This window comes from Callospermophilus lateralis, chromosome 5 (assembly GCF_048772815.1).
Source record: "Callospermophilus lateralis isolate mCalLat2 chromosome 5, mCalLat2.hap1, whole genome shotgun sequence".
In the NCBI taxonomy this organism is placed as follows: Eukaryota; Metazoa; Chordata; class Mammalia; order Rodentia; family Sciuridae; genus Callospermophilus; species Callospermophilus lateralis.
In genome coordinates, this window is record NC_135309.1 from 72,236,734 (window position 1) to 72,308,822 (window position 72,089).

Below are 72,089 nucleotides of genomic sequence, written 5' to 3' on the forward strand. Positions count from 1 at the left end.
AACTACTGAATTTATTATTGAAAACAAGTACTACCTTTTGTTTTCAGTAGCAAAAATTTGGCTATAGCCCAAATGCTTTAATAAAGAAAAAACTGAATGCAATATGATCTGACCATCATATGAAACTTATAGAGGAATTTAAAATACTTTTTTGAATAGTTGAGTAGTTGACTAAATTGCTCATGTTCTTTGTGGACCAATGATCTCCAGTTCACATGATAATTTTGTAACCTAACAAATCGCTGAGCTTTGTGATTTTTACTACCTAATTTCTTCACTTGACTTCTTTAATTTTTACTTTCTAATTTCATTGTAAAAACTAGACTCTGTATTATAGACGTCAATCTACTAGTATACTTCCAGAGGAAGTTAAGCTCAAAGACAAATTCATAGATTTTTTTTTTTTTTTTTTTTTTAGGGCAAAAGACTTTTAGGAGTTTATGTTTCAACAGATATTTCCCCATGAATCAACCCCAGGAGAAAATCAGAACCACTAACATTTTATCTAACTGGTAATGTTATGTACCATTCTTAGGCACAATTTCAAAGGGAAGCTAGCACCATACTAATTTGCTAAGGACCCCTTCTTAATTATAATAAAAGTCTCTGTGTGTGTGTGTGTGTGCATACATGCACATAAAATCAGAGAGGATGTCTTGGTTACAAGATTTATCCTGCCAGTCAACAAACAGCCAATTTAATTCAGGGAGAAAATAATAAGATCAACTTTTTCTATAAGAAGAGGAAGTACACGAAAACAAACTGATTATATATGGTCAAGGAATGTTCAATTTGCCATTTTTTAGGGAAGTTCTTAGGATTTCAAGTCCTGATGAGGTACATCTGTAATTTTTTTGGTTAACTTGTGTTAATGCATCTCTTGATGTTTTGTTGATATTAAAATTTAAATTTAACACCAGAATAAGTGTTTGTTCAATTACATTTGTACTTTGGGATTTTGAACTTAAAAAACGAAAAATTCATGGCCACAACATCCTAAGACTCAGAATCTTTACCTAGGAGCCTAAAAGTCACTAGCCAAAGCTCCAGACACTAATTGAGAGAATCATCCTTTGAAATCAGTTGCAGTTCTTCTAAAGAGTAATCTGTACTGTGTGTGAGACCCTTACAAAGTACCAGAGAGACGCAAATTGATTTGTCCTTTATTACCTGTGGGATTCTAGGCAAGTCTGTAGGTGTGTTGGTGTTTCTGTTTTGTCCATTTGCCAAAAAGAAGTTGTTGGAGGTAACACTTCTCTTTCCTGCTGCTGTTAAACTTATGGGATTTGTTCATTTGAACATGCAGAATGACTTCAAGCCTTTTGGTCTCTGGCTTTCACATCACTAATCCTTGAGGTGGAACACCTATAAACAGACAGTTCACTTGAACACTTAGAGAAGTGGTTGTTATTCATGATGGAAATAGGTAAGGAGTCATGAAACTGACTTGACTTCTTTTCCTCCAGGAATGAGCAAAAAAGTAAATAAACTATTTTAATGCCAAATCTATGTTGATTCATTTTGCCATCTCTCATTCATATTTTAATCAATAGGAAAAGTGTTCTGAGTCTAATAGATGTTATCTGTGGAAAGGGGGTACAGAAGTGGAAGAAAAAGACTATAAATAATAACAACCGTTTATTTAGCACTTCAATAAACATTGTGTTAAAAAGTTTGAGATTATCTTGTTAAAACTTCCCCCAAAATCTCTAATATCTATTCTATAATTATCCTCATTTTAGAAATGAGGAAAATGAGGCTGAAACACAGAAGTAGTGATTTAGCCCAGGTTCCCATCTAGTCATTGACAGAACTTAACAATTTGTTTATAATTAGAATCCTTCAGCATTCCAAGTTAGCTGGGAAAGTCCCAGTTTACATCTTGATTCCTAAAGTAATTATTAATGGTATCTTCTTAACATCTAAAACATGGGATAAACAAATTATATTGTCATTCTATCGCAAGGTTTTTCAATCTTGACACTTTGGGCTGGAAAATTATTTGTTGTGGAAGGCTGTCCTGTGTATTGTAGGGTTTTTGATAGCACCCCTGGTATCTACCCATTAGATGCCAGTAGCAATGGCCGCCACAAGTAATAAAGATTACAATGTCCCCAAACATCTTCAAATGCTCCCTAGGGGTCGGGGAGTGGAGGACTGCTCCAGGTTAAGAACCACTGTACCTAAAGCCTATGCTAATAAAAAATTGAACTATACAAGGACAATAAGACTTATTTGTTATAGAGCATGTACTATGAATTGAACCTACTCAGTAGGGTAGCATATATTCTATGCTCAATAAAAGTTAATTTCAGGTGCTTCTCACTCTCAAAATGGCCCACATTGTCTCTTGAATATGTAGCTCTTTCTTTCCCCCCCAAAGATGTCTCTCTCTTGAGATGCCCTGCATTCTCCCTTTTGAATGTGTATTAGCTTTCCTAAATAAAGCTGTCTCTTAAAAAAAAAAAGTTGATTTTATAAGGCATTATTTGACTTTCCAATTATAGAGAGCTACAAGAACTGTAATGATCAAACTGACTGGAGGGGCTCTAGTAATAAAAAACATTTTGATGTGATTCCTTTTTTTCAATGCTGGGGATCAAATGTAGTACTTTATGAATGCTAGGCAAGTGGAGTACCACTAGCTATAATCTCAGCCCTGGTCTGTTGCAATTCTTATTAAGAAAACTGAAATAATGTGAAGGGAAGTAATCAGCATCCTCCTGGCTTCCCATTCTAATAATATTATAGAGTTTTGTTTTTTTTTTTATTCCATTGATGTTTTACCTCAGTGATGAACATAAAAACCAGTGTAATCGCCAGAGGGTGTTACAGTAAGTTTGATACTATGGCAATCTTCTTCAGTAATAATAGCTCATGATAATCAGTGTTCTATTTTTCCTACCCTTATACTTAGAAATGACCACCATTTCTTTCATACCACCAGTTTCCATTTATTAGCAATAACAGAGGAAATACCAATAGCACCAATTAAAAATGAATCCACATGACGTGTTTTATCCTTACAGCTGTAATGACTAGTAACTAACATGGATTGGAAAGCACTTCACAAATTTAAAAAGTGCTGTACAGATACATTATAATTATCATCATTAATAAATTAGCCCGATTCTCCTAGTTCAAAAGGCACGTAAGGTCAGTTACATGGGCTTCAGTGGGGCAAAATGATCACAACCTACAATGTAGCAATGGTTTACATGTGTTGGCAACAAGTTTTACCCCATGCAATCCTGCAGAGCTGAAGTTACACACCCTTCAAAATATGGGAGAATGAAGCTAAAAGTAGACAAGACAGTTTTTTTTTTTTTTTAGATTTAATGCCTTTTTTTCTATGACAGACTCCTACTTCCTTTATATTAACTTTTAAATATAATCAAACTTGTAAATTGTACAAAACAAAATTAAAATGTGTTATTTAAGGTAACAGTAAATTTTATTATTTTCTATGAGCTGATATTCCAGATAGCATTAGAATTTCAAGCATTCTGCAACTTCAAAGAGGTCAGATTGGTAAAATTTGTGCTTGCACACCTTCAGGGAATATCTCCAGTATTCATTCCAGAATTGTTACTAGAAAAAAAAAAGCTTTATCCATTCCCTTGCCAGCAGGAATCTTGGCAAGAGCTAGCTCTTGGCTGACCATAAATAAAATTCCTTGAATCACCAGTATCTTGATTTAAGAAAGAAATTTTACTGTGTCTTTCATACATAAAAGCGGATTAACAATGGTTAAAAAAACACTACTCCACTTTTTCACAGGTGTACAAAAGGAAATATAATGGAATTACATTCAACAATAAAGCTTAAAGTTCATTCTAGGTAATAGTTGCATTAACATTCACATACACAAGCACAGAGTAAGTATATTTCAGGAGTCTTATAATAGCATACAGCATACATATGGGAGATTGATTTCAGGTAACATCATAGGTGTTAGTAAGATTAGCAATTCAGAGTGTTATAGAAAAGGATAACTAAACCAAAGAGAAGGTGTAGGCTAGCACACCAAGACAAGTCACAGAATTAGAGGATTGAAAAGTCTGCTCACTGTATGTATGCGAAAACAGTATTTTTCTTCAATTTCTGGGTCTTGATATAGTTGGTTAGAGAAGGTTGTGTATTCAAAGTGCACATCATTTTTTCTTAGAAAAGAGAAAGAAAGATCCTTTTATTTAGTAATTAATACATGCAAGAGGCAGCCCCAGAGTGACCTGAAAGAGTAAAGCTGTGATTGGCGGGTGGCCGGTATAATACAGATGTTTCAGGCAATTCTCTTAAAGCACTTCTGTAGCAGCAATGATCATTTAAATGGCTGTAGACTGAATTCTCTTTCGAGGGGAGTTTAGGGGAAATATTCATCATATTTCTCTTTAAAGATTTATAGTTATAGACTTTCTCTTTTTTAAATAAATCTATCAAATAACAAACAGCATAAAATGAGGTGTTGGGTTTTTCTTTTTTTCTTTTGCTTTTGCATATGTGTTTGGAAAAGGATCTGGCCTTTTCATAAACATTGTGTGCAAAAGAATTTTTAATAAAGTGAGCACAAGGACATATACAGGAAACACATCAGATCTGCTTCTGTTGCCCTGGTTGACCCTCTGTTAAACACTGAACTGTTTGCTTGTACGAATAATGCAGGTTTTAGGTACAAGGACACCACAGCAAACAGACTTTAGGGTCTCCTAAAGCCTTGTCAGTGGGGGAAAGTTTTGTCTGCTAGAGGTTGGCCACTACCTCTTGAGTTATAAAATTTAGAAAGTCTGGTTTCTTCAGTCTCACATTTCCCCTCCAGACTGATAACTCCCACTGTTTACTTGCCTTTATTTCCCAGCCCTTTTTGTGCAAATAGTCTAATCTGACCCACCTCAGCCAATATCTGGCACTGAAATATCTGCAGTGGCCACAAACACCCAAGCTGCTCAATCTCAAAATCATTCAGCCTGCCCTGCAAGTGTCATCAAGACAGGATCCCCGGAGCACAGGGCAGAGAGTCCAACCTCTCACTGGCGGGACTGGGATGCTTCTCCTTTGCGGCGGAGGAGAAAGGAAACTTGGGTCTGCTTTTTAGGTTCTGAAAACAAGCCAGAGTGGAGAGAAAGAGTTAACACCAGACTTAGGAAAGCTTTTAAGACAAAACCTGTTAAATTTGGTCTAAACATATACAGGGGAACTTTCTGCAGATTTCTGAGGTCTCTAAGAGGGCTCATGTTGATAGGAGAAGGGAGCGGGGAGTTGCTACATGGGAAGAGATTTGCCATTATTACAAAAACTGGCTAAGTGGCTTGTTTCCATTTGAGGACCTCACTGGTCACTGTTGTCAGTCGTGCTGTTCCCTTTCTCCTTTTTCTCCTGGGTCTTGTTGCCCTTCTTCTTTTTCTTCTTTTTCTTGGTCTCCTCCTTTTTGCCGAAGGTTATGAAGTCACTTTTATCAATTTGGCTGTTAGTAGGCTCCTGCCGGATGGAGATGATCGCAGGAGATCCTGGGATAATGAATTTGTCTGGCAACTCACCGGGACCGGATTGTTTCGGGTTGCCGGGTCCGTATTTAAAGGTCCAGCTGTTGCTGTTGACTCCAGCACCGACTGGAGGGGACACCTCTCCTGCCTCTGGTTCTGAAAGATAAAATGTCAAAAAAATCAGTAAGGGTCAACATAGGCCCTTAAAGCCACTCTACTGGGAGAGAACAAGAAAAGCTGTACAGACAACTGGGTCCCCCCAAAATTGTGGGTTATTTCTTGAAATCTGAGGGGAGGGCCAATGTTTGGAAATCAGCAGGATGGAAGATTTTTTTCACCAGGGTGTCCAAGAATTTAGTTTTCTAGTAACATATTTTTTATTTGTTGTGATGAATTTCCTAAACAACATGATTATGATGATCTTACTCATATTACTTACTTAAATACAAGATAAGAAATATATTGGATTAAAACAGAAAATGCAGCTTTTGGTGCATGGATTAGAGAAAACTTTTGTTACAAATGTATTTTGATTTGTACTCTACCTAAAACATAAATAAACTTTTAAACCAATTAGTCAGTCCTAATCCTATTGTAATAATCTTGAGAGGTGGTGGGATGGAACAAACAAGAGATGGGAAAAAGTGGAATATAGATAGATACTGCACCACATAAGAGAAGGGAATCCTGTTGTAAAATGGTCTTATTTGTTTGGATAAAACTTGGGAGCCAATCTCACTTTCCAAACCAAGTCCCCTCCCTCAGTGCGGTCACAGTCTAGTTGGGACATACACTTAAGCAATTGTAAGTCAGTCTAATACATGGAACAACAATGAATTCATATAGTGGGACTCCAGAGAAGAAAATTTACTCATTTTACTTGAGAAAGGTAGGGGGATCTAAAAGAAGAGGTGAAAATTGCACTGAACCTAGGGGAAATGATTATGCACCCATGGGGGTTTTCAATACAAGGCTTTCCCAAGAGTCTAGTTGGAAGACATACCACAGAGTCAGAGCAGAAAAGAAGAGTAATGGCATGTCAGGGCAGAGTGATCCCAGGAGTCATGACCCTGGAACTCTTTGACATGCAGCAGTGTTTATGTATCTGACGCTGCTCCTTTGGTGGAGATGTGAAAACTTCTTCCAAATAATCCGTTTATGTTCAGTTGCAGTTTGGTAGTATCTCCATCTGCTATTTCCATGTTTTACTCCCTTATCACTTCTCAGTGTCCTCTAATTATCGCTCATGTCAAGCTCACTATATTATTTCCAAAATCAATGGTCACATTTTAGTCCTTATCTTACTAGACCTCTTAGAAGTATTTGTCATTTCCTTCCTGAAACACTTACTATTTCTTTGTCATATAGGAGAAGAATAAGCCCTGGACTTGAGAGCTCTGTTACACAAGACAGATTAACAAGAGAAATCAAACAAGTTTATGAACATGTATGTTTCATATGTACATAAGAAACACCCAGGGAGGTAGTAGTTCTCAAAGAGGTAGCTTTGAATTTCAGCTTACAGCATCTGCAACAAAGAACAGTAAGCTTTTAGAGAAGTGACAAAACAAAGAAAGAGGACTTTGAGTCCCTATGGGTAGCAGCTTGAGGCAAGGCAAATAAATGGCAGACAAAGACTGGTTGGTAAAGGTTGTTAACATAGACTCCTCTGGGACCACCTCCAAGCTGAATCCAATGGTGTCCTCAGTGGTTAACCTTTGTTTTCCCTGGCAGAAGGTGGGGGAAATCTTTTATCTTTGTAAATCTATGTTCAGCTTTTAGGAAAACAGAAGGAAGGCAGAGAGAATTCCTGCATTTAGGACATCTTAATTGCTTTCAGCTCAATGATCTTCCATACTTCCACCTTCTGGTTCCCCAGAGACAAAACCTTCTCCTGACCTTTCTCTCTGGCTATTCTTCATCAGTTTCCTTTGCAGGATACTCCTCTGGTATGTGTTGATGTTTCCTGAGGTTTGTCCCTAGACCTGCTTCTCTAATTTCTTTCTACTCTCTCCTTTTGAGATCTCAGCCATGTTTAGGGGTATAAATTCCATCTAAATATGCCAATGAGAAATAGATTTGTATTTCACATCTCTCTGTGTTCTAATATCATATATCTAACTGCCTATCTGATATCTCCAAAGTGGGAATTCCATAGGAATTCCATGGAGATTCCAAAATGAAGGAATTTGAAATCAAACTCTCAATTCCTCTTATCTTCTCCTTCCTAAACCTTTTCGTTTTTTTGTTTTTTTTTTTTTTTTGTATGTGATACCCTATTTATCTCCCATTGCTCAAGCCAGGAAGTTCAGAGTCATTTTTCTTTCTTCTCCATTCTCTATTTATAATATATTATCAACACCTGTCTTTTCTGCCTCCAAAATATATTTTGTCTGTGTCCTCTTCTCCCCATTTTCATTCTGTTAGGACCTCATTATCCCTTTAATAAAGTACACCAATAGTTTCCTCCTTGTTCAACCTGCTTCTGTTTTTGCCTCTCTTCAATCTTCCACACAGTAGCCCAAGACATCTTTATTCCTTTAAGTCTTTCTCCCTCTTTAAAAAGGGAAGTATAGCATACGTTCAGTAAAATCCTTTAAAAATAGAAGTTAGATTAGATCATTCCTGTTTAAAATTATTCAGACTTTCTACTGCCTTGAGAAGAAAAAAAAAAACCCTCAAACTCCTTAATACAACATAAAAGTCTCTTCAATAATCTGATATTTTTTATTTTCCAAATCTCCACATATTCCTTTTACCACTATACTCCAGCCACACAGGCCTTCTTTCAGTTCTTTAAATGCCTCTTGGAGTTTTGTTTTGTTTTTGTTTTTGCCTCAAGATCTTCACACTTATGGTTTCTTTTTTTCTTGAATGATCTCCCCTCCATTTTTAGCATGAATCCTCATTCTTCAAGTCTGTGTTTAAATATAACTTCAGAGAAGCATTCTGTGACCATTCTAGACAAGTGGTACCCCCTTCACCTAGTAGTATTTATCACCATAAGGTCTACAGAGGCAGGAAATATATTTGCTTATTCACCAATGTATAACAAGTGTTTAGAAAACTCCTGGTCTGAACAGGTGTATAAATATTTGTTGGACTATTAGACTAAATACTAATCAGTGCCTAGAAAAGCTTGCAATGGGATAAGACTCTACAGAATGATAATGAAGGAAATGGAGAGGGGAAGCTGGCTCCTTCTCTTGTCTTCAATATTCAGGTGAAGATCAAAGCAGAATGATTGTGGTTATAAAGTAAAGGAGTGTAATCATAAAACATCTATAGAAACCCACCTGCACAGTGGGTGTGAAACTATCCTATATATTTCCCCTGCTTATAGGCATGGTGCAGCCCTTCATTGTATCCCGGCCTGCCACCACTGAAGAGGGCATTAGTAATAAAATGTCCAAACCCTCTCCATGAGCCCTTACAGTTCTTTCTTTGGGATAGGTAAATCGTATGCAGCCCTGGGGTTGAACATGGACGAATGAATAAAAGGACTGCTGTGAGAAGTGGAAGTGGCACCTACTCTTTAGCAGACCAAACAACTCTTCACTGATGGCACTTTTGGAGTTCCCACAGACACTGAGGTAATGCATGTAAAGTGTTAAGTTGATCTTTAGCACAATGTAAGAGCTCCATAAATGGTATCACATATGGCTAACTATATATGGCACAGCTCTTGGGATTAGGAGAGCCAGATAAGGATATTGTGAATTTATAGCATGCAGTAGGGAGAAGGCATAAGCAGCTTTCTTTTCTCCCTCCAACCCTTTCCCTTATACCATGCTTATCCTGCCAGAACTGACACCATAGCAGTTTGGGGATGGGGCAATAGATATATACTTTTTTCCTGGAGGCTGAATTTTATTTGTCTAAGATAATCAGATCTGCAATTGAACCAAAATCTGCCTATTAACCTTTAAATATGGACCCTTTCTCTGAGAGACTGAGATTAAAAGAAAAAAAAGAAAGAAATATTTTAGAAAATGGTTAAGATCCTCTGATTTGGTGCCTAAAAGAGGGCTTCAGCACCACCCCACAGCTCTGCCCTCACAAGAGCCCAGAATAAAAAATTTTCCAGGTATATACAGGACTACCTGAGGTCTGAGGGCTGACATTCAAAAAATGCAGAGCTCAGAAATGCCTTCATTTTGTGGAGTTAAAGAACATTATTGGCCAGGTTTATTGGCCTAGGGAGTCCCTCACAGCAAGCCCATCAAGAGTTAATCAATTTCTTTTACATGCCACTAAGCTTCTCAAGCCTTTGCTGGGAGCATGAGTCTGACTCAGCCTAAATTCCAAGAAGCAATCAGAGATCTATTCAGGTGCATCCTCCACATGTTCAGCTTCTACAGAGCAGAACAAGATGTGGTTTCTTCAGTCCCTCACAGACATTGTGCCTAACATGTTCTGGTTGTTGTCTAAGCAAAATGTCTCTGAGGGCTGGCTCAGCAGCATCTCAATTGTGAATCATTCAGGTGAAAGGATAGCTCCAGAGTCTGAAACAGCATTTATTGACCTCCTAATCTGAGTTCCTTTTGTTTAAAACATTGAAGAACCCTGGCTGATTTTGCCTATAAAATGTCCTGCCTTTGGGGCAGATTCAAGGACATAATCCCTCCTGAAGAAGATGAGAAGGGAAGATAAATCATTTCTGATGGAATCCAGGCTGGAGGCCAATCCCAACAAATGATCAATGGAGGAAGCATTTCTTTTTTCAATGTTGCCTCCTTTCCTCCCTCCAGGGATCTCCTGTAAGTCCCTTCCCCAGTGCTCCCAGGACTTCACTCACCCTCAAATATGAGACTGAGATGCAGTCAAGACCCAAATAAGAGCCTAGAAAGAGGATTTATGGCAGACATCAAGTTTGTGGGAATCTGAATCTTTAGGCAGAGCCCTTCCCAGACATTCAGATTAAAACTAATGGGACTTAAAAAGTTTTAGTAGAGTATGATCATAATTATTAAAAAAATGGTGATGCTTCTTTTGGTGGGGATAGTATTGGTCAATGTCTTCACAGTGAATAGGGATACATTTAAAAGTCAGAAAAAAAGAAGTACTGGAGAATGAAATTGACCAAATTATGTTATGTGCCTATATAGAAATGTCACAATGAATCTCACTATTATAACTATTATGTATAATGATGTATCAAAAATTTTAAGAACAAAAAGTAAAAAAAACTTTAAAAATCAGAACATACTTTTTTTTTTGGGGGGGGGGGCAGTATTTGGTATTGAACTAAGGTGTGCTACATCTCTTAGCTAAATACCCAACCCTTTTTATTTTGTGTTTTGGGACAGGACCTCACTAACTTGCCCAGGATGGACTCAAACTTGCTATCCTCCTTCCTCAGCCTCCCAAGATGCTGGAATTATAGCCCAGCACAACTTGTTTTATTAAAAAACACATATATCTTCATCTTTTACTATAAAAATTGTCCTCCAGTTGTAGTTGGCCACTTCATGTAATCCTATAATGCACTTTGGCCCTGCTCAGGAGTCTTTCTGGCAAAATTCCTAACTTTCCTCTTGCATGTTAAATTAAGCCTGGCTGCCTGAGCTTATGTAGTTGGACCCAGGACCAAGACTGATTGGGAATCAAATGCCAGGGAAGGTTCTAAGATTTTGAAGCAAATGACATGCTTGTAAGACTCACCCTGAATCCCCATTCTGAACTGCTCTAGATGATTACCAAGACCAGGAAAGAGTTTTCTGATTTACATGTTTTCTCTTTTTGGTTCTCCACTAGAACCATATAAAACAGACATTAACATTTTATGTCTTTTATTGATGGACTTAGGACAGATGGTCACATGATTATTAACTGGTGGAACCTAAAACTCAAATCTAGGCAGGCTCCAGTCAAGAGATAATCTTGAGCTGTACAGCAAGGTCCTTGGAAACTCTCCTGAAACATAATACAATAATAGCAATTTTATGGTTATTAACTATTTTGTTATCGTTTGGGAGTCACAGAGAGGTAGGCAGGATCCTCTAAGCTAGAATCAGTTGGAAAGGAGGGGAGGAGGAGGGGGGAGGGGTGTGGATGAGGGAGTGACAAGTCAGGAAAATCGCAGCACAGTCTCCAGGTTTCAGCTCCGCCCCTTCACTCCCCATTCATTCCTTTGTTACCATCTCTGGGATTTCAGTGCGGAGGTTAATAAAGAGCTTCCAGAAAACCCATCATTTTGATTTAAGCTGGGGACTGTCTTGCCAGACAGCACTCTGGAGCCGGCCTACCGCCCACTTCGCTAAGTCAGTGCAGCTAGCAAAAGCTATTACATGATTACAGCCGCTTCCGGCCCAGTCAGATTGCTCCCCTGGACTGCTCCTTCTCTGGTGCGGGGGCCTGCTGCTGCAGTCTCCGACTGCCCTGGGAAGAATCAGGGCTCTGAAGACTTTGCAGATCCTCCGTTTGCAAATGAAAAGCCAGAGGCTTTCTGCCCGGGGACGGGACGCCTTCACTTTTCCTTGTCCTTGTCCCCTCTACCATGAAAGCCAACCCCTGTCTGCTTTCAAGCAGCTCTGATTTCCTTTGCACCTTTTGGCTTTGAGCGACCATTTAATCTCTCTGTGTCTCTATTTCTGCCTCTCTCTCCCAGAATTTAACAGATTGTGGAGTTACACATGCATAGCCTGACCAAAGGCAAAAGCCATCCACCCTCAAACCGCTGAAACACCAGGTTGTAAAACATTTCCAACTACCTCCCCACCCCCATCCCATTTGTGGGGTTTGTAAACCGACTGGATGAGCTCCTCCTCCCAATCCTTTATGAATTGGGCAAAGCTTGTCTTAGTAATAAGCCACAAAACACAGGAGAATCCTGGTCTGAAATCCAAATCCTGTCCTCAATCAGAGAGAGAGAAAGCTACCAACACCTGGCTTAGCATTTCCAGTGTTTCCCTGGTGCTTCAGTGAACAATGGAAAGAATTTTCCCTGGAAAGAAAGGAATGTAAAAATATACTCCCTGTTCTTTCTAACATCTTAGGCTAGGTAATTAGAATATCTAGGTTTAAGCCCCAGTACATCATGTAAATTATGTTCAGCAAAAGACTTAATGTATCTGGGCCTGTTTTCAACTATAAAGAAAATAATAATAGCACCCATCTCTTAGGGTTGTTTTACCATTAAATGTAATTGTCCTTATAGAGTCCATAGCACACTCTTTGACACAAAGTAAAACCTCATTCAATTTTTCTTATTAACAAGATCAGAGCAAAAAAAGGTCATTTATTTGTTTAAGGATTACTGATTGCTCATCATGAGTCAAGCAGTTTATTGAGCACTTGGCAATGTATATTTATTTAAATACACTTACTTTATTATAATTAATTAATTAAATTTATAATGTATTTAAATATGTATTTAAAGGATTTTAATTTATATGTAAGAAATCTGAAGACTGGGGCTGGGAAAGTAGCTCAGTGATAGAGTGCTTGCCCAGCAGGCACAGGTCTTGATTTGATCTCCAGCAGGAAAGAAAGAAATCAGAAGATTTGAATTACAGCAAGATGATTTGCCCTGAATTGCACAGGGTTTTGACAATAAAGCTGAAAAATTCTTGTCCCACTGTTATTTAGTAATAATCCAATTGTCATTTGTTGGTTCATTCATTCATACATTCATTCATTTTTTTTTTTTTTTTTTAACTTCTTGTAAAGCCTTGGGAGAAGTGGTGGGAGACAGAGTTGAACTGGAATCACAGTCCAGCATTTTGAAATCTAGAATAGCTGGGGAGGATAGAGTAAGTGAGATTGCAAGCAAGGCTTGGCAAGCGGGAGGCTGATCCTATACCCTTCCCTAAGAGCCACTGGAGCTGCTACTCTTGGGTGTTCCACTCTCTTTGGGTGGGCTGAGCTGATCTGTAATAAGATTCTGTGGCTGTTTGGTGCCTCAGGCCACAGCTGGGCTAATTTTCAGTAATCTTGGAGCGGAAGAGATAAATACACTTGGCATATTTTTAAAGCCAAAGCTCTCTCGCTTTGTGCCCAAAATAACTCTGCCATTTCTAGGTTAAGAGTATAAAGACATCATGTGCTGTGAACCCAGATTCAAACATTGGAATGGCTGGTCTCAAACCTTCATAGCTCTCCACAGTCAGCTTTTTAAAAAAAAGAAGAAAATCACATTTCATCTTTCCATGACCCCTGTAGCTCAGCAGGGCTCAGGCTACATGGTTTTCTCAATCTTATTTCCTAGTTGTTAAGGTCCCCCAGGATCTAGGAAGGGTAGTTTCCCTTTATAGCTTCTTCTCAAAATTCCCCCTCTGTATAATCTTTGGGGAACAGAATGCTGAGAATGTAGGTTCTGCACATCACACAGACTTGAGCTGGAATCTCAGCTTCCCAACAAGGACTTATTTGTAAGGTAATCTTAAGCAAGTCACTTGGCTTCTCAGCACCCTTTTTTCACATGCAAAACAATGATAACAATATCTATCTAATGAGATTGTGAGCATTAAAAAGAGACAAGGCTCTTAAATTACAGAGAATAATGCCTGGCATGCAGAAACTCTAAAATAAGGATAGATATTACCACTATGTAGTATCCCTCTAGGACCCCCCTCCCGAGACACACACATACTCACACACACACACATACACACACCACCCCAACAGCCTAGACAAAGTACTTCCAGGAGCTCTATTTTCCTGAGATCCGCCTTCTATTAGACTCTTCCCCTCAGGGGTCATGGAGGACATCCAGCTGTGAAGTTTTCCAGTTTAGCCCTGGTTGCTAGGGAGGGAGTTATGCTCCAGGGCCTCTGAAGGAGACACCAGAGTGGGTGGAAGGCAGATACACTGAACTAGGTATCAAAGCAAACAGCAAAAAGATCAGTAGAGAGAAGGAATAGGGGGTAGGAGGAAGAAAGGGGAAAATAAAATATTGGGGACTGAATTAGAACAAATTACATTGCCTGCTTTTATAATTATGTTATAGCATAATCTATTGTCATATATAACTAAAAAGGACAAAAAGAAAAGAAAAAAGGAGACTTGGGCTCAAACATCAGCTCCACCTTTCTGTTTTTACCATTTTCTACTATACCATTTGGTTAACATTGACTTTTTATTTTATTTTATTTATTCTAATCAGTTATATATGACAGCAGAATTAACAATGACTTTTAATTTCTTCATCTATAAAATGGATACACTTAGCTACCTTCCAGGAGCATTTTTACTCATTCAACTAAGCTGATTATTTACTATAAATTAGGCATTATGCTAGGAATTAGAAATATGAATGTGAATATTAGGTTAGTTACACTGTTGAAAAAGACAAGTAAATGAGTAAATACAATAATAGCTTTAAGGAACAGACAAGGTAGAGTAACTGGCATTGAACTTTCTGGAGACTTATGTGCAGTGGTTAAGGGCAGAGTCAGAAGTCAAACAGCCCCACTTCAGATCCTGTCCCCCTCTTACTAGATGCATAACCTTATTAAACCTGAGATGTCTCAGTTTCCTAAGCAGTAAATTGGGAATAATGATAACCTTCTTGGGCGCAGTAATCCTATGGCTTGGAGGCTGAGACAGAAGGATCCTGAGTTCAAAACCAGCCTCAGCAACTTAGAGAGGCCCTAAGCAACTTAGAGGGACCCTGTCTCAAAAAATAAAATGAGCTGATGATGTGGCTCAGTGGCTAAGTGCCTCTGGGTTCAATCCCTGTTACCAAAATACTACTACTACTACTAATAATAGCCTTATCTCTGGGGTTGGAACAGATTAGAGGAGCTTATCCTTGAATAAAACTTAGAATAATAGATGGTACATGATTTAAGTGTTCAATATATTTTAGCTGTTATTATTATTCTCAAGTAAATTTTCTTCCCTCTCTGCTTCAGTATTCTCTATCTGGAGGCTAAGTCTCTTAATGGTGGTGTCACTGAGTTAAGTACATACAGCACTAGCTGGAGGTAGAGGGCAGAGGGAATTGTATAATAAGTGCAATCCAATTGCAGATAAGAGAATGCCAATTTGATGATGATGATGATGATAATGATGATGATGATTGTTTGGTACCAGGGATTGAACTCAGGGGTACTTGACCACTGAGCTACATCCCCAGCCCTATTTTGTATTTTATTCAGAGAAAGGGTCTCAATGAGTTGCTTAGTACCTCACAGATGATGAGGCAGGCAGATGCTGAGGCTCACAATCCTCCTGTTTCAACCTCCCAAACCATTGGGATTACAGGTGTGGGCCATTGCACTCGGCAATTTGACATTTTTATAGCCTACGACCCAGCAATCCTATTTCTGGAAATCCATCTTTTATAAGTACTAGTAGGAATGGATAAGATATAAGGATATATGTATAAGAATATGTACTGCATTGTTTAAAATATGAAGATAGCAAAAGGAAAGTGGATAAATAAAATATCAGCATACAACATAGTACTATTCCCTTATGAAGAATAAAGCAGATCTATATATACCAATTTAGGTGTGTGTTAAACACACACACACACACACACACACACACACACACAGACAGACAAGCTATATGCTACTATGCATAGAATTATATCAATATGAGCAGGGTGAGGTTTAGCTCATGCCTGTAATCCCAACAGCTCAGGAGGCTGATGCAGGAGGATAGCAAGTTCAAAACTAGCCTCAGCAAACTTAGCAAGGCCCTAAGCAACTTGGCCAGACTCAGTCTCAAAATAAAAAATAAAAAAGGCTGAGTTAAGTGACATACAGCACTAGCTGGAAGTAGGGGGATATGGATCAGTGGTGAAGAATGCCTGGGTTCAACCCCCACTACTACTACTACTACTATTACTAAATATACTACTTTAGTAGTAGTTATTTCTGGGGAGTGTGGCTAGAAGTAGGTAATGAAGCATTATTCATTTTTTAAAATTTCTGAACAGATTTTTTTTTTCCTAATTTTTGTTTCTTTTTAAATAGAGAGAGATAGGCATTGAAAGAAACACTAACTTGATGTGGCTCAAAAACTAGCTAAGACAAAATGCCCTAAATAGCCTGAACCCCCTACATAATTTGTGGGATCGAGTGACACATGAAAATGGGGTGTGCTGGGGGCGGGAGAGCTTATTAACAAATTAAGAACCTCAAGACAGTGACTGTGTGACACTGAGACAAGCAGAGCCTTCTTTATATGTGGAGCCTCATGAAGGCAGCCTTGCCTGGACTTGAGTCCTCTGCTGGGTCTCTCCTTCAACATCAGCACTTAACAGTGACTTCCCAAAGGTTTCACACTGCCTGCCCCACCTGGAACTATGTGAGGCATGATCCTTTTACCTAACAGTAAAACAGCTTCTGGCTTTCCTTTAGTTCAAACTTTTCTTCTTTACCCTCCCCCTCTCACATTACAATCTGTGCTTCTTAAAATTTGGCAGCAATCCCAGGCTCTGTGTTGCTGTGTCACTTCTCAGCCTTGAGCAACCATTTCAAGACAAGTAGTGATATCTCTGCATTGAGCGTATGAAATGGAGATGCTGTCAGAATGCTGCAGTAGACAGAGAACGAGATGCAGAGAAAACTCTTTCCATCACCACCATCACCCCAACTCTACACACTTCAATCCCATCCATTTAATCCAGCAAAAACATTTTGAATTCCATTTTACTGGGAGGCATGGTGCTAAGTGACAGAAGTATTAAATTGAGTAGAGATAAGATTCAGATAACATTTTTGAGTGTTTGCCACAAGCTAAGAACTGTCCTGAGCATTTTGCATGCATTATCTCATTATTTATTTATTTTTTGGTAGCACGGATTAATTTAGGGGCACTCAACCACTGAGCCACATCCCCAGCCCCTCCCCACTTTTTTGTATTTTATTTAGAGACAGGGTCTCATTGAGTTGCTTAGCGCCTTGCTGTTGCTGAGGTTGGCTTTGAACTTGGGATCCTCCTATCTCAGTCTACCCATCCGCTGGGATTATAGGCATGTGCCACTGCACTCGGTGCATTATCTCATTTAATTATTACACAATCTACGCTCTTTCCTCTTTTACACATTAATAAATCTGAGCACAGTTTGCACGATTATTAGGAGGTATTAACAGGGATTTGAGGCACTATTTAATGCTGCCTCCCTTAAGAAACTAACATAAGGCAAATTTTAAATAAATCTGTTTTTCATTGTCCACATTTTCTTTGACATGACCCACACCAACACACCAGAATTGCCTAAGAACATTTTCAAAGCTTGTCCTTTTGTTAAAAAAAAAAAAAAAAAAAAAAAAACTACATTTATCTCCCCTTTGATTCTCCCTTTCTAGACACTTAAAGTTTGTAATTCTTGGTTTGGGAGTAAAAAAAACACTTGAGTTGTTAGTATTAACTCACCCTGTCATCTCATAGGTAGCTTTTCAAAGTTCAATAAAGCTAAGGGATCTTAAAAGAATCTCTTTTCCTAAAAACAAACCTACCTAGTGGTCCTCCTTTGCCAGCAAATAAAACTTCACATTTTTAAGCAGGATATTTATTTATTTTTTAAAGAGAGAAAGAGAATTTTTTAAATATTTATTTTTCAGTTTTCGGTGGACACAACATCTTTTATTTTAATTTTATGTGGTGCTGAGGATCAAACCCAGCGCCCCGTGCATGCCAGGTAAGTGTGTTACCGCTTGAGCTACATCCCCAGATCTTAAGCAGGATATTTAAAGCCCTACAAATCTGACTCTAGTCCACCTTTTTGGTTTCATTTCCCAGCAGCCCTATCCCACCCCATCTATCAGAAGCACTCTTCCTAGTCACCCAGATTATGCACTTCTGACTATTTTTTTTTTGCATGTATTATTTCCTTTGCCCAGATCTCTCTTCCCCTCAACATCCTACAATATCTAGTGAGTTGATATCTCTGACTTGGTCCCCTAAATTCCCAATTCCATCTTCTGGCCTCCCACAACATTTATTATTCATGGTTGCTGAGAGGGGGTTTGTGAAAATAATTTCGGGGATCCTTTTGAGAAAGATAGACCTGCTTACTTTATTTACATAAGGTTTGTACTGCTTATGACAGTGACAAACCCTGAGCCCCATTCTGGATGGACAGGCCCTGGCAATTTGTTCCAGCTTCCTTCTCTGACATTGCTCTACCTATGCATGACACAACTGTGGTCCTTATCATATGACATTGTCAAATTTCCACCTTATTTCTTTACATTTCTGCCTCATCCACTAGATGAAGACAGAACTATATTACTTTTAATATTTTATTCATATTAGAACAGAGCCTAGCCTGATGTATGAACTTAATACACGATGATTTGATGACTATATAGAGGGGTACAACCACATTCTATATTGAAGAAAAGCCAAGGAAAGATCCCCTGGGTGGGATACTTTATATTTCCCTTCCTTATGGGGGGTAGGGGTAGGGATAAGGAATAAACAAGGATTTTAGCAGAAAATGCTGCTGGTGATGGTTAATCATGAGTTCTGGGGACCTGCCTGAGAAGTGGCTTGTGGGAGAATCTTCCTGGTGCCCTTCAAATCACAACCATTTAGAGGGCTATTATCCTGAAGGCAAGGTTGTGACTCTGCATGAGAAAGACCAAAGAAGCTAATTTATATCTCTAATTCCCTAGACATGGAAAGGATATACCATAAAACTCATCCTCCCTAAAGAAATTTTCTAAAGGCAAATTTAGAAATCAGTTTGTGCTTGGTCTAACTGAAGGAAATTGAGGTGAAACTGACCACTGACTAAACACAGCCCCACTGACTGCAGATGACAGGGACAGTAGTTGGACTAAAAATCCCAGTGACACATGGGACCCACAGGGGAGGCTGGCCTCTAGGAAAGCTCCTTCATGGAATCCATGGCCCAATCACTGTCAGTGGTATGTGGAGGGTCAAGCTGTGGAGATATAAAGAGGCCCTAAGTTTTGGAGGTGCCTTCTTGCCTTTAGAATCTCAAGGAGGGAACTGGTGTGAAACTAGATTTTAAGCAAGATGCCACTAAAAATCAGACAAATCCCAAGGTATTGTATGTATCCATAAAATTGGCTCCAAACCACTATAACTCCTGTTCTCAATACATAAGCAGCACTGGGGGAAAACAGATGGGACTTAGTAATATTGGCTGAAGCACTCCCTACTTCTCTGTCCTCAATGCATAGGTACATATAGATTAGGCCCTTAATTCTCCTCTTTTCAACTTCAGGGAAGTTCTGAGTATACATTTAATTTGCACTCACAGATGCTAGATGCATTCAAGGCAGGCAACATACATTTTCCTGTTCCCTTGGATCCGTTGTGGACAGTGATTGTTTTACTATCTACCATGTGCCATGATTGATTCCTTCCAAACTGGCTGTGAATGATCCAAAGAGTTCTGTCCTCTTCTGCCTCCTCCCACCTCTTGGACTGATGTTCTTAAGCCTGGAGTACTGTGGTATCTCTTAGTTCTTAACATACTAATGTACTGGGAACTCTTTTCCTCCTCTTTCCACATTGCCACCTCTATCCAAAGAGAAAGGAATGCCCATCAAATCAGTAGTCCTATGCTTTGGGGAATGTCCTAGGAAGACACCTATCATCTTAGCTCTATTTTATTACTGGGCCCAGGAAGAGTTGCTTATCTAATTGGCTTATCTAATTGGGGTGGGGGTGTGGATTACTGAAAGCCTGATATTAAATGGATTGTGCTTCTTTTTTTATTTTTATTTTTTATTTTTGGTGATGCTGGGGATTGAACCCAGGGCCTTGTGCATGTGAGGCAAGCACTCTACCAACTGAGCTCTATCCCCAGACCTTGGGCTTCATTTTTAAATGGGCAAAGTTAGCATCAACAGTCATTGTTCTTCCACCTTAATTTTCATTCCCTTTCTCTGCTCTACCTCAGCCTATATTTGAGAATAATCATATCATCATCTCATCTTCTCACAAAGGGAGATGACTGCCATTTTTCAGTTGGGAAGTTGGAGACCCTATCACATACCCCAGGCCATTTTGTACCAATACTAAACCTGATGCTAACTTTGATCCTTCGATTGGCTCCTTATCTCTATTCTTAATTAATTGAAATTTGGAGGGAAAAGGGAATGACCAATCAGTCTCCACCAGACTTCTGACAATTAGTAGCCTTCAAAGGGGGTTTAAAGTCTAGTCCGTACTCACTATACTCTCGTCTTGCTCCTAATATGCACCTGATTTTACCTTCACCTCTACTGTAGTACACACACACACACACACACACACACATAGCTACTGCTACCTAAACTTGAAAGATCCTGTGGTAGGCAGAAGAATATCCCCCCAAAGATGCCCCCATCCTAATTTCCAGAACTTGTGAATATATTATGTTATATGGTAGAAAGGACCTTGCTAATAGGATTAAGTTAAGGATTTTGAGATAGGGAGATTATCCTTGAATATCCAGGTGAGCTCAATATAATCACAGTGTCCTTAAAAGTGAAAGAGGGGCATACAGATTTGTAGATGCTGTACTGCACGCTTTGAAGATGAAGAAAGGGGCTACAAGTCTAAAAATGTTGAGAGTCTCTAAAGATTGAAAAAGGCAAGAAAATGGGACCTTCCATTGAGTCTCCAGAAGAAATGCAGCCCTGCCAACTATAAGATAATAAATTTGTATTGTTTTAATCTTTAAATTTATAGTAACTTGTTATAGCAGTAATGTCAAATTAATACAGACCCTTAAAGTTGGCCTGGAATTCAGACAGTGACACAACTAAGCTTTTCCCTTCACCTGTCATGTGGGACAAGTAATAGTCATGTGTTAAATGTATAGGGCTCAGCAGCAGGCAGGTATGGGTTTAAATACTGCCCCTTATCATTGTATTTGTTCATGAATTCAACAAACATTTCTTAAGAATCAGTGTGTGTAGACATCTTGTTTGACACTAGGAATATTTATGTGAGGAAAACACATTTACTAGCTATGTAAATGTAAGGAAGTCATAAGTAAGCCCCAATATCCTTATCTGAAACAATGTACTTCTCCCTTAAAGTTGCTTGACTATGCAATATATGTGAAGTGCTTATCATAGTTCTCAATAAATAGTAGCTATTGTTAAATCTTCCTTCCTCTTGTTCTATAATACAGGGGGCATCAGTACAGGATATGAAGACTTTAAAAGTTGACCAACAAAGACACTCCCACTGGCACACATTCTTAAGAAAAGATCTTCCTTAGGCTTGCTTGCCCCCACCATCTCCACGAATAGGCTTTAGCTAAGACGAAAAAATCTGTAATCCTTGGTACATCAGCACACCATCAAACACAGAGTGGAACTCACAGACTCAAAGGTGTCTTCCCCAGAGCTGTTTATACCTTGTGATACTCTTAGCCCCCCAAATCTGGCCTCTCTGACATGCAATTTAGTGTGCATCTAATGTAAGTCACTCATACTGGATGGGAATTCTAGTCTTAATACAGACCTTTAGGTTACCTGATTCCAGATGAGTTTGGGAACAGAGATACTTTGGGTATTCTGGGGGAAGACAGTATGTATCTATGATGCAGAGTCAAAAGAGACAGGAGAGGAATATTTGTGGATTGTCACCTCACTACTTAGCTTTGGCCCATCATGCTGCCTATAGAAACAGCTCTGGACACAGGATTGGTCCACTGTTGGAAGCAAGACCAAGTTGGTGGATTTTCTTGATCCATCAACAATGAACTTGCTCATTTAGACTTTATGTACTCATTTTTAAAGTTTGGTTGCTTTTTCATGTGAGAGACCCAGGACTGGGTATTCAACAGACAAGGGATACAATACTAGCAATGATAAATTTCTCATTGTTTCTGTTCTCTTGTGGATCCAAATTTGGTTCTTAAAAGTTACCTTTTCATACTCTACTGTTTTATGAATATGCCTCTGAGTATAAAGATTTTTTTTTTTAATAAAACTCGCAATTTCCTGTTTTAACAGTAGCACAAACATCCTTTGTTCTCCCACTTCTCTCTTTAGGACTGACTTCTCCTGTCCTTTGCATAGCCCACTCCCTGGGAGATAGACCATTGTAGTCAGAGCTGTTGTGAGGAAGCTCTTGCTCTTACTTAGATAAGAGCAGAACGGCATCTATCTCTGCCACCTCCTCCGTTTTCTGATTGTGAGTAATGAGACTCCGAGTGCTGAGGCACAGAAAATCTCATCTCCAATCCACACATTCATTTCCAGGCTTTCTGGCAATGAGCAATCTTCTGACCTTTCCCTAGAGGCCTCTGGTCTCTAGCCAGTGCTTGACCTGAATATGTTTCTCCAGATTAGGCAATGACCTTCTCATCCACAAAGCTGAATGCTTCTGTGAAGATGAATTTTTCAAGTTCCTTTGGAATCTGGGCTGTTTCTCAGAAAATATTTTCATGAAAGTCTCCTGCTGTTGTTGGGGCAGACTATAATTTCTAGTTTACTAGGTGAGGCTCAGGGCAAGGCTTGCTAGAGATGCAAAGCTAAAAGGAATTACAAACTATTAGTATTCCTCTGCCCTAAACCCAGGTCATAAGCAGGTTTTCTTATTCAAATACCTCCTAGAGAGGAGTTCCAAGACTATTGATTCTAAACAATCCCATCAATCTTTCCCACAGAATGAGAGGTAGACACTCTACCCCATCTCACCTTCCCCACAAAGCTATCAAACACACAGGTAGCCTGCCGTCTTTGGTGACTCAGATGGCAAAGTTGGTGAAGAAATGTCCTTCACCAACTAGACAATGACCTTCTCATCCACAAATTCTGATCCTTTGTGACACTAGGATCTCCCTGGCAGAAACCTGATCCTGAGAAGGGGCTTAAAAATTCAGCTACAAAGAATGGTTTGTTGTGAGAACTAGAAGTGTAATTCAGAAATTCTCCTGTTCCAAGTGACACTCTTAAACAAAAGGATAAAATGTATAATTTCTAAGATGTAGTCAAAAGTTGTTTCTGAGGATGAAGTTTTCAGGGACCACACTATATTGCTTCATGTAGTTGGCACAGTAAAGGGATCAATGATAATCAAAAGAACTACAACGAGGCTCCTCCATTTCCTTATCCTATGTTGGCCTGTATCTCTGCATGTGTGGGATCTGAAGGAAACTGTAGCATAAGGGAACAGTTCTTGCTGCTCTTTCCCGCTTACCATGTGTTTCATTAAAATTTGTGTCCCAGAGCATAAATCTGAGTCCCCATTTAATGTTCTCTGTTTGGGGCCACTATTATGGAAGAAATTCTTTTATTATATACCACGGCCCAACTCTGTGTTCTGTCCAGGGCTTCCAATCCTGGAAGAACTGTACAAAGGAAATGAGAGAGATGCAGGAAAATGCAAGGTATATAGGGAAAGAACTATCCTCAGGAGCTATTTATTATACAGATATGTTTAATTTTAGAAAACCAGGATATCTCAATTCCAGTCCTTTACTTACATGACCATTAAAAACACTCCATGATTGTATACATATGTCAAAATATACTCTACTATCATGTATATTTAAAAAGAACAAATAAAATTTAAGAAAGAAAAAAAATCACAGGAGGCTTTTAGCACAATGCCTTGCACCACCACAGTCATTCAATAAAGTTTTCTCCCCACTGAAAACAAGAAAAACAAGAACAAAACAGTGTTCCTCTAAGAAGGAGATGAAGAAAGTCACAAATGGATGAAGTCAGAAGCTCCATTCACTAAGCTCATGGCTTCTCCTAGATTCAGAATGCTAAGTCCCCTTCCTACATCAGACTTGCTTCCTCCCTCCAGGCAAGTCCAGAACCAATTCTTTGTTCATCATAACCTACATAGAGAACTCCAAGAAATATGAGCTCCACACCCCACCAGAAAGTGAAATTGCATCTTACAAGGACTAACTTTCCTCAGCTAGAGATTTCTAAGCTGAGTTGGCCCTCCTGGGCTGTCAGATGGACAGTGAGAGTGGAGGACACTGACAGGAGGGAGCTGCCCCACTCACAAAATCTCTGTTCTCATTTTTTTTTTCCAAATAAGGATACGTACACACCTCCCAGGACTGTCATTGCCATGACAACGGCAGAAGTCTAGGGTGAGCAGGTTAGTGGAACAGCATGCTTTCTAAATTCTCCAACAAGGCCTGAGGCTGCAGTCACTCATGAGATGGAAAAATTCATGTTGACAGTGCTCCTAAATGGCTTCCAAAAATCTTAAGGTACATGGTTTCTTTCTGGGGAAAAAAAAATCAGAGGAGTCTCCATGGAGTCTCTCCTTGGGGAGCTGGTTTTGTTAGAGAGGCAGGAATCTCTAAGACAAATAAGAGCATGAACCTCTATAAAACTAGGGCATATAAACTGTGTACATCTTCCACAGAATAAAGAAATGTAGAAAATCAGGGAAAAAGCAATCCCCCATGGAAACAAAGAGGCACTGTAAAAAAAAAATATTCTCTATAATAACAGAGCTTTCTGACAGAGACTACTCAGAACGACTTGGATCTAGATTTTGAAGTTCAAGGGTAGACTCATCCATTGGAAAAAAAAATCATAAAAATAGCTATTATTTACTACAGTCTTGTTATTCTGTAATATGTGATTATTATACCGTTTAACTCTTGTAAGAACTCTTATGAGGTAGATACCCATCTTATCTTCATTTTACGGAGAAAGAAACTGAGACTAGAAAAGTTAAGTAATGGTTCCAGGATACAACTATTGAGGGGCAGAGCAAGGATTCAAAGGAAGGTCATTCTGACTCTGGAGTTCCAGCTCTCAGCAATCACTTATCTCTCTGGTATGGGAAAGGTCCCAGCTTCCCATAAGAATCATAAACAGATGCCTTCCTTGCAGTTTCTGGGCCTCCAAAGATACTTGGCAACATTAGGAATATTTACTCTAGATGAATTTTTAAACTTTAGGGTACATTGGAGTCACACGGGTGGCTTGTTTGAACAGCCAGCTGAGAGTTTCTTACTTGGTAAGTCCAACATAGGGTTTCAGAATTTGCATTTTTAACAAGTTCCTAGGTATTGCTGGTACTCCTGTTCTGGAAATTATACTTTAAGAATCACTGTCTAGTCACTGTAAATTAAAGTTCTCTAAGCCTCAATGCCTTAGTATTCTCTCCTACCTAATTATCTTTCACTGTTTAGTCCCAGATCCTCTGAGGCCTTGATCCATAAACTATAATGTTATCTTTGGCAGCTGTGTGCTTTGGGATTCCCTGAACACTTGAAGACAGAGAAATTGCATCTTACAGTTGTCCCTTGGTATCCATGGGGAATGGTTTCTAAGACCCTCATGGACACCCAAATCTGCAGATATTTAAGTCCCTTATATAAAATAGTGAAGTATTTGCATATGACTTATATATATCCTCCTGTGTACTTTAAATCATCTCTGGATGACTTTTAATACCTAATACAATGTAAATGCTATGTAAACAGTTGTTATAGTATATTGTTTGGGAGGAATGACAAGAAAAATGTATCTGCACATGTCCAGTATAGATGCAATTTTTTTTCATATTTTTTTTTCATCTGTGGTTGGATGTGGAACCTGAGGATATGGATGGCTGACTACATCTCCTACTCTAAAAGTAACTATTACCTTAAGTAAGTCTTGAGATCTCATGAAAGGTAGAAGGAGGATCCTAGAAAAACTAGCAGGAGATAGCAAAGCTGCTGGCCCACTGTGGCCAGACCAGCTCCCTGGCAGGCAGGGACCATCTTTTTATAACCTCACAGGATTCTCTCTAGGAACTAATCACAAGAGAGCATTCATTAAAACCTCTTCAGGGCATTCACATTCAGAATGTTAAAAAGAGTTGTAAAGAGAGTGACTAGTCCTTTAATACTCTTTCCAACTGAAAAGGAGGCTGTAGCTGTATTCTATGCATTCCCTGTTTAGCTAATTTTCTTCCTCTGCTCAGTCTCATGAGAAGCTGAAAGAAAATAAGGGAGCCCATGATCCAGGTCTGCTCACACAAGAGGTAAGGCTGGAGAAAGGGGTCAGTAATCAGGATTAACCAGCTTAATGCCTGACGTATTCATCCTGCAGAGAACATCACCTGGTAATGCCTCCACTGATCCCTTCAGACTATGGCATCTTTATCCTAGGCTTTTACAGAGTGTAAAAATAAATCAACAGTTTAGTCATGAAGCAAAAGAATGAAAAGAGGAAAAAGCAACTTCAAGAAATACACATAAATGAGTACTGGAGCAAAAGGAGGCTCCACCCATTTATGCACATAGCCACAGCCCTCAGGAGTACCTTCACAAGTATCCCTAGGAACAGAGTAATGAGTGGCTGGCTGGTCATGGGAAGGGCTCAGGCACAAGTGTAAGGATGCCATTTGGAAGCAACCACACACTCACTACGAAGTACTAAGGACAAAAGAAACTTGACAGGCTGGGCCAAGTTTGGGGAACATTCCTTTTCTTTAGGCCACAACTAATACAACCTTTTTATTTCATCTCCAGAGGGGCTGTCGAGGGATAAATGGACTAAACAGATGTCAGGGAGATCCAGACTACCTCAGAGGACCTGTATCGGGGCCTACAAATGAGAACTACTGAATTCTGGCTATCAAGTTATCAATTAAGGCCATATCATAGATTGCACAAAAGTATTGCAGGAAAAAAAAGGAGTAACAAGATTAAATATTTATTAATGTTATATGTCAAGTCCTATGTTCAGCCTTTTTTTCTCTTTTTGGTCTTCATGGCAAATAAATAAGATAGGTGCTATTCTTATTACAATCAATTTAAACAAAGAATAATTAAGAAAGTGTGAATTTAAGCAATTAGTCTATGCTCGCCCAGCAAGTAAGTTTGCAATTGGAATTCAACTCAGAACTGACACCAAATCGTACTCTTAATCTTTATGTCATATTCCATCCAAACAGTGCAGAACCTATTTTGAGTCCTGAAATCTAAAAGTAGCAAAAGGACAGGATAGAAGGCAGAGGAAAAGCCTTTTAACTTCAATTGTTGATGCAGAAGCATGTTGAAAAGTATGGTTAGATCACCATTGAGTAAACAGAAGACTTGACCTGTAGCCAGCAAGGCTCATGAGGCCTGTGACTTCTGCGTTACCAGTAGGAAAGGTAAGCAATGGAGACCCATTCCCTACCTTCTGTCGAAAACATTCTTTTGAATCTGAAGGAGAGACCTAGGCCAGGTATATGAAATAATCAATAGATAGTTCCTATTTTCTATTTGCCTAGAAATATACACCAGCCAGCATCACGAATGAGAGGGAGAATGTATTCAAAATTAGTTCCTGCCTCAACAGGCTGACCTACAGTGCTCCTATGAGAAAAAAAATAAATAATGCTGAAATGAAAGCAGGATAGCAAGGCATGATTTCATGTGGCTGCTTTGATTGAGTAGCTCTCACTTTTCCAGATGCCTCCATATCCTGCAACATTTGGTAGTCTCAAACTACTTTCTCCTACATCAATTCTTCACTTCAAATTGACATTGGGGTTGCAGATTTGTTCAATGAACTATTTTATGTTCTTCTCCTTGCCATCTGGCAGTATTAGCTCTCTAATAAATTGCTTCAACTTATGCATTTTTTTCTGACAAAACTTACTTTCAGTTGAATTGTGCAACATTCATAAATAGCAAATGCTGGCTGATTATAATCAATGAAAGCCCTTTCAGTTGCCAGTAAAAATAGTTCCTTAGCTGCACATGTTGTTTAGCCTAATTATTTGAAAGGCACCTGATTATCTTTGGAAACAATTTTTTACACATGCATTCTTATGTCATTTGTTCTGTATGTATATATGTACATTTGTTATGTATGTATATATGTACATATGTTAGGTGTACATATTTGAATTCGGATGGACTCTTGCAAGACAGCCATTTTATGAAAATAAATCCAGGTTATATACACTTGGATTTGGAGCTAGACAAATTTGGGTTTGAATCCTACCTCTGCTACTTATAAGCTGTGTGAACTTATATATATATTTCATAACCTCTCTGCATCTCCAATGATTTTTTTAATTAAAACAGATATAATAAGTTCCTTGCAAAATTGTCATGAGGAATAAATCAAACTAACATGTCATGTGCTTGGCACAGTGTTTAAGCATATTATGTCTTGATAATTAGTAACTACTATCATCATTGTGATGGTTTATTAATAGAAGATTATGGTAGACAAATTTAACAAGAAGAAACAGTTGCTGAAAACACAGGCTCTGGGGTTAGACTAACCCTGGTTTAATTCTGTCCTCATTACTTATTAATTCTGTCACCTTGGAGATGTTACTTAAATCTACATGATCCTTGGTTTCCTCATTTGTAAGATGGGGGTAATAATAATTTTCATGAGAAATAAAGGAATGTAATTCATACAAAAGTTTATCATTATGTTGGTCATAGAATAAATAATGAAAATTCATATTATTAACTAGAGTATAATTATTAATTAGTTGGATAATTTAGTCTCTACCAACAGTAATCCTCCCTTTCTGAAAACAGCCATAGGGCTGGGCCTCCAAAGCCATATATAATATGCCTCCAAAGCCATATTTCATATATATATATATGAAATATATATATATATATATATATTATATATATATAATATAGATATTTTTCAATTTATTTATTTATTTTGGTACTAGGGATTAGACTCAGAGACACTTGGCCACTGAGTCACATCCCCAGCCCTATTTTAAAAGTATTTTATTTAGAGACAGGGTCTCACTGAGTTGTTTAGAGCTTCACTTTTGCTGAAGCTGGCTCTAAACTTGCAATCCTCCTGTTTCAGCCTCCCAAGCTTCTGGGTTGGGCAAAAGCCATATTTTTTATCTTATGACACTGCGTTAGTGATTGGGCAAGAATAAGGAAATGTGAGTTTAAGCAATTTTCCTTTATTTATTCATCCATTGACTGTTTTACCTAATGTGGCAGAATCTCTTTTTTTTAATATGTATTTTTTAATTGTAATTGGACATAATACCTTTATTTATTTATTTATTTTTATGTGGTGCTGAGGATCGAACCCAGGGTCTCGCACGTGCTAGGCTAGCACTCTGCTGGCTGAGCCACAACCCCAGCCCTTGCACCCCTACCTGGAGAATCTCTTTCCTGAAAGTTTAGATTAAAAACCAGTCCCCATTATCCTCTAAATGAAAAAAATCGAGGTGGTCATGTTTGGCAGTGTGAATGCCAAGGTAATAAAATTCCGTCTGCAGGAGGATATTGCTGTGCAGGGAGAAGCAGATCTGGCATCTCTGTGTGGCTAGAATGGCCTACGCATTTGAAAGGTATCAGATCATTTTTTGAAAGAATTTCATTACACACACACACACACACACACACACACACCCTCATGCTGTTTTTAACTCTTAACAAATAATAAGTATAAAATCAAAATAATTATGTATGTATAGAAATCAATATTTTCCCCAAAGGAAAGAAAGAATCAAAAGGGAGTCATCAACATTCTTGGTCTTACAAAAATTGGTCATTTGATTGTTTTCCAGAAACCAAACAGGAATATAGAGATCTCAGCTCTTTACCTGGTGTTGCACTGGATACCGTTGGCCACTGCTGATCAGGCCCTCCTGGACCAGCCCGTAGAATGCCAGCCTCCTCCAGGTGCACAGAGCTGAATAAACATATGGACCCAAATATAAGTTAGATATGTTAGCACAAATGTCTTTCTCCTTCCACTTTGGAAACTGCTTACATCTATGGAGGCAGGGCTGCAACTAACACATTCTTCTCAAGCTTGAACTGCAGCAATTATTGCTGAGCAGTCACCTTACATAAACTGCATAATCATCACTGACTTACTTCCTGCTGTACCACACTGGCAATAAATATGCTCTATCTTTATGGAATTTTGGTTTTCATTAATGCCATGTGGTACTCACTAAATCTAACAGGAGAACCACTGGATAGCTAATGGCATTTTAACATTTTAATGCTGAAGCAGATGAGGAGAGCTTGTTCTCAAGGATGCCAATCCTCCCTTGTAGGTTGCCTTGTTTCTGGGATCTCTATAGTAAAGAGGAAAAAAAAATACTAAAAAAATACTAAAATTACTTGCTGAAAACTGTAATATTATACAAAAATTGGTCATTTGATTGATTAATACGGTAGTATTAACATTTTGTCCAAAGCAGAGAGAGAACAAAAACTGTCCAAGGATAGAGAGAACATTGCATTTATGTGTGTGTACCGCTAATGCATATTAGGCCTTCAAATATGTGTGGATGAATGAATGAAGGACAGAATAAACAGGAAGGATCTTAAGAGTCAATATTCAACTAGACTCTCATCAAAATGAGAGGTCACTTCTTAACTAGACATTTGTTTATCTTGCAAATTAAATAACTAAAACAAAATTTAGACTACTGGCTGAGGGATTATGTGAGGCAACAGGTCAGGCAAACTTTAATTATTATGAGGAAAGGCAACTATAAGTTCAAGGCTCTCTTACTCTCTTACTTCAAACAACATATCTAGTATAAATTTATTCATTAAGCTCTGACCTTCACCTTCAACTACTATTCCCTTTATCTTCAACCTAGAATTTCCTTTTTTGTATAAATATTAATCTTCAGATGTTTTGGGATCTTACCAACAATTATATGGACTCAATCAGATTCATAAATTTGTAACTATCCTGGAACCAGTTCTGCTCAAAGCAGAATTTTCAGAAGAGCAGTTACATGATATTTGAGGCTAGAAAGGCCAAGAGGTCAAACACATGTACTGAAAAAAATGAGTATCATTTAAATTTATAACTCTATTATGTGTTCAATGTACTATACTGTTTCATTTCTTCTATTTAAATCTTATAATATCTTAATTGAAATCTAAATAGGAGCATATTTGGCTTTTTTTTTCATTTGAAAGTGGAACAAGGATATAATGTTTTAATATTTTATTTTAAATGTAGTTTTAAGGTGCATCTCATAGTTTTGGTACTTTTCAAGCAAAGCACTAATTCAATTTCAAGAGTTTAACATGTTTTTAAACATGTTTTAATCTATTGTGTGGTTCCACCAATAGCTCAGATACAGACAAAAGCATAAATTGGATTTTTTTAGTATAAAGAATTCCTTCTGATACTTAGTGTTCTGGCATCTGCATGAGTGTTTCTGGCCTCAAATTATAACCCAGATTCCAATATGACATCTTACCAAGTCAACTACAATTTTCAGGCCTTTTCTGATTGCTTCTGATTCAGAAATAGTATCCATTAATAATGATTTTTGCTCATTTATAATGCTTGAAATAATGTTAATTTATTTTAATCTAATGTATTTTTAATCAGCTAGAACTAATTTTTCTTTAACTCTACATATACTCTGTAAGCCCACCCTTTAAACATGGGTCTAAGTTTGGTGAAGATTCAATTAACAGTTGCCCAGATATTTTGAGGGGCTTACGTTTGGAGATTTATTTCTTCTTTAAAACTAAATCCTTTGGGTAATAGTGATCATTAACTTCTTGGTCCTCCCCATTGGTTTCCAAAGACACTCACAAATAATGAATATTTTATTTGACCCCATGGCATGATATTAGATCAGCTCTGGGAATAATGGTAGTTAATCAATTACTGTCAAAAAGACTAAGTAGAAAAAGCAAAATTATATTCAATCTGAGTCTTAGAGTAATGCTATTACTCTAGGTTAATTTAAAATAAGATAGATTTGGACTCCAGATATTCAATAAAGGCCCTGCACGTGGTTTATCCTCTGAAAAGTTTATGTTATTGATGACAATAAGATAGCAAAAAGATGGAGAAGATACTATCAGAGGTGAACATTAACAAGAATAGCAATTATTTGTTTTGTTTTGAGGATTAAACCCAGGGGCACTTAACCACTGAGCCTCATCCCCCGCCCTTTTTTCTTGCTAAATTACTTAGGGTCTCACTAAGTTGCTGAGTCTGGCTTTGAACTCATGATCCTCAGCCTTCTGAGCCACTGGGATTCCAGACATGCACCACCACACCCAGCTAGCAATTAATTGTTGTGGTTAACAGGATATAATAGTCAGTGAGATAGAAAAATAAGATAGATGTGCATATACCTTGCATAATATACTGAAGTCTGAAAGCATCAATATTAGCTATATTTTTAAAGTGAGGAACAGAAAGTGTAGGTAAAAGGGATGAAGAAAGTTAAAATTAATTCCTTATAGAAATTTTTAAAAATTTTAATTGACACATCCTTGTAGAAAATTTTGGTGAAAGTACACAGAAATCTGTCTGTGTGATTTTATAGAAGATTCTCATTTCCCAGAATTTGAGAACCATTTAACATCTATCGCTTCCAATGTTTCAACTAATAGACCAGGATAAAAAAATGATTGCATTCTTGACAGAGCTTCTATAATGGTTCATAGTTTTTGTTGTCATTGTTGTTTGTCTTATTTTTATAGTGCTGCAGACAGAACTCATGCTAGCCAAGTGCTCTACCACTGAGCTATACGCCCCGCCCAGCTTCTCAGTCTCTTCAGTTGCTTCTGGCTTATGCAATTTTCTGAATCATACCCAGTTAATACATTCCTGAGTGAAGGAAGGAGGGAAATACATACCTGTGCATGCCTGCTCTCAGGGAGGCAGAGTAACGCCAGTCAGGATTGGGCTGTCGTGGCTGCAAAATCACAAAGGGAGTTTTCTGTTAAAATGGCAAAACAATTATTTTCCCAGGGTTGCTCTTAGTTGATTCGCTGTTCCCTTAAATATTTTCAGATAGCTAAACAAAAATATTGAAAGAATCATTTCATGTGCAACTCTAGGATGATATCCATATATAGAAGACTTCAGGAGAAAATTAAATTAGCTCACAGATTGAATGTCATAAAAAACCACATTTAGTGATGTTATGAGGGCTAGCTTTGGCTTTACCTTGCCAATAAAGGTCTGTGATCCTAAAACACGAAGGGAAAGGGAGTCTGCCTTCAGACAGGAAAATCTTTTGTTGCTTTTGCCCTCAAAGGCCCCATTAGGGGCATATCCTCAATTCGGAATTCTAGCTATCGCAGTGCTCACAACTATACAAGTTCTGCTGGCCTGGCTGAACTGCAGAGGACTGCAATCTGCTGCTGGATTTGCAGACTGCAGCATGTTTGACCCAGGACGGATGTGCCCAGTCATAATACCAGCAACTGATAAGAGCCAATTTTACTGACTAAAGAGGAATACTAGAGAGAGAAAAACAAACCATGGCAGAGTTTGACCTTGTTTTGTTACCTAATCCTATTCATAAAACTGTACTTGTTCCCTGCTCTGCTCTGAGTGCCTTACCTCCTCACTCAATTACTTTGCCTAACAGGGAGTAGCTGAAATCTGAGAAGACCCTCACTCATTCTGCACCACATGTACAATGGGATTTCCCCCGCTCCATCTACAATCTGTCAAAGTGGAGGGGACAAAGAAGAAGATATGGGCACCTGGTGACTGCTGGTTAGAAGCTACTCAGAATTACTGGGGACAAAATCAATCACTATTTTATATCAATTAACCCATATTTTTACTATGAAAAACTTGCGATGCACACTTCTCTAGATGTTTTCTTCATGAACAGAAATTAAAGTGGCTCTGTCACTGAATGTTGAAGTCTAGTCAAATAGAAATATGAGAGAATGGAGGTTGTATTTTGTATTTTCTTTGAGTTATAATTAACACATTTGGTAGACAAAAAACAAATAGTCTGAATACTATTTCAAAGTATCGATAATTCTTGTTCCTTTCCTTCTTACAATTAAGGGATGAAAAATATTTCCTAAACATACTTCTTCATAACACCCAGAGGAGAAGTGATGAGCATCTTAACCATCCAACAGATTTGGGACTGGCTAGAGGTATTCAAAGATTGAGCCAAAGTCAAGGTCCAGAAAAAGTTACAACTCTGGGATACTTTATCTCAAAAGTCCCCACATAATCAGCCTCCCTCTCTGATCCTATTCCACTCTGCTGGTAAGATATGAATATGCAGATGGCTTTATCTTTGGTTTTTAAGTTCACAAAATGCTAGGGATAGTCCATATAAAATAGCATACAACTATCTACAGACCCAATGAAAGGTGCTCTGATCTTTTATCAATAATGTTAGAAGCAACAATTTTTATAGTGTTGCAGACAAAACCCAGGGCCTTGATGCATGCTAGGCAAGTGCTCTACCACTGAGCTATACCCCCCAGCCCAGCTTCTCAGTCTCTTCAGTTGCTTCCAGCTTATGCAGTTTATCTGAATCATACCCAGTTAACATTACTCCTGTGTGAAGGAAGAGGAGGGAAATACAGACCTGTGCATGCCTGCAGACCATTTATAAACATAAAAATATGACTGAAATACTTTTTATTCATTATCATCACCATATTCCCCCTTGACATTGGCAGCACTAGAGTTAGCTTTTCAGCTGACAGAACCTTCCTTCAAGGAAGATTTTGACATCTGTTAAGTAAATGTTGCCAACTTATTTTTTTTTAACGATTGGCTAACATTCATGATGAAAACTGCTGCAACTTGATCTTTGGAATGAAATCACCAACCTCATTTTGCTGAAAGGCACAGTTCTACCAGGATTGAATGGGAACTGAGTTCATTACACAATCTCACTTCCTCAATGATACATTTAATTTGTCACGCTGCTTGCTATTTTCTACAATAGTTCTTTGGCAACAACATGTTTCTCAGATTCATTTGTGAGAATCATAGTTATGAGATTTCCTATGGCAGTAAGATCAGACAGGGAAAAGGCAAAGAGAAAGTAATTAATATGTTTTAAGTAGCCATTTGCTACTAGACAATAAAATAAGCGTTGCATATATTATTGTATGTATCCTAATTCTTTCTTTGTCAGACCATAAATTCTGTGAAAGCAGTTTACTCACATGACATATTCGTGTCCTCAGATATTAAAAAGTCTATAGCTATATCCCCAGGACCTAGTAGGGTTCTGGAATTTGGTAGGCTTTTAAAATATTTTAAGTAAATGAACTATCATGCAAGGTCAACATTATCATACTTTTGCTACAAAAATGAAAAAAATCAAAGCTTTAGAGAGATTAAATTGTTTGCCTGACTGGTGATGAATTTGGCTAACAGTCATGTTTAGGTTCCTCAAACACAAAAGTCTGTGTTTTAAATAAATTTATGTGGAATGACATATATTTTTCTTTTTTCCTCCTTTTTATTTCCAAGTTTCCTCAATAGTGATTTATTTAAAAAAATACAAAATTAAAAGTAATAATTGTTTCTTCCAAAACTTTTAATTAAATTCTAGAAAAATTCAGGTTGAAAAGTTGACTACTAATATATCTGACACAAGATATATATTAAGGCCTTGCACTAACCATTCTTTAGTTCTCTAATACTTGGTACATCCCAGAACTACACTTGATTTCCATTGGCAAGGAACTCCAGTATTTACTATTGTTTTAGTCTTATAGTAGAACAATACTCACAAAACCCCAGATGTGGAAAAACTCAATCAAGTAGTTCATGTGGGTGAAGCAGCATCTTGAAGAACAAGAACTCACTTGAGTTTCTATCAAAATTATAGCAAAGATTAATATATCCTGCAATAGTATTATTTATGATTTATATAATAGAATATTTGAGTACAGAAGAATTAATCACTTCTTCTAAGACATATTTAAAGCAAACAGGATAAAACACCCTATTTTATTCATTAACTCAATATACTCAGTGAAATAATGTTAACTTTTTACCATAGAAATCTACGTTGATACCTTCAAAATATTTCTCTCTCAGACCTGAGATTACATACAATATCTCCTTTTCCTTCTTAATAGGCCTCTATTCAGAACATATCCACAATATTTTTCATAGTGATATTTTGTGAACATTGATAAAAACTGAGACAGAATTCTAAGATCCTCCCAAGACCTCATATCTGATGTACCAAATACAAGACTGTGATTATGGTGGATCTTAGTCCCTTGATTGTGTTACATAATGTGGCTTGGTTGTCTTTAAGAAAGGGAGATCATCCAGATAGACTAACCTAGTCACATGAGTTCTTTAAATCTGAGTCCAGAGATCAAAGGCAGAAATCAGAGAGATTTGAATAAAGTATGAGAGGGATTCCACGTGAGAGAAAATTCTCCAACGCCAATTCTGAAGATAGCCTTGGGACAAGACCTGAGAACAACCCCTGGAAGCTGAAAGTGACCCCCCAGCAAATAGTGGATCTCAGTCCCTAAAGAATTGAGTTCTGCCAACAATCTGAATGACCTAGATTTCTCCCCTGAACCTCCAAAAGAGTATACAGCTCTTCAGCCCAGCCAACATGTTGATTTCAGAGTTGTGAAAACTTGAGCAGAGAACTCAACCACATGGTACTGGGTTGTGAGATACTAAATTAGTAGTTTAACTACTAATTCCTGGCAATTTGTTGCAGAACAGTAAAAAAGGAATACATTAAGTCAAAAAGAAATATAATATTTCATCTAATCTTTACTATATTACCTCCTGGTGTTCTAGTAAGTCAAAATGATGAGATGATAAATTTGAGAATTCTGGGTGGAATACTTTTGCTTTGAACATAGTCATTTACAACCCTAAACCACAGAGCCAGGAAAATAAAATAAACATGACTTTAAAACATACCTAATAGGTTTCACTACAACAGAAAGTGCTAGTAGGCCTGCTTAATTCTGGATGCAGAGCCTGCTAGCGTAGAAGCTGCTCCCTCACTCAGAGCAGTACCTCCCTGGAGTCCAGAGTTCTGATCCTGAATGACCAGAAAGTAACTAACATCTCTCTTCACCTGTACAATGTCAGATATTTCCTTACATAGGTCAAGTTCAAATTCTTGGGGAAAAAAAAAAAGCTTAAATAACTTTTAGATTAGTAGATTTAAAACACTACTAAGGAATCCTCTTAAACTTATGACTATAGATTATAATACTCAAAATATTATCATATTAAGGGGCAGACACATGAGGTTTAGGGAAAAATTCTAAAAACTAGGTCCATTGTGCTGACCCCCACATGCTTTCACTTTTAAAAAAACAATTTACCGGAAGTCCTGACTGGCTCAGGCGAACAGGATATGTTACATTTCTCAACAAACAAACTGTTATCTTGCAGGAGAAGCGTAGGCCCCAAAATGTCAATAAGAATACAAGATACCCTGAAAGGGGAGACTTTTGTGACATACACAGACCAGATCCCAGAACTCAGGGAAATAAGAATAATTCCCCCTCACCATAAAATCTATAAGAACAGGTTCCAATTAGAACTGGTCAACATGGGCCAAAGTCACCTAGCATTGACATCGCAGTGGGGACTTCAAAATCTGATGTCATCATACTGTCAGTCAAAAGTCAAGAGGTGAACCTGGGTGGGACTCTCTGGAAACTTCCTTGGGATCCCAATAAAACTGAAGGACAGGAGAGGCGTGCCATCCCTCTCCACTCTGAGGGAATCCACTCTACCTTGAGAGTGTCCCTTGTCCTCTTTTCTATCCCTTCTAATAAACTCATGCCTATAACTCTGAAACATGTCTAAAATCTTTCTAACCTGATCATAAGATTTGGGCTTAAAGGGGAGTCTCTGCATTGCCTCAGTTTCCCAGCAGACTGAAACTCTGTAACAATATCAATCAGCTAAATTTATGTTCATATCATAAATCACACAGAAACATTGATCCAGGTGAAGTCCTGTAGAAGTCACATTCAAAGACACCTTTAATACTCAATCAAATTCAGCTAAATCTCTGGGACTGGTGGTGGCAAATTTTCCTCAAACACTTGTAAACCGACATCATTCTGACCTCTCATTGAGAGCAAAACTTGGTAGCCAACCAAGGCAAGTATCCAGAACTGGCTGCTATTCTGTCAAGCAGGCAGCACACCAATAGACAATATATTATATGCCAGGCTGTGTCCCTGCAGTGTACTGAGTTAGACCAGATGCCCATATCGTGGCTCACTCCTGGGTCAGAAGAAAGGGCAGGCCAATGACTTTCAAGTCATATTAAATAGATTTCTCCATCAGTCATAATATGTGCATAATGAAGAGGCAAAAGAACTCAGCCATAATTCCATCTGGCTCAGCAGTCTGTAGAAAAAGCAAGGAAGTAGGTAATGTGAAGAATTTATTATATTACAAACCAAAGAAAACAAACCTTTACTCAGAAAAGCAATCTGATGACCAAAATGAAATAATAAAACAAAACAACCCCACCCCCCTAAAAAGTGGCCAACAGAGGACAGAACACTGGAATGGAAGTTCAAAGATACAATTTCTTGGTCTATTCTAACCATTGTACAATTTTTATAAGTTCACCATTATGTCTTTACAATGAGAGTAAACTGTGTTCTCGGACAGAGTCAGCAGATAAAGTCAGTCCCAGGAGGAAATAAATTAGGTGGCACTGAAAAAAGGGTTAATTCTTTCTGGTCATAACAACTGGAATTAAGGTGAAATAACTGAGAATTTGGTGTCTATAAATTGCTTCAAAATAAGAAAAAGTGAATGCCAAACTTGCTGTCTCTATTATTCTTTTGTTATTTCCACATGCTGTGCCACTTGGCCCCACTAAGATGCAGTTGGACAAATCTTCCCAGAGTACTCACAATGACTTATTAGCAATCGCACCACGAATAAATAGAATCTATCTTAAGATTCAGCTTCTTTTCACAGAGACTCTGAAGAGGGTGCCAAATTCAGTATCAAATTTTCAAAAATCTCCAAAAAAGAAATTCTGCCCTGTTGTATACAGATGCTTTAAAAACCTCAATGCACAGGTGACTCATGGAATAATATAATGGGGGGGGGGGGTAAAGTCACCAAAAAGATTAAAGTCTGGTATTAAATGCTTATGTTTACTAAGCAAAAAGAGATCAGTGGAGGAACAGGGATAAAATATCCTAGCAAGCTTTGCCAATACTAAAGCAAATAAACAAATAAAAATATATTAGCTGGGAGTAACATTTTATTGACTGATTGTCCCTTTTGTTATCTGCTTCCATGCATGAAATTACTTTTTCCAAAAACAGTTGGTTTAGGTTACTGGGTGAACTAATGGTAGACTAAATGCTTGACAATCCCATATCAAAAAAAATAAATAAAATAAACATTGGGATTTCTGTCATTTCCTACTATTGAAAAAAGCAGAGTCTTTGAGTTAAAAAAAAATGACTTAAAATACCATTAGCAGTGAGACTTTGTTACCTAACCTTTCTGAGCTTTCTTTTATGTTAGATGTTGATAAATGTTTGTTTCATGCATGACTTGGAGGGAATGGAATCGCACATATACACATTGCAAACCAGAGTATTTCTTACATAGCAGGGTGGTCAGTGAGTACACATTCCTTTACTCTCCCTTTTCAATGTCCACCCAATTTTATTGTAGGCACATGGCATTAATTACACCTCAGGGCTTTCCTGTCATTTAAAGTAACTAGGTAAAGAAAGAGAAAGCTCAACACGGGAAATTAACAAGTTAATGTAGCAATAATGACTTTCAAAATTGAATTGACTTTTGCTTCCATTTTGCCTTGCTACTGCTTCCCTATACCTGCAATAATTTGGGACTCTTTGTTGAATTTCCAGAAGTGGTTAGCAGAAATCTGCCTTTATTAAATCCATGCACTCTCCCAGCAAAATTCCAAAACAAAATTCCACAAGATTTTCTATCACAATTTTCTCCCTAGATTAAAGAGCTGTATGTCAAGGTACCTATTAACATACAGGTCATGTAAGACAGAAACACTTCATGTATGAAACTGCCCCAAGCTTTGAGTCATGAGATGGAGAGTAAGAATGCCATGCATCTGAGCCTCCAGGTCACAGCTGGTGGCAAAACTGAGGCTTGCCTGGCTAGCTTTCCAAGCCTCTTCATCACCTGCAGCTCAACCAAAGCCCAAAGAACTTGCAGGAATTTGTTAAACAAATGTCTAGAGCATTCTTATTTAAAACTAAGCCCTTTTACATGCTTTCAAAAGCTACTATCTAAAGAATTCTGGAAACTCTTTGATATCCTCCCCCACCCCCATTTTCCTTGATCTGCAATCTACATCCTGTGGTTACTCAGCATTGACTAACATCAGGCTCTTCTGATAACAAATCTACAATGTCTATGGGAAATTCTACTCTCAATCAAGGACAGAAAATTCTGTGCTTAAGCATTATACTACTCAAAGAAGAACTTATAATGTGACCATATGAACATTTAAAAAGTAGCAATATGTCAATGAAAAGACATTACAAAAATATAGGAAAGACAAATATTATTAACTCAATTTGTACTAGTTCTAAAAGACCTAAGTAGAACGTGGTTGTTTCAAAAGATAATTCATCACTATGTATGGGACAAAATTTTGTCTTTTGAAATCCAAGTTTACAGTACCACAAAGACAATCTCTATTACTTCAAGCATGCATACAGAGACAAGTATAGTACACACTCTTGCACATCTATGCATTTTTCAATAATTTATGTGCATTCTTCACAATAATGAACAATCTGCCTATATAACTTCTTAAAACTAGCACATATACTAACACCTGTCTTCATGAAGCTATCCACTTTCTAAGCTTTCTGTAGTTCGTTGCAAACCAAATTTTAGATCCAGAAAATGAACATGTGCTTTGAAGTATTGTCATTTAACTTAAAGACATTAGGGGCTTGATAAAGTTACTTTATCTCATCAAAATTCCAGGAGTGGAAGAGGGAATCAAAAGTTTACAGATTGAACTTAACTAAATGCAGGAATATCCTTTTAAAATGAATTCAGAGTATGCCAAGAAAGGTGGCTAGGGGACATTTCTTTTTTTCTTCCTCCCTGATCCTAGCATGTCCAGGTTTTCACCATTCCCTCATATCTCTAATCCAGTCATTCTAATATCTCCCTTGCCCAACCATAAAAATGTATAATCTCTCTGCCTTACCATTATTCATTTCCTCTGACATGAGGAACATCACCTCCTTACAGAAGAGTGACCACATCATATGGCCAAAGGAAACTGGCTTCAGGGTGAGGTCTATAGTTTATGGCTTTATCACCTCGGATGTGCATTTCCAGAGGATCCTATCACATTCATTCAGTGCAATTACCAGAGATTAACTGGACAGTTTGTACTACATACAGTCCAAGGTATAAAAACCCAAATAGAGGTAACTGCACCAGCCCCTAGAGGTCTCAGAGCTCAATAAATAAATACATAGATAGATAGACAGATAGATAGATAAATAGATGTAAAGAACCATTCCTATGGAATTAAAAAATGATTTTTTTGAACCCAACTTTTCCTATAGGGGATACAACAGAAGCTCTTTCTCCTTAAGTTTCACAATGTTACTTCTCAAACCATAATCTTTATTCCCAGACCTGCTCTTTTGCTCTACAAAGCTGAACTTTAACATTCAAATATTTAAGACTAATCTTCACTTCTCAAACAACTTTATGAATAAGTCCTCCTACGTGTAAAAAAAAAATGGGAGGTAAAACAATTCTCTAGTGCTATTTTTCTAGAGAAGAAACAGCAGATTATGACCAAATTGGAGGTACTATTAACACTTAATTTATCAGATAACCTGTCATTATTGTGAATAATTCAATAAAGCCAACCACATGATGGAGAGGGCATGTGAAAATACAGGACTTTTTTTAAATATACCCCTTGAACACTATCTCACCTCATTTTGAGAAACAACATCGTTTTTGAGAATAATCAGGTTTCCAGCACTCTGCCCACTTTGGCCTGTGAGGTGCCTGCTGTCAGTCACTGCTGCTTGGGCTCCCCCAGGCCCTGGTCCTGTCTGGGCCCCTGTGTTGTAAAACATGAAAGTGTCACTCCCTGAGCCTGCTGTCAGACAGGCCTTGTAGCAGTAGGTCTTGGTGAGGGAGCCATTCCCTCGAACCTCAATGAAATGAGGCTGCACCTTGAGGCCATGTGGTAACCTGGCATCAATATTGTTGTTGGCCTGTTTGTATAGTTCTGCAGGGCACCGCTCCCTCACTCCACAGAAGCCTCCACAGCATGAAGTGCCATATGCAGTGTAATGGTAGCACTTGATGATGCTCAAAACAATGATTGTCAAAAGAAATATAAAAGATACTGTGCTTAATGCTATTATCAGATAAAGTGTAATTTCAGAGTATGTCCGAGGACTCTTCACATGTCTCTGAGTGTCAGGGAGAATTTTAGAAACCCTATCCACCACAGCTACTGTAATGGCCACAGAGGATGAAAGTGATGGCTCCCCATTGTCACGGACCACCACAGTCAGATTGAAAGTGGTACCACTCTCATCTCCTATCTTTCTAGTAGTCCTAATTTCTCCTGTGTGCAGCTCTACTTTAAAGAGGTCCAGGTCAGAAGTCTGGGCTAGATGGTAAAAGAGCCAAGCATTTTGTCCAGAGTCTGAATCCATGGCTATGACTTTGGTGACCAGGTAGCCAGCAGGGGCAGTTCGAGGCACCATCTCAATGGCTGCTGACGAATTGGTTGAGGTAGGGTACAGAATGTGAGGGGCATGGTCATTCACGTCCACCACATACACATTGGCGGTCACAGTGCTGCTCAATGGTGGCTTCCCCTTGTCCTGGGCCTCCACAGTCACAAAAAACTCTCGAAACTTTTCATAGTCAAAAGAGTTGACAGCATAAAGGCTGCCACTGGCACTGTTAATGGAGACATAGGAGGTGACTGGCAGCCCTTGAATCTCCCTCTCTACGAGGGAGTAGGTCACCTCTGCATTCTCCTTTTCATCTGGGTCTGTGGCTTGCACAGTGCAGAGCAACACTCCTGGCAAATTGTTTTCCTGGATGTAGATGGAATAGGAGTCCTTCAAGAAGCTTGGTGGATTGTCATTGATGTCAGAGATTTCAACCTTCAGTGTCCGTTGGGATGTGAGTTGTGGTATTCCCCCATCAGTGGCTATCACTGTGATGTTGTAGGCAGCCACCCGCTCCCGGTCCAGAGGGCCACTCACCACCAGTGTGTAGGAGTTTCCAAAGCCATTCAGCCTGAAAGGCAATGTGGCCTCGAGACCCAGGCTCACTTTCCGGTTGGGGCCCGAGTCTTGGTCATTGACACTGAGAAGGGCCACAACGGTGTTGGGTGAAGCATCCTCAGGCACTGGGCTATATAGGTCCGTCAGCACCACCTCTGGTGCATTGTCATTCACATCCACAATGTCCACCAGCACCTTGCAGTGACCCGCCATGGGCACTGGACCCTGGTCAGTCGCCTGCACATAGATCTGGTAGGAGGAGGCCTCCTCATAATCCAGCGCCCCACTCACTCGCACTTCCCCGGTACTGGCATCTATGCTGAAGAGCTGCCTTTCTCGGTCCGAGGTGTAGCTGCTCAAGGAGTATCTGAGCTCACCATTGGAGCCCTCATCCGGATCTGAGGCATTCAGCTTTACCACCAATGTGCCTGGGGGTGCGTCCTCCCGCAACTGGACGCGATAAGTGGACTGGTCAAAGGCGGGGGAGTTGTCATTAGTGTCTAGGACACGCACAGAGATCTGCGCGGTGCCTGAGCGGGGTGGGCTGCCCCCGTCCACAGCCGTGAGAACCAGGTGGTGCAAGGCTGCCTGCTCGCGGTCTAGGCCCTTACGCAGCACCAGCTCCAGCACCTTACTGTTCTCCTGCAGGGGTTTAAGGTCCAGCTCAAAGTGTTCACTGGGGCTGAGCTCGTAGGTCTGCACTGAGTTGGCGCCCACGTCGGGGTCCTGCGCGCTCTCTATGTGAAAGCGCGCTCCAGGCGCCACCGATTCGCTTACCTGAAGATGGTAGTCGGGCCGCGGGAAGCGCGGCGAGTTGTCATTGATGTCCAATATTTCCACTTCAACTGCGCTCACCGCCACAGGGTTGTGCGCCAGCACCTCCAAGCTAAGCAGGCAGCGAGGCCGCTGCTCGCACAACGCCTCGCGATCAATGCGCTCGTTGACGAAGAGCGCTCCACTAGTCAGGTCCAGCTCCAGGTAGCGCGGGCTGGGCACACCCAGATGGTTGATGCGCAGGCAGCCAGGCCCCAAACGCCGCAGCTCCAGCCCCAGCGCTCTAGCCACGTTGCCCACGAGTGCGCCCGGTGCTTGCTCCTCAGGCACCGAGTACCGTAGCTGGGAGGCCGCCGGGCCGGGCAGCAGCACCACCAACAGTAGGAAAGACAGCAGCAGCAGCCACGGCAGGGGCCGCCGGAGTCGTGGATGCTCTGTCGCCCACAGTCTCGTGCCAGCCTGCTCCATAGCCTCCGGCGGCGGCGGAGGCAGCCGGGCAGGGCCCGAGGCAGCAGCTTAGCCAGCCCTGCTCCACGCCTGGGCCCCGCCTCCGCCTCCGCTCGTGCAGCCCCGCGCCGACTCCAGTACAGTTCACGCGCTACCAAACGCCTGGGGCCGCTCCCCTCGTAGGCCCTCTCAAGGGGCCCCGGCCCCTCTGCCCCGGCTGATCCCCCATACCCCAGTTCCTCCACTCTTCTCCAGTCGCTCAGCCCGACTCCGCTTCCTGCAGCTGATGCTGCTGCCGTAGCTGCTCCGGGGGGAGGGAAAAGGAAGCTGAAGGGGAGGGGGAGAGGGAGGAGTGTTCAGCAAGTCCAGCTCCGATTCCGCACCGAAGTGGTGAACAGCAACCTCGGACTGCCCAGCCACTCCAGCCTCATCTCCTCCACCCCGAACCCGCCAGATCCCAGCAGACGGCGGGAACACGGCCACTCCCTGTCTCCCTGCCCCCAAGGTCCTGTTCATCCACTCTCCAAGGTTTCTCGCCAGCTTAAAGGTCTTGTAAGATTAGTCTGTGAAAAGCAGTTAAGACCTTGGAACTCAGGAGCTATCGGCTCCCTGAAAAAAAATTTCCAGCGCAATCCAGGAAAATAAACTGAGAACCTTAGCTAAGTATGGGGATCTGGGTGGCGGCTCTAACATTTAAAGGACACAAATGCAGGGGCGGTGCTCTGGAGCCACTGGGATGGGAACTGATTATTTTACCTGACCCCCACATCGTCTGGAACACTCTTTAGTACTACAGAAAGTGTTTAACTCCTAGGGCAAAGGGCAGGGGATAGCAAATGCTGTCCGCCTTTTGGGAGCAAACTTAAAACTAGCATCCTGGGATTCAATACTCAATTCTGCTCCTAGTCAAGCGGTACTTTCAGTGTGTACCTTGGCAAATAACCAATATTTCAGTGTTTAAAACTCCATTAGCTCCTTGAAGCTGCAGGCAAACCTTTTATTTGACCTGTTTAGGTCACACTAGATAAAAAAATTGGTAGAAATTTTAAGAGCTTCTTCCCCTAATCTCCAAATCTTTTACATTTATCACCCAAGACATTTTCTTTCAAGAGTGATTTTAATTTTTTTTTTCTTTAATAGATGACAATGACTTCAAGAGCCTCAAAACCATTAAATTAAGAGTGTTACTCATGATCTTCTAAGCCAGGCTGGAATTTGAACTCATTAATGCTTTGCAGTTAAAAAAAAAATTTGTTATTAAGCAAAATATGGAAGGCTGGGATTTATCTTACAATAGCCAGCAATTTCAATGGCTGCAGCTCATCTTCTATAAATATAAGTTTCCTATAAACCTCTGTGCCTCTGGGTCCCTAAGCCTACCCTTATAGGAGAAGCGACACACAAATTCTCTACCTTGAATGAGAAGGCAGAAGGAGCTGGCAAGCCTTTCCCTGCTGTGTCATTGCCTCTGCTTCTCAGTTCTGAATATTCTCTCTTTACAGGCCCTCTTATCTTTCCCACAGAGGTTTAAAAATCTATTGCCCAACGTGCAGAAAAGCACTAAAATGTCCTTTCTCTTCCTCATCTTCCAGCATCATTGTATTTGTAGATCTTCTTTGTTGGTCATTTTCTAGCTAAGGACTGGAACAAAGCCAGAGCAAAAGCTGACATTTGGCATGCTTCCCTCCTTGAGGGGACAGTTAAAGACCCAGGGTTATAATCCTAACACCCAGACTTCAAAGGTCTGAACTAGCACATCCTTCCTGCTACCCAAGTGCACTCACTAACAACATTCCATGCATGACCTAACCTTTTTTTTCTTTTTTTTTTTTTTAAACAGAGAAACTCCCTTCTTCTTCTTAGCACTGCTGTTTCTTATTTGTCCTCTTTGTTCCCTCAAGGGTGCAGAGTGGGAGGCAATTTCCATCAAAATCTATTCCTGTCTTCTTTCTTTGGTCTCTGGCTTCTCCTTCTTCTGTCTGCATCCTCCCCAAACATCCCTCAGTAATTCTGTCTCTGTTTGCTGTGGTAATTTGATCTCAGGGAGCCTTAATCTCTCAAGTGCACAAACTGTAGTCCTGGCCTATGTCCTCACCCATTACTTATTTCTGAAAACAAATGGCTTATAAGTGGAATCAAGTTGTAAATTGTCAGGAAAAGTGACCTTTCTTCCCCTCATCTCCTCCCAGCCCTCACAGTCACTGCCACCTCTGCCCATAGCTCAGAAACCTGCCTCTGGGTATTGACCATGTATGGCCCTCTGCCCCTGAAGTGATCACAGGCACTTAAGGAAGAGATTAAAGTGGCAGAGGCTTGTTGATGTTTTTAACAGAATCCCCTAAATGTCATGTCTCAGGAGAAAAATGACAAATTGTCTTCCGGCAAGGACACCTCCCAGGTTGTCCATTTTGATGTTTCAGGATCATAAGCTCCAACTAGTGTATTCTCCCTTAATGACTGAGAAGGCAAACAGAGAACCAACACAATTAGCCTCCTTTTCAAAGACATTGTACTAAAAAGATGGTATATTCTAGTTTTGGCACTACAATAATTTTGTTCCTCACACTATGATCTGAGACTTCTGTCCACCTTACCAACTAATCAAATGTGATTGATCTCACTGTTGGTAAAGGGCCCTTTCTATAAATATGAATACTAGTGTTTTGAGCACACCTTTATGCATTCCTTCCCCTAGATCTTGCAGAACACCTGACTCAAAAACAGAATAGAACATTGATTTAGAGTGCAGTATTTGGAGTCAGCCACACTCCTGCTAATGACTAACTATGTGACTTCAGACATGTATCTTAATGTAAGTTTCAATTTACTTGTTTCAAGTGTGGGAAATCATGCTAAATAAAATTCAGAGAACTAGTATTATGATTACACAAGATAATGTATATAAAACTAATTGCATAGGGACTGACAATTGCATTATTATTATTAGTGATATTTGTGATGGTGATGTTATTTTTTAAGTATTTATTTTTTAGTTGTAGTTGGACACAATACCTTTATTCCATTCATTCATTTTTATGTGATGCTGAGGATCCAACCCAGGGCCCCACACGTACTAGGCAAGCACTCTATTGCTGAGCCACAACCCCAGCCCAATTGGGATGTGATTAAATGCAACCATTTCTTATTGTCAAACAACATCTTAGCTAATAATCTACATGTGGCATGGTCCCTTAGATAATAAACACAGATAAGCAACTGCAACTATATCATTTAAGAAATCAATGATGATGGGGAAGATGAGTGTGCACCAAAATTAAGCTTTCTCAATGGTTTCTACAACTTATTCTACAAGTTGGGGATATTTTGAAAACAACTCTATATTTTGAAAACAACTCTCCCAAACAGCCCCTGTTAAATTGCCAAGTAAAAGGAACTTCTTCCATAGGAATTCCTCCAGAGAATTTATTTCTTCACAAGAGATTCACTTTTTTAAGATACAAAGAAATAACCCTAGCAACTGAATACAGAGTAATTCCAGAACAGCACGTGAACACTAATGCCTTGCTGTAATTTCCAGCACCCAGCATAGAGCAAGGCACAGAGGGCTCTATTCAATTTTTTAAACAGAAATTTGCTTATGTAATTTAAATAAAATAGTTTCTTCCTTGCTCTTCCTTATTCCAAATCCTATGTAAATTTCAAGGTCCTGCTCAAAACCCACCAATCCATGAAACAATGTCTATTCTAAACATAAGGATCTTTCTCTTTCACAATCTGCAGCCTATCTCTGAATGCTAATACGTGTCCTTCTTTAAGTCATACAAATACTTTACTATTCTCCAATTATAAGCAAACTAAAAGCAGGAGCCATGTTTTATATTTGTGTCTCCTTCACAGCGTTGGAAATCTTATAATTCTCAATATATGTTAATTGCTTCATCTTCTTCAGACCCTATTTTTAGCAAATTCAAGAACAGCTGCTGCAACTCAGGCATTCCCACTTTGCTGTATGTGGATAAAACACATCTTACAAAAGGAAGGATCAAGAGCATGCAATGATTTTACTATGAATTTTTTCCTGTAAAGCTGTCAAATGAAAATATAAAACAAAGTACTTCAAACTGGGAGAACTAACAAAGTTGCTGAACCCTAGAAAGGGTTTTGCCCAAAGGTATTATGCTGTCATTTTTCTACTTTATATTAAAATTATAGTTATAAAATTAAGGTATTCTTTGCTTATAATAAGAAAAGTGACAAGATTAAAGAAGAGCCATAAGACAGAATGTTTGTTTTCCCCTAAGCTGGATAAGAACTTTGAAATAATGTTCCTTACTTATATTTCTTAATTATATTTGTAAAATACATCTCTCAGGAGATCATTAGGCACAGGAGCAAAACCAATCACAACACAATAGAATTAAGCTACAAGAAAAATACTGGCACTCAGTAAACTCTCCTAATTCACATAAATTTCCATTCTCTATTATCAACATCGATACAAATCATTTTATTTTGCAGAACCACAGGACAAAAGGACATGCTCATTAGTTTGATCAGGTTTGGGGATGACAATTATGAGTATCTGTCAAACAGAGAAGGGCCTAGTTTTCATTTTTAATTTGTGAATTTATGTTGCTCCACAGAATGAGTACCTGTTATATAATTAAAAAGAGACAGGGCTGGGGTTGTGGCTCAATGGTAGAGCACTTGCCTGGCACCACATAAAAATAAACAAATAAAATAAAGGTATTATGTCCCTCTACTATATATATATAAAGAGAGAGACAGATAGCCATCTCCAAAGTCTAGTCTAATCCAATGTGGCTTTAAAACTTTTCGTCTTGTCAAAAATGGAGGGTGGCTGGGTTTGTGGCTCAGCGGTAGAGTGTTTACCTAGCACACATGAGGCACTGGGTTCGATCCTCAGCACCACATAAAAATAAAATAAAGGTTAGTTAAAACAATGGATGGGATGCCTGATCTTCAGGCACCTCCACAAGAAAAATACTTTTCAATATAATTACAGCATTATTTATAGAAATAGTGCCCCAAATTTTTCACATGAAATGACAGCTGAGTTTTTTTCACATCTCCCTTCCTCCAGAAGGAATACAGTAGTACAATATTTGGCATTAGCAATCGGCTTTTGGGAAGAGATACTTTAAATTTTTAGTTCTGAGAAATTTATATGATGGTACTTGGCTGAGATTTCTAGAAATTGCTGAGAATAAACAAAAGGGACTCAAGCCATCTTTGGGTGAGTATTAAAAAGGGAGAGATAGCTAACATCTTGGGGTGGATAACAGATAAAAATCAAACTTTACTTCTCCATCAATATTCTCAATTGAGCAGCCCTAATAAGATTCACAGAATATTAAAAGTGAAGATTTATTTAGACTCTTAGCCACATTCTTCATTTTTCATCAAAGAAAATGGCTACGTAAAACTTGAACCTCAAGATTGATGAGGAAATAGGAAGCACAAAAGTGATATGAGTCAAGGATCTGTAACCAGATAAATGATCTTCCAAGGTACTATAAGACCCTACAGATATGACTAGAGAACTAAATTTCCTCTTTTTTAAAAAAGTGCCATTGAGTTTGATATAAATGATTTCAAAATTATTGTTTATGAGCACTTTTAAAATAGTTTCTTCCTAGAAACTATTTTAAAAATTGTTAACTTACAATCTACAACATAGACTTAATTTTTTTCAAATGGATGTTTTAGATGTGGTAGAATCATTGATAAATGAAGTGCTACAAACACAGTCTTCTGGAATTCATGGAGACATAAAGTCTCCCTATATATTCATGAAGACAAGATGAAGAAAGATAGCAATACGGTATAGTTATAAGGTTAGGTGATTTCATAATTGTCTGTTGAACAGTAACGAAGAGTGTTTATTAATGGAATTCATCAGCCTGGAAGGAGAATTACAACAGGGACTATAGGGATTTATCCTTGGTCTTATCCTATTCAGCATTTTATCAGTGACTGAAGACAATGAGGCAGCAAGCTTCCAACAATTGAGCACCAAGTTGAGCTCTTCTGGAACAAGAATCAGCACTGTCTAGGTTAAGCTAAGTTTTTGACTCATTAAAAGCACAAATATTCTATTTAAGATTCAATACGTGCCCCACATTCATAAATTTGTATTTCAGCTAAAGTCTGGCTTCTACTATTGCCATTAAGATCTGTTCCAAGTTTCCATTCATCACTTAGGACCTCTTATTTTAATAGAAAACCTTGTTTGGCCCTGTTTCACTTCTCTAATTCTTAGAATTTTGGCCACAGAATAAAATAAGATGAGAATTTGGCACTAAAGAACATCCTTGTTCCCAAGTGGGTTTTAGCCAAAGCATTCATTGATTTCAATGTGTGTGGGTGTGGGCTTGTGTGCATTTTAAATTTAGATATTGCTGAGGTGTTTTGAATTTGAACTGTTTTCCAAGATATGACCTGAGCCCAGTCTAGATGAAGGCCCAGTTTCTACTTTCTTTTCCCACTGTGTTTGCTTCCTTGAAACAGACAAATCAACCTATCTGGTTCTCAAAAGTTCCCATTCATATATTTAGAGTACCATTGGCTTATTTGGGTTCCCTTTGTTTTCTGATGTCTTGAGAGTTAACAGTTTAATATATATAGTCATTTAATCCTTACAAGAAACTAATGAGGTTGGTATTGATGAAGAAATGAGATTCCAAAACAGTGAAGAAATTTTTCAGACTCTCTAGGAACCTTTTTCCCGGTGCCTCTGTTTCTAGTGGTCTGATACAACATCTGACCATTACACATGCACCCCTGCTTAAGAATCTTATTGGTCACAAGCTATTTAAGTATTTTTATGGAGCCCTATCTCAGTTGTTTTCACAACTACAAATTTCTTTCTTTTTTAGATATTTCAACTGGATCATCTGTGTATGTTTTAAAAAAATATTTGGCCTGAGCAAAAGCATGATATAAAAAAATCTTTATTTATATTCTAACCTCTTCTTTCAGTACTATCTTGCCACCTACAATATTCTATGAAGTTTTACAAATGACTTTAACTCTTCAGATATAAATCCCACTCATGTATTCCTTGTGATAGATTTTGTTACAAAATTCCTTTAATAGCTATGCTTGCAACATGATAAGGTTGGTAAAGTATTAATTCTCTAAATTAGCCAGGCTAAAATGTACTGTTTTATGAATATTAAAAGATGCTTTAAGGTATTTTGATAAAATGCTAATGGTACTAAACCTTCCCTTAGCAAACCTCATTTTATTAAAATTATTTAGAAAGAAATTACTGAGTCTTCAATTTTTTTTCTCTCTCTCTCATAATAAGCAAAGGAAGCACACTGTACTTAGCTGATAGAATTCAGAAGAAAAATCTGGCACTGGTTCTACTTATACAATGCCTCTGAACTAATGGTCTCAAAAAATCTTAAAGTCATTTAGCTTGATACACCTACAACCATATATCTTGATTGGTACCAATTTTAGCTTTTTATCCCAGAACAGAAAAAAATATACAAAACTCCCAAATACAATTAATAATTTGTGAGCTTTCTTTATCTTAATCTATTTTCAATTGTCTATTAAATCCAGTGAACCAAAGACAGTATGGTGATAACTTTAGCTAAGATATAAAAATTAAAACAGAGAGGTTTGATAATTTCCTAAAAATACAGAGTCGATTTCAAGGAGAACCAAATAAAATTTTGTTTTCACTTCAGTGTTACATCTATTATAACAGAGTTGTCACCCTCAGATATTCAATATCCTTTGTAATTAAATTTTCATCATAGCCTCCTGTGACTGGTTTTCTGCAGTACTCTCTAGTATTCCTTTGATCTGATTATCATAGTTCATTTAAAATCTCAACTGTGTGTGAAACATTTATTGGATCATAAATCAGTGTATACATAGTATACGTTGGACAGCCATGCCTCATAGGATATGTGGACTTTAGTTCTCCTTAAACTAGCAGGAGTTGAGGAATTAAGGGGGATTAATCAAATTGCATAAATAATTCTTTTCAAGGGTCAATAAAGACTTCCAATAACCTATTAAGAAGGTAGGAACAACCCTGATTAAGTCAGACTTAGTTTACTGTGATTTATTTTCATTTTTCTTCATCTTCTATGTAGTTATAATATTAAAAATCTATGCTACTTGGGCTGGGGATGTGGCTCAAGCGGTAGCGCGCTCGCCTGCCATGTGTGTGGCCCGGGTTCAATCCTCAGCACCACATACAAACAAAGATGTTGTGTCCACCGAAAACTAAAAAATAAATATTAAAAAAAAATCTATGCTACTTAGACTAAATTAAATTCATTCAGAATCATTAAAAATAATAAAAGTTAAAATCTTTTAAAATCATATTCCCTGTAAACTAGATCACTCACAGACAATTATATATTTCTCCAGACTTTCACCTAAGTGCATATAAATATGCACACATACATTTTACCAAAGTGGAATCACACTCTACACACTTATATGCAACTTTATTTTTAAAGATTTTACTTAACACATATAATACATATCTTTTCATGTCATTACTATATCAGTTCTGCCTCTTTCATAGTAAAGAATATATTAATATATAGTATATGTATAACATTGTATTGAAATTTCATAAATTATTTTTACTCATGATTAAATGTTTAGATGTATTTCTAAAAGTGCATGCATGTGCTCAGTTAAAAGAATTCACATTAAAGTTAGACATGCTAAAATGTTTACCCAAATTTTTGAGCCTATTTATAATTTCAATTAATGCTAAATAAGCTAGTTCACTTACTTCTGATTTGGTCTCCAAAATTCTTAGTTCATAGTGTAAAGAAACAGAATTATGTTCACAGCAATACTTGGTTTTCCTTAACCAAAGTCTTAAATTATAATTTACTTCATATGACTCCCACAAATACCTAAATGCTCACTGAGAAATTCAGCCCCTTTTACTAAATGCATTATGGCATTTTTATATCATTTCATCATATGTGCAGCAAGGTTAAAATTTGTACATTTAAGAATGTACATTCGTTAATAACATGACTCTCCATACATTCATTCCACTCTTCATCCAGAAATTAAGAAGTTATTAAATATAATTCTTGGATAAATGATATATTGAAGCAAAAACTTAGAACACAAGGTCTGAAGCTGAAGTAAGCTCATGACAGTTCTTCCAGAGGTCAAAAGGAGGAAAGATTGGATAACAGATACAAAATCAGATAGTAAAAGTGTGTTTTAGAGTAAAATGACCATGGTTAACAATAATTTATTGTATATTTTATTTCAACATCTAGAAGAGAGGATTTTGAATGTTCTTACCACAGAAAATAATAAATGAGGTGATATATATGCTAATTACCCTGTTCCATCATTACACATTGTATACATGTACTGGAATACCACACTGAACCCCATAAATATGGCAATTATTATGTATCAATTAAAAATAAAGTAAAAATACATAAAATGACTATCTAAGGGCTCTAGCGAATACAGTAAAACCCAGTATATCCAATTAACTGTGATTTCACTTTCCACAGTTTCAGTTGCCAATGGTCAATTGTGGTCTGAAAATACTGTACAGTACAATAAGATATTTGATAGAGAACATTCATTTAACTTCTACTGCAATATGTTGTAATAATTGTTCTATTTTAAGTTATTGTCAATCTCTTACTGTGCCTATTTGTAAATTAAATTTTATGTATGTATGCATAGGAAGAGCAGTATATGCAGGTATACCTTGTACTACTGTTCTTTATTTTCATTGCATTCCCCAGATGATGTGTTTTTTACAAATTGAACACTTGTGACAACTGATTCAAGCAAGCCTATCAACATGGTTTTTCCAATAGTTGAGATGGTCATTAGTATTTTTAACAATAACATTTTTAATCAAGATATGTATATTATGTTTTAGGCATAATGTTGTTGAGCACTTGGTAAACAACAAAATAGTAAACATAACTTTTATATGCACTGAGAAACAAGAAATTCATGTATCTCGCTTTTTATTGTAATATTTTCTTTATTGTAGCAGTCTGGAACTGACCCTTCAAAAATCTCCAAGTATGTTTGTATAGGACTTGGTATCATACATGGTTTCAGGCATCTGTAGAATGTCTTGAAACTTATCTCTCATGAAAAAAGTGGAGCTACTGTGAGCAAAAGCAAGCATATTTGGGGGAGCAGGGTACCAGAACTTAAGAACAGAGTCAACATGGAGCGAATTTCTGTTTTTATTGTTTTGGTATGAGAGAAGATTGAGGTGGTGGCACAGTATGAGGAAAGGACCCTACTCCTTGCCCCCACTTCTTGGTACCATGTCCCAAGCTGCTTTATTCCACCAACCTCTTTCACCTTGATGTTCCACCTCACCTCCTGCCCAGGGCAACGGAGTTGGCCATTTATGGACTTAGACCTCTAAGTCCCAAATAAACTTTTCCTCCTCTATGTTGTTCTTGTCAGGTCATTCAGTCACAGCAACTAAAAAGCTAACTAAAACAGATTTATTCCAGGAATGGAAGATTTTTTTTTAAGAGAGAGAGAGAGAGAGAGAGAGAGAGAGAGAGAAATTTTAATATTTTATTTTTTAGTTTTCGGCGGACACAACATCTCTGTTTGTATGTGGTGTTGAGGATCGAACCCGGGCCGCACGCATGCCAGGCGAGCGCACCACCGCTTGAGCCACATCCCCAGCCCAGGAATGGAAGATTTTCAACATACAAAAATTTATAATCTAACTTATTTGTAAGAAAAAAGGAGAAACTCTTATGCTCCTTTCAATAGATGAGCAGTAAGCATTAACAAAATTCAACTACTTAGGAGAAAGCTTTGACCAAACTAGAAATAAAAGGGAACTTCCTCAACTTAATAAGGCATTTATGAAAAATCTATGGCTAACATAACAGTTAGTGGTGAAATATGAAACTTTTCCCCTAAGATAAGGAATAAGGCAAGGATGCCTGCTCACAACACTTCATATTATACTGGAGGTCTTAGCCATTGCAATACAGTGATTAGAAGAATATTGAATATAAAGGTTGTAAAATAAAAGTAAAGTTGCTCCATTTGCAAATGATATTTTTTAAAAACTATTAAATCTTAAGGAATCTATGAGTCCTAAGAAATAAGTTACCCAAACTAAAAAATGTGACTACAAAGGTCTCAGTATACAAGACTAATATATAAAAATCAACTGTTTCTATATAGTAGAAATAAGTAATTGGAAAATGCAAAAAAAAATTAATATATTTATAATAGAATTTTAAAACCATGAAATATTTAGGAATAGGTATAACAAGACTTTCAAAACTCCAAAACTGAAAACAGCATAAGATGGAAAAGAGGTTTTTAAAGACTGAAATAAATAGAGGTGTATATGTTCATGGATTCAAAGAATCAATATTAGGATGTCAATTATTCCCAAATTAATCTATAGATTCAACACATTTCCTGTAAAAAGTACAGCAAGATTTTTTTAAAAATTGATAAGCTGATTTCAAAATTTATATGAAAGTGCAAAATATCTATAATAGCCAAAGTCCATTTTTTAAAGTAGGAAAAGTTTGGAAGGCTGACACAGCTAATTTCAAAACTTTATAAAGCTACAGCATAAAGACAAACTACTTTTAGTGAAAGGATAGACAAAAGAATGAAAAGATCAAAGGAATGAAACAGAGTCCAGAATGAAGTCTGCACTTATATAGTCATTTTTACAGAAATGCCAAGATTACTCAATAAAAAGAGCTAGTCTTTCCAACAAGTGGTATACCATATGTTCTTTTGCTTATTTTTTTTTTACCTGTACAAATGATAAGATTTTCTTGTTTTTTTTAAGGCAAAATAGTATCCCAATGTGTGTGTATACCGTATTTTCTTTATCCATTCATCCACTGATTGGCACCTAGGTTGATTCCACATCTAAGTTATTTTATTATTCAATGCTGTATGAACATGGGAGTACAGACATCTCTTCAACATACCACTTTTTTCTACCACATACCCAGTAGTCAGACTGCTAAATCATATGACAGGGTTTTTTTTGGCATCTTTTGTCTTTTTTTTTTTTTAAAAAGAGAGAGTGAGAGAGGGAGAGAGAATTTTAATACTTTTTATTATTTGTTTTCAGGGGACACATCTTTGTTTGTATGTGGTGCTGAGGATCGAACCCGGGCCGCACGCATTCCAGGCCAGTGCACTACGGCTTGAGCCACATCCTCAGCCCCTCTTTTGTCTTTTTTATAATAACCATTCTATCTCATGTGAGATGATATCTCATTGTGGTTTCAATTTGCACTATTCTGAAGATGAGTGCTTTGAGCCTTTTTCACTTGTGCCTGTTGGCTATATGTATATCTTCTTCTAGGAAATGTACATTCAGATGTACATTTTTAACTAGGTTATTTGTTTTCTTAGTATTGAGTTATAAAACATTTTAACTATGTTATTTGTTTTCTTAGTATTGAGTTGTATTTTTTACATATTTTGGAAATTAACCACTTACTGGATATATGGTTTGAAATTATTTTCCCACATTTCACAGGTTTTCTCTTCATTTCATTGTTTCCTTTGCTGTACAGAAGAAATTTAGTTTAATATAATCTCATCTGTCTATTTTTTATTTTGGAGCCATATCCAAAAATCATTGCCCAGACCAATGTCATGGAGCTTTTTCCCACATTTTTTTTCTATTTATTTTTTTATTTTTAGGTGGACATAATATCTTTATTTTATTTTTCTGTGGTGCTGAGGATCAAACTCAGTGTCTCCTGCTTGCTAGGTGAGCACTCTACCACCGAGCCACAACCCCAACCCAACATTTTTTTCTTATAGTCATAATCTCAGGTCTACATTTAAGTCTTTAATCTATTTTGAGTAGATTTTATATGGTTTGAGATAAGTGTCTAATTCATTCTTCTGTGTGTGGATATCAAGGTGTCCCAACACCTTTTATTAAAGAATCTGTCATTACCCTATTATGTGTTCTTAGCACCTTTGTTGAAAATCAATTAACTGTAAATGCATGGATTTATTTCTGGGCTCTCTATTCTGTTCCATCTATGTGTTTGTTTTATGCCAGCAACCTGCCATTTTGCTTATTGTATCTTTATAGTATATTTTGAAATCAGACAGTGTAATATCTCCAGCTTTTTGGTGAAGATTGCTTAGGCTATTCAGGATCTTTTGTAGCTGTATATGAATTTTATGGTTGATTTTTCTATTTCTGTGAAAAAATCACTGGGATTTTTATTGGGATTGCACTGAATCCATAGATTGCTTTGAGTAATAAGGACATTTTAACAATATAAATTCTTCCAATCCATGAACACAGGGCTATCTTTCCATTATTTGTGTCTTTAGTTCCTTTTGTCAGTGTTTCATGGTACAGGTTTTCAGTGTAAGGTCTATTGCCTCCTTGATTAAATTTACTCCTAATTGTGTTATTAAATTTGTAGCTCTTATAAACAATATTGTTTTCTTGAGTTCTTTTCTGGATCTTTCATTGGTGTGAACAAACATTACTGGGTTTTGTATGCTGATTTTACATCTTGCAAACTTTACTGAATTCACTTATTAGCTTTAACAGTTTTTTTTTTGGTGGAGTATTTAGTTTTCTTTTTATAAGATCATGTCATCTTCATACAGCAACAATTTTATATTGTATTTTTCAGTAGAAAAGAATGAACCTTGATTCTTTAAAAATGAACTGAAATGGATCACAGAACTAAATCTAAATGTTAAAATTGAAAAATCCTAGAGAAAATTTATAAGAAGGAAATTTTTTCAAACCTGGGCTAGCAAGGTTTTTATTTTTTAAAGTAGATCACAATGGGCAGAAATCATAAAACAAAAAGGAATAATTTACATTCATCAAAACTTAAAATTTTGGGCTTCAAAGACATTGATAAGTAAATGAATAAGCCACGGGACAAAAGAAAACACCTGCAATACATATATGTAAGACTTGTATACATACTTTTATAACACAATAATAACAAGACAATTAATGAACCTACAAAGGCAAATGATTTGTATACACTTCATAAAAGACCATAGAAACACATGAGATAATAACATGATTAGTCTTCAGGGAAATGGAAATTAAATCTACAGCAAGATATTAGTTTCATGCCCATTAGAATGGATAATATTTAAAAGATTAGTAATATCAAGTGTTTGTGAAGATATAGCATAATTTTACCCACATTTTTCTAGTGAAAATGTAAACTAGTGTTAACATTTTGAAAAACAGTTGCATATTTCTTAAAATATATACCCATCATAAAATCCAACCTGTCTACTCACAGGTATTAAAGAAATAAAAGAGAAACAACATATATTACACATATGTACACAAGAGTACACAAAAGTCTTATTAATAATAGTCAAAAATTGGAAACAACACAAAAGTCCATCAATAGGTGATTCAAATTTTTAAAATATGGAATACAAAAAAAATTGGGAACAGCACAAAAGTCCATCAATAAGTAACTCAATTTTTTTAAAATATGGTATATAATAGAATACTACTACACAAAAGTAATGTACTACTGAAAATACACAACATGAAGAATCTCAAAGTCATTATGCTGAGTGAAAGAAAGCAGATGTAAAAAGTTCACACTGAATGATTCCATTTATTATTTTTAAAATGCAATAGTCTATAGTGACAGCAGCAATTGGTGGTTCTATGGGCCCTGGGTCAGAAGGAAGAATGACAATAAAACAGACAACAGGACACTTTGAGGGTGATGGAAATTTTTTGTGTCTTCATGGTAGTGGTGCTTTTAAGAATGCATGCAACCATCAAAACTCATTGTATAATATAATTTAAGTAGATGTGATTATATTAAAATAACTTTAACAAAGTTGATAAAAAATTTTAAAGCTAGATATCTTATTAAAATAATTATAATACTTTAAGCTTTTTTTGCAATTTTTATTAGTTCTTTTTAGTTATGCATAACATTAGGATTTGTTTTGACATAATTACAAAACATGGAACATAATTTGCTCTAATTCAGTCCCCAGCATTTCCCTTTCCTGTCTCCTCTTAAAGTAAAATTAATCAAACCACACTGAGTGCATACAACCTTCAATAGAGTATTTCTATAGAACTATAGATAAAATATTGATTAATTTATAAATCAGTTATAGAATAAAAATGGACATTATACTTCAAAGAAGAGGCAAATCTAAGTGAGGCAGATGGCAGCAGACATATAGATAATATTTCATAATTTATCACTCTGCTCATCTAAATAGGTCAAATAATGAGTACCATGGTTAAAAACTTGAACATTTACTTTTTAACTCCTAACTACATAGAAGATAAAACAATTTTTCAGTGATAAAATTAGTTTGAAGAAAATATTTGTGAGCCCAAGGGTGACAGATTATGAGAGTCATCATAAAAGAAGCAGAAACTAATGCTTATGTTCTCAACATTCTAAGGCTCTTTTCTCTGCACAGAGCTACAAGAAGCACCATGACAATTTAGACTATTTGATTTTTAAAAAGATGAAAGGAAGTTGAGACACATCAAAAATCAGATCAATTTCAAGGAATGAAATAGAAGATGCCATCAGAAGCCTACCAACCAAGAAAAGCCCAGGCCCAGATGGATACCCAGTTGAGTTCTACAAGACCTTCAAAGAAGAACTAATACTAATACTCCTTAAATTATTTCATGAAATAGAAAAAGAGGGAACACATCCAAACTCATTCTATGAGGCCAACATCTCCTGGATTTCAAAACCAGACAAAGACACATCAAAAAAAAAAAAAAAAAAAAAAAAGAAAAGAAAAGAAAAAGAAAGAAAGAAAAGAAAACTTCAGACCAATATCTCTAATGAACATATATACAAAAATTCTCAATAAAATTCTGGCAAATTGAATACAAAAACATATCAAAAAGTGCACCATGATCAAATGTGGTTCATCTCAGGGATGCAGGGTTGGTTCAACACATGGAAATCAATAAATGTAATTCATCACATCAATACAATTAAAGATAACAATCATGATCATCACAACAGATGCAAAAAAAGAGCATTCAACAAAATATAGCACCTCTTCATGTTCAAAACACTAGAAAAACTAGGAATAACAGGAACACATCTCAACATTGTAAAATCTATCTATGCTAAGCCCCAGGCCAACATCATTCTAAATGATAGAAACTATACAGCAGAGTAGATGGATGGGAGAAATATTGAAAAATTGAAAGCATTTCCTCTAGAAACTGGAACAAGACAGGGATGGCCTCTTTCATCACTTCTATTTAACATAGTTCTTGAAACTCTAGCCAGAGCAATTAGACAGATGAAAGAAATTAAAGGGATATGGATAGGAAAAGAAGAACTCAAACTATCACTATTTGCTGGCAACATGATTTTATACTTAGAGGATCCAAAAAAATTCCACCAGAAAACTTCTAGAACTAATAAAGGAATTCAGCAAAGTAGCAGGATATAAAATCAACACCCATAAATCAAAGGCATTTCTCTACATCAGTGACAAATCCTCTGAAAGAGAAACTGGAAAAACCACCCTGTTTACAATAGCCTCAAAAAAAAAAAAAAAAAACAAACAAACTTGGGAGTCAACTAAACGAAAAGGTCAAAGACCTCTATAATGAAAACTACAGAACACTAAAGAAAGAAATTAAAGAAGACCTTAGAAAATGGAAAGATCTCCCTTGTTCTTGGATAGGCAGAATTAATATTTTCAAAATGATCATACTACCAAAAGCAAAAAACTACCAAAAGCACTATACAGTTTTAATGCAATTCCAATCAAAATCCCAATGACATTCCTCAAAGAAATAGAAAAAGCAGTCATGGAATTTATTTGGAAAAATAAGAGACCCAGAATAGCTAAAGCAATCCTTAGCAAGAAGAGTGAAGCAGGTGGCACATTACACCAGACCTTAAACTATACTACAGAGCAATAATAACAAAAATGGCATGGTATTGGCACCAAAATAGACTTATAGACCAATGGTACAGAATAGAGGACACAGAGACAAATCCACACAAATGCAGTTATCTCATATTAGACAAAGGCACCAAAAACATATTGGAGAAAAGATAGAGTCTTCAACAAATGGTACTGGAAGAAATGGAAATCCATATGCAGCAAAATGAAATTAAGCTCCTATCTCTCACCATGCACAAAACTCAACTCAAAGTGGATCAAGGACCTAGGAATTAACAAAGAGACCCTATCCCTAACAGAAGAAAAAGTAGGCCCAAATCTTCATCATGTTCTGATTAGTCCCGACTTTCTTATAAGACTCTAAAGCACAAGAAATAAAATCAAGAATCACTAAATGGGATGGATTCAAACTAAAAAGCTTCTCAGCAAAAGAAATAACCAGTGAGGTGAATAGAGAGCCTACAGAATGGGAGCAAATTTTTACTACACACACATCAGATACAGCACTAATCTCTAGGATATATGAAGAACTCAAAAATCTTAACACCAATAAAACAAATAACCCAATCAATAAATGGGTCAAGGACTGAACAGACACTTTGCAGAAGATGATATACAATCAATCAACAAATATATGAAAAAATATTCAACATCTCTAGCAATTAGAGAAATGCAAATCAAAACTACTGTAAGATTTCATTTCCCTCCAGTCAGAATGGCACCTATTAAGAATTAAAAAAAAAAAAAATAAGTGTTGGCGAGGATGTGGGGGAAAAGGCACACTCATACATTGCTGGTGGGACTGCAAATTGGTGCAACTAATCTGGAAAGTAGTGTGGAGATTCCTCGGAAAACTGGGAATGGAACCTCCATTTGACCCAGCTATTCCACTCCTTGATTTATACCCAAAGGATTTAAAAACAACATACTACACTGATGCAGCCATTTTAATGTTTACAGCAGCACAATTCACAATAGCTAAATTGGGGAACCAACCTAAATGCCCTTTAGTAGATGAATGGATGAAGAAAATGTGGTATATATACATAATGGAATATTACTCAGCATTAAAAGAGAATAAAATCATGGCATTTACAAGTAAATGGATGGAGTTGGAGAATATTGTGCTAAGTGAAGTAAGCCAATCCCAAAAAACCAAATGCCAAATGTTTTCGCTGATATGTGGATGCTGGTCCATAATGGGGATGGGGTGGGGAGCATGAGAAGAATGGAGGAACTTTAGATAGAGCAAGGGGGAGGGAGGGAAAGGGAGGGGGCATGGTGGTAAGAAAGATGGTGGAATGAGATGGACATAATTACGCTAAGTACATGTATGAAGACATGAATGGTGAGACTCTACTTTGTGTACAACAGAGACATGAAAAATTGTACTGTATATATGTAATATGAATTGAAATGCATTCTGATATCATGTATAACAAATTAGAATAAATAAATAAATTTTTAAAATATTAGAAAAAATTTTAATTCATAACACACCAGTATGCATGCAGCATAACTATACTTTTCCCAATACTTAAATGAATTCTTAATGGTAGAAGACAGATGATAGGAAGATACATTTAATCTTATGCACATTAATAATTAACTGTCTGGCTCAGGCTGTCATTAACCTTAGGAAGATATGTTTCAAAGGCTTTGGTAGAGATTCAGAATATACTACTTTCTTATGAGAAGAAGTCAAGTGTAATTTTTTTCTATTGCATAACATTTTCCAATTATCAACAGAACAGGAATGGGAGAGCTACATTTCTTATTCATTTTCTAGGCATCTGTATTACTACTAGGTACTGAGAATAGAGACAATCTGATTTTGTTGGACCTGATAAAAAAAAAAAGTATTTTAGTATTATTTCCATAATAGCCCCAAATGTGGTTAGATAGAAGGGACTGAAGAAAACTATTTCTGAGTAAAAAAAATTGTAACATTCAATACTACAAAGCAGATCCAGTAGAGAGGTTAAAATCATTCACACAATCATTTATAGATGGAATAAGCCAATATTAGAAACTGAGAGCATAAAGAGATGTTTCTGGGATGATAGAAACTATATAGCAGAGTATATGGATGGGAGAAATAAGGACAGTTCTAATGTCTCACTTCAGAACAATGGGGAAATAGGCACTTTTCACTGTGGAGTTCAGCAGAGTTGTAAAATACAAAAATGGTTAGAAGCAAAACCCAAAATTCTCTACATTATTGTTCCAACTTGTTAAGATGTTCCCAGACAAAATAATATGACAAATAATGTTAGAATGAATAGAATACAACATTGTACTTCTGCTGTACCCTTCTCTACCAGAGAAAACTCTGAAATGATCGCTTCAGATATCAGAAAAATCATCTTCAAATAATTAAACCATTGATTAAACCATTTAAAGTAGGAAATATATTCCTTCACACCACTAACAGGCCTCAGCCCTTTAATTATCAACCCTCTATCTTCAGCCTTCGTTTTTGATCTAGATAAAAGCACCCCTCCCTGGATTTTTTCCCCCTGCATCTCCTACTGTTTCTTTCCAATTCAATATGGAATTCAGACTTCATAATGTATTCCACAAGATTTTGACCTTATCCCTCTCCTCACCACACATACACTTTATGCATTGTTTACCGTTTTATCAAAACTCTAGCTCCAAGGATCATGTTTATGTAAATGACTCAAAATCTATCTTAGAATCCAGCTTCTCTGAACAAATTCAACTACTATCTATCTCCACTTAGTGATATTTCTAAACTAAACTCATCCTTTCTATGAATCTTGATAGACTCTGTTATTTTACAGTAACCCCCACATTTAGTAACTAAACCCTATCGATTCTCTCCTTTATATCATAGTAAATTCCTTTCCCCTAGCCTCAGTTTAAACCTCCCAAGTGTCTAGATATTTTAGCAGTAGTTCATTTCCCTTTCTCCAATCTGGTCTTATCCCATGGATACTAACCAACATTGCTATAATAATGTTTTTTCAAATGTTATTCTTATAATAGAATGTCTACACCTTAAATTTTTTCCATTTTGTCAATATTTTTTCTGCATATTGTTTCTTAGAGGCAATTTTTTGAAAATAATATCATGTTAAAAAATAATAAACCCATTAAAATTTTTATTGACACAGGATAAATTCTAGCTAATTTGGGAAAAACACCTTTGTAATATTTCATCTAATAATATATCATGCTACCACATTTATGCAAGATTTTAAATATTTTTCAACAAAATTTCATACTTTTCACATTTCTCATTAAAATTATTCTTAAATATTTTGTTTATTGTTTTTCTGAATGAGAACTTTTTGCCATTTTATTTTTTACCACTGACAAATAGAAAAACTACACTTACTTGTATGCACATCATCAATCAGGTACTTTTATATGATTTGATGCAAAATAATTTAAATTTTTCAAATCAATTTACTTTGATTTCTTTTATATATGATTTTCCACTCTTAGGGAACATAGATATTAATGTAAATAATTTTACTTTACATTTTACATGGTATTTTTAAAATACAGAAACAATCCAAATTATAATAGCTTATGTAATTGTACATAGTCATTTAAGCTAGCTTGACAAATGTTTTATAACAACTTAAGGCCTTAAATTAAAAACAGATGAAAATGTACTCTCCAAAATTTTACTGCATTTTATAAATATAAATTAATTTTATAATAAAATACCATATACTTATAATTGATTACAGCTAGTTTTAAAACATGCATAGAAAACATTTTTTAAAAGAGCTGTAGAAATACATTATTGTGATTATACTTGGCCATTAGGATTACAGACAATTTCTTCTCTTTTTTTCTGAAATGCCTGTGATGTCCATTTAATGCAAAAGTTGTTTTTAGATTTTTTTCATTCTTAATGGCTCTCCATATTCTTAAGATAAATTCTAAAATCCTAAGCAATTCATTGAACAATCTTCTATGTCTGATTCTCATTTACTTATCAATCCTGAAGTTCTACCTTGCTTTTTTTTTTTAGTTGCCTGTTGTTTTTTTTTTTTTTTTTTTGGTCCACTTTTTTTTTATTAGTTGCTCAAGACAATACAATGATCTTGACATATCATATATTTGATTCAAATGGGGTATGAATTCTTATTTTTCCACATGTATAGATTGCAGGATCACACTGGTTATACAGCCACGTTTCTAACTTGCTTTTACATGTATTGCATGTTTTGACTAAATCAAATGATTTTTAATTCCTTTTATGCTTTCTCATTCCTCCAGACCTTTATTTATAGTTACTACTGTGGCTAAAATTCTCATCCTCCACTCTACCCTCCCCGCTTGCTTCCCAGATCAACCATTAATATTCTGCTAAAGGGATATCCTACTTGGGAAAATTTCCCTGCCTGACCCTGCTTTCCAACAGACAACATACTTCATCAATATTCATCAATATGGGGTATGAACTCCCCTCTCAGTTATCCAGGTGGAGTGAACTTGTTTCCATCGTGGTTTTAATCTGACTGATTATAATTGATGGTTTACTTATGTATTATTAAATATATTTTAATAATGTTGATTATTTCTTACTTCTCTCTATACTTTGAATATTTTGTGCTCAAAAAATGTGTTATCAGTTGAATGGCTAGAATAGAGGTATTGGGAAATGGTTTTATGTCAAGTAAAGCTACAAATATCACCTTCAATAAAGACATTTTATGCAAATGTTTTAAGTGAAAGCATTTGCTCTCTAGTTCAATTCCTAAATATTTCATAGTAGATCTTACTTATGAATCATTTCCCCAAAATCAATTAGAGATAGAAATCCCTCTAAAAAGGTTTGGGTAAAATAAAGGCATTCTTTTAAAAAAAATAAATGTAATTTAAATATTTTAAGCCATATTAAACAAGCATTTAATACGCCAATATCCCAGAACCAAACGCAGAATATCCTCTCTGATATGTGGATGCTGACTCACAATGGGGGGGGGATGGGGGAAATAGGGGGAAAGGAGTGGGTATGGAAATGAGAAAGACAGTAGAATGAATGGGATATAATTTTCCTATGTTCATGTATGAATGCATGACCAGAATAACTTTCCATCATATACAACCATAAGAATAGGAAGTTATACTCCATGTATGTATGATATGACAAAATACATTCTGCTGTATAACTAAAAAGAATAAATTTTAAAAAGTAATTGAAAAAAAGGCATTTCAATATGACTTAGTTGCTAGACTGCTAGTGATAACACTGAATTACAGGGAATATCAAATAATGGCAACCTAAATTATTCACAGCAGCCATCCTACTGAAAGTATCTAAGTATTATGGATGAAACATTAAGATAATTATCTTAAAAGGCCCTGGAGATCTGACAAGATAATGGGGGACTGCTGGGACAAATTCTGGAGGAAACCAGAATATTGAGCTTGATTTTTGTTCAGAAATTCTATGTCAACATAAACTTAGATATAAAATCAGATAAATATGGACTAAGGAAGACAGAAATTAAGAACCAGGATATTCTTAAAATGGGGACCTTTACAGGATCAAACTACATTAGGGCCTGGAGATGTAGCTCAGTAGCAGAGTACTTGCCTAGCATGTGTGAAGTCACAGATTTGAGGTGCTTCAAGCAAGCAAACAACCTACTTTAGTCTGAAATTCCAAAGGACTAAATTCTCCAGCTAATGGTATATAAAAACTAAGCTCATCTATTCACCACCTCAGAGAACTGCTGAGGAGTTTGAATTGGCAATAGAAGGTAAACAGGAAAGGAAAAAAAATCCCATTAACAATTAAGTACTGAACATCCTACATATTTTCAGCTGTAAATATATAGTCTAAATAGCTGGGACCCTCAAGTCTTGAATTTGATTTAAAGTGTGTTACAAGCAATATATTCAGGTACTGGAAGAAGTATATAAAAATTTATCCTGAAGGAAAGACCTCATGATATCCTGACAAATATTTTCAGGATAATGACCATGACGAGTCAAAGAAAACCTGGCACACAGAAAATATGGAGCTGCAAACAAGAACCAGCTGAAAGAATACACAGCAGAAACATACTTGCAGTCTTCAGACTTTGGAATTGTACGATGGAGATTTAATATAGTTAAATAAATAAAAGGCAAGGTTAAAATAATTTCAAGAAACAGAAAACAATAAAAAAATCCTAGCAGGTGTGAACAATAATAATTACAATTTTCTAAAAGAAAAACATAATAACAAAATTTAAAACTTGCTGGCGATGTAGGTCAGTGCTAGAGTGCTTGCCAAGCTTATGAAGGGCCCTGGCTTGAATCCCCAGCACCAAAAAAAGTTTTTTAAAACTCACAGGGTGTTTTTAACAACATATTGGTGTTTTTAACACACAAGAGTTTAAAATTAGTAAAATTGAAAAAAAACATAATAAACTATTAATAAAACAGCACAATAACCACAGTGGAACCCAGAAGATAAGAAGGAGATAACTTTAATATAGCAAAAAGGAAGTAAATGACAACCTAAAATTCAATACTCAGGGAAAAAGTAGCATTTCAAAAATGACAAGAAAAAAGTCACTCTTGGGTCTGGGGTTGTGGCTCAGTGGTAGAGCACCTGCCTGGCATGTGTGAGCCACTAGGTTTGATTCTCATCATCACATTAAAAAATAATAAATGAATAAAATAAAGATATTGTGTCCATCTACAACTAAAAATATTTTTTTAAAAAAATTCACTGTTGACCATTTAAGCAAAGAAAACCATAGTAGTTCATCACCAGCAGAAGTAGAAATAAATAATAAATAATGCCAAAAGTTTTAATTTAGCAGAAAGATACTACAAATTTAAATTTAGTTACACACCTAAATAAAAAGGTTCACAACTTATAAAGCAAAAAAAAGAATCCAAGAAGAATTAAACAATTCATAATTCATAGCAATATACTTTAATTTAATTTTCTCAGTAACTGATAAAAATAAACAAAAACAATTAAAAAGTATAGAATATTTGAACAATACTACAATAAAATTGACTTAATGGCTGCATAGAACAATACAACAAGCTATTTCAGAATACTATCTTTTCATGAACATGCAGAACATTTACAGAGATTGAACACTCATACCCTTAAAATATTATACAATGGGAATGAAGGATATACAGCTACATACAATAATGAGTATGTTTCACTAATAATAATATTTTTCAACACACATATGTATACACACTTGTTAATCCTGTTATTCCAGATTTTTTATTCTTATTATTTTTCTTTTGTCTCCTTGTATGTTAAAATTTCACATTCTAATTATGGATTTCTCTACTTCTTATTGGAGGCCAGCCATCTTTACTTAATGTAATTAAAGAGGATAATATTGCATTGAAATTTATGACTAGTTTATCTTCCTAATGGATTGACCCTTTTATCATCATATAATAACCCTATCTATATCCATAAGACTTAAAGTCTACTATAACTGACATAGTAGCTATATTATTTCTTTTTGATGTGTTCACATGTTATCTCTTCCCATCTTTTTAATTTTTACTTTGTTTTGTCTTTGAAATAAAGGTGTGTCTCTAGCAAGTGACATATGAGTGTTTAATTTCTAACTGGTCTATCTCTGTTAACTTGAGGGTTTAGTCTATAATTACTGGCATACAAAAATTTAAATCTGTCATTTGTTTTTATTTGTCCCATTTGTTTAAATTGCCCTTTTCTCATTTTTTGCCTTCTTTTGCATTAAATAACTTTTATCCTACTCTCTCCCCATGATTAGCTTATTTGTTAAATATTCTTTTAATATTTTAAGAGGATCACCCTAGAGCTACAACATACATCCTTGACTTTAAAGTCTATATAGTTTCTAGTTCTACTGCTTCCAGGAAAATGAAATGACGTTATAGCATTTTAATTCTGTTGATCTTGACTCATATTTTTATTACTATTATATATTTCAGTTCTTATTACATTTTTATTCTAGTATGCATAATTGCCTTTTGAAGCTTTCAAAACCTGCTTTTATACTTGCAGTACATTTCAAGCACTCAGTAGTCATATGTGGCTAGTGTCTGCTTTATTGAACAGTTCAGCTGAAGGCACACAAAGAATTGCCAAATCACAATTTTATATCATTTCTTGTCGCTTTTATTTCTTTTAATGCTTTCAAATACTTGCTCACAGACTATCACTGACCCAGTGATTTTTCACTCATTAGATGTAAATAGTGTTTTTTTGTTTTAATCCGTGAATATTCACCTCATCTTCTTTCTTACTTAAAATATTTCTATAATTCTACCTGGGAATATTTTCCATATACCTACAGAAATTACGTTCTATTTCTTTTGGTACAGATCTGCTTGGGATACTCGACCTAAGCTTTGGTTAATTTGAAAATATTTTTCTTTACCTTCCTTTTTGAAAGCTATTTCATTGGGTATAAAATTCTAGGTTTGGGCTGGGGATGTGGCTCAAGCTGTAGCTTGCCTGGCATGTGTGGGGCCCGAGTTCGATCCTCAACACCACATACAAAACAAAGATGTTGTATCAGTCGAAAAACTAAAATAAATATTAAAAAACTCTTTCTCTCTCTCTCTCTCTCTCTCTCTCTCTCTCTCTCTCTCTCTTTAAAAAAATTAAAAATAAAATAAAATAAAATTCTAGGTGTGCAAATACTTTCCTTCAGCTCTTTGAAGGTCATTCCAGTATTTTCTGGCTTTTATTTTTTCTTGACATATCAATTGTCAACTTTGTTACTGTTCATTTAAATGTAATATGTCTTTTATTTGCTAGTTGTCAAAAGATAGCTCATTCCAAACATACATAAACACTGAGAAAAATAGTAAGTAAAATAAATGGAAGATTATTCCTTGTAAATGAATTGGATGTCTCAATATTGTCAATATGTCAAAAAACCCATATTTTTGTAGTCTCAATAAAATCCAAATAAAATATTGTCAACATACCCCATACTTTCTATAGATTCAATGTCATACCAATTAAATTCAAATCAGGAGTCTTGGTAGAAACTAACAAACTGATTCCATAATTTATATAGAAATGCAAAGGGCCAAAAATAGCTAAGCTAATCTCAGAGACAAAAAAAATACCACTTACATAATTGCATATCAACGCAAATTTAAAGCTACTATATTTAACACAGAATGAATAGACAAATAGACTAAAATAAGAGATCCAGAATAGCCAAAGCAATCTTAGTAAGAAAAGCAAAGCAAGAGGCATCACAATACCATACTTAAACTATACTACAGAGCAACAGCAACAAAAACAGCATGGTATTGGCTCCAAAATGACAATGTAGAACAATGGTACAGAATAGAAGACACAGAGACCAACCTACATAAATACAGTTACCTCATACTAGACAAAGGTGCCAAAACATACATTGGAGAAAGAATAGCCTCTTCAACAAATAATGCTGGGGAAACTGGAAATCCAAATGCAACAAAATGAAATTAAACCTCTATCTCTCGCCATGCACAAAACTCAACTCCAAAGTGAATTAAGGACCTAGGAATTAGACCAGAGATTCTGCACCTAACAGAAGAAAACCTAGGCCCAAATCTTCATCATATCAGATTAGGCCCTGACTTCCTTAACAAGACTCCAAAAGCACAAGAAATAAAATCAAGAATCAATAAATGAGGGGGCGGGGCTGGGGATGTGGCTCAAGCGGTAGTGCGCTCGCCTGGCATGCGTGCGGCCCGGGTTCGATCCTCAGCACCACATACAAACAAAGATGTTGTGTATGCCGAGACTAAAAAATAAATATTAAAAAATTCTCTCTCTCTCTCTCCCTCTCTCCCTCTCTCTCTCTCACTCTCTCTTTAAAAAAAAAATAAATGAGGGGCTGGGATTGTGGCTCAGTGGTACAGAGCTTGCCTAGCAGATGCGAGGCACTGGGTTCCATCCTCAACACCACATAAAAACAAATAAGTAAAATAAAGGTATTGTGTCCAACTACAACTAAAAAAATCAATAAATGGGATGGACTCAAACTAAAAAGCTTCTTCTCAGCAAAAGAATCATTGAGGTGAAGAAAAAGCCTACAATATGGGAGCAAATTTTTACCACATGCACAGTACTAATCTCCATATAAAGAACTAAAAAAAACTTAATACAAAAAAAAAAACAAACAACCCAATCAATAAATGGGCTAAGGAACTGAACAGACACTTCTCAGAAAAAGATATACAAGCAATCATCACATATATGAAAAAATGTTCAAAATCTTTAGTAATTAGAGGAATGCAAATTAAAAATACTCTAAGATTTTATCTCACCCCAGTCAGAATGGCAGTTATTAAGAATACAAGCAATAATAAGTGTTGGAGAGGATGTGTGGGAAAAGGTACATTCATACGTTGTTGGTGGGAATGCAAATTGGTGCAAACACTTTGGAAAGCAGTGTGGAAATTCCTCAGAAAACTTGGAATGGTACTACCATTTGATCCAACTATCCTACTCTTCCATCTATACCCAAAGGACTTAAAATCAGCATACTATAGTGACACAGCTACACCAATGTTTATAGTAGCTGAATTCGCAATAGCTAAACTGTGGAACCAACCTAGATGCCCATCAATAGATGAATGGATAAAGAAAC

The 72,089-nt window shown here is 36.9% G+C and overlaps 1 protein-coding gene and 1 non-coding gene across 2 annotated transcripts; both read right to left on the reverse strand.

The window, feature by feature from the left end:
• Nucleotides 1-5,237: 5,237 nt before the first annotated feature.
• Nucleotides 5,238-44,665, reverse strand: Pcdhac2 (protocadherin alpha subfamily C, 2). The gene is made up of 4 exons (XM_076855961.2): nucleotides 42,037-44,665; nucleotides 32,956-33,014; nucleotides 29,922-30,010; nucleotides 5,238-5,636 (listed from the first exon to the last, which is right to left on the reverse strand). The coding sequence occupies exons 1-4, from the start codon at nucleotides 44,596-44,598 to the stop codon at nucleotides 5,326-5,328; spliced, it is 3,021 nt and encodes a 1,006-aa protein (XP_076712076.1). The 5' UTR covers nucleotides 44,599-44,665; the 3' UTR covers nucleotides 5,238-5,325.
• On the reverse strand, nucleotides 20,149-20,214 carry Trnav-cac (transfer RNA valine (anticodon CAC)). Its single transcript has one exon. It is a non-coding gene; the product is annotated as a tRNA-Val (tRNA).
• Nucleotides 44,666-72,089: the final 27,424 nt, after the last annotated feature.

Coding starts and splice junctions, on each gene's coding strand:
- Pcdhac2 (XM_076855961.2), bottom strand. CDS start 44,598: ATGGAGCAGGCTGGCACGAGACTGTGGGCGACAGAGCATCCACGACTC. Junction 33,015..42,036: donor ATGTTGTTTCTCAAAATGAG/GTGAGATAGTGT, acceptor GTGATTTTGCAG/CCACGACAGCCCAATCCTGA. Junction 30,011..32,955: donor CTGAGAGCAGGCATGCACAG/GTATGTATTTCC, acceptor ATGTTTATTCAG/CTCTGTGCACCTGGAGGAGG.